Source organism: Saimiri boliviensis, chromosome X (assembly GCF_048565385.1).
Source record: "Saimiri boliviensis isolate mSaiBol1 chromosome X, mSaiBol1.pri, whole genome shotgun sequence".
Lineage (NCBI taxonomy): Eukaryota > Metazoa > Chordata > Mammalia > Primates > Cebidae > Saimiri > Saimiri boliviensis.
In genome coordinates this window covers 9909136-9981224 of record NC_133470.1, presented here as the reverse complement: position 1 = coordinate 9981224, position 72089 = coordinate 9909136, and the positions used below count along the sequence as shown (strand labels likewise).

General features: G+C 40.4%; 1 long non-coding RNA gene across 1 annotated transcript; it reads left to right on the top strand.

The window, feature by feature from the left end:
• Positions 1-25629: 25629 nt before the first annotated feature.
• Positions 25630-48733, top strand: LOC141582770 (uncharacterized). Its single transcript, XR_012515641.1, has 3 exons — positions 25630-25714; positions 31209-31334; positions 48622-48733. It is a non-coding gene; the product is annotated as an uncharacterized LOC141582770 (long non-coding RNA).
• The last annotated feature ends 23356 nt before the right edge of the window (positions 48734-72089 follow it).

Sequence of the window (72089 nt, the reverse complement as noted above, 5' to 3'; positions counted from 1 at the left end):
TTACTAAACCTCAAAGGAACTGTTGTTGAGGTTACTTACAAGGTGTGATAGAAACACTAAGGAAGAATACTCAATAGCAGGGAGTAAGTGGAGGCAGTAGGGTAGAGGACTTTCCCTGTGGAGGGAACTCTAGAAGTGAGGCTTGGAGAAAGGGCAAAAATTGTCTCAGAGGGCAAAGCAAGAGAAATGGTTATTCTTAAGGATTATTGTATAAAAAGTTAAGAGAGAGAAAGAGAAGGAGAGAAGCAAAGGAGAGGAGAGAAGAAAGAAGAGAAGAGAAGCGAAGGGAATGCTCTAGCCATCCCAAGAAGCACTAACTAGCTCAAGTTTAGCAAAGTATGCATGGTAGAGGTTGGAAGGTAATGGAAGAGGAGGTAAGTGGAGAGAAAGGCAGTGTTTTTCATGCCATGCCAAAAGGGTTGGACTTCATGCTGAAGGCAAAGGAAAGCTACCAATCTGCATTTTAGAAGAATTATCACAAAGTAGGGTCAAAAGAGTAAGTTGGAAGTGGGGAGAAGCTGGAGGCTGAGAGATGCCTTGGAAAGTTCTTGAAGTAGTTAAGAATCTGGAGGTCCTGGACCAAGACAGTTTTCTGAGAGAAGGAAAGAGGATGCTTTGAGAAAACAAACACAAAATCAATATTTTAGGGACAGATTATAGTTGAGAGAGGGGTAGGGAGGGACATGGATAAAGAATCAAGAATGATGAAAAGATGGACAGCTTAAAAATGAGGTGGCTTTTGTTACAGTTAACCTGCATGAGGAAGCCAATGAGTGTTTGCGGGTTAAGGGTGAAGATAGTAAATTTAATTGTTAACGAGTCCAGCTTGCAATGCCCCTAGGAATCATCAGAGGGCACGTGCCTCTATCCCAGGGAAAATCTGATATCATGTGTCCTTGATGTGAATTAACCTGCAGGTAAAGGACCGCTGCCCAGAGAGGTGACAAGCTTGAGTCACAAAAGCTATGGAAGGAATGATTTTAAGAAGAAAACAATGATTGACCCTGGCATACCTTACAAAGTAGTTATATCAGAGAAGAGGCCATTGGATTGCAAATAGGACAGCATTTCAATGACCTTACCAAACCCAGTTTCAGTGCAGTGGAAGGAGCAGAACTAGATTCTAGAGATCGAAAGAAAGGGGATTAACTGTCGCCACACCCATGCCTACAATTAATATCTACGTCCCAGCAGAAAATCTAGGTGAGAATGCATGTAGAAGTCATGACAAACACACTGATATATTTATTCCTTCATCCAAAAATATTTATTGCATGCCTGTTTTGTACTTGCAATGACAAAAGAGATGTAAAACACATAGTTGAGAGCACGGTAGTACACAATAAACAAAGAAACTTGTAACCTGATGTTTGGTGATAAGAGCAACAAAGTCGATTTTGCCTAGTATAGATACAGAAGAAGGGCTACTGCAGCACTGACAGAGATGGCAAACGCATGGGAAGTCAACGTTTAGAGAAAAAAGGAGGCCGGAAGCAGTGGCTCATGCCTGTAATCCCAGCACTTTGGGAGGCTGAGGGAGGAGAATCACTTGAGCCCAGGAACTTGACACCAGCCTGGGCAACAGAGTGAGACCCTGTCTCTACAAACAATTTTTTAAAAATTGGCTAGTTGTGGTGGCACATGCTCCTAGCTACTCAGGAGGCTAAGGTGGTAGGATTGCTTGAGCCAGGGAGGTCGAAGCTGCAGTGAGCTGTGATTGTACCACTGCACTCCAGCCTGGGTAACAGAACAAGACCTTGTCTCAAAAATAAAATAAAAAAGGCCGGGCGCGGTGGCTCAAGCCTGTAATCCCAGCACTTTGGGAGGCCGAGGCGGGTGGATCACGAGGTCGAGAGATCGAGACCATCCTGGTCAACATGGTGAAACCCCGTCTCTACTAAAAATACAAAAAATTAGCTGGGCATGGTGGCGCTTGCCTGTAATCCCAGCTACTCAGGAGGCTGAGGCAGGAGAATTGCCTGAACCCAGGAGGCGGAGGTTGCGGTGAGCCGAGATCACGCCATTGCACTCCAGCCTGGGTAACAAGAGCGAAACTCCGTCTCAAAAATAAATAAATAAAATAAAATAAAATAAAATAAAAAAGAAAAGCAACAAGCCAGTAGTGCTCATTTGTTTATTTGTTCACCAAACTACAACTAATAATACAGGGAAACAGTTACAGACTGCTTACATCAGTATATTCAATTAACAGGATGAGAAAAAATTCAGGAAAGAATCAAAGAAGGAGAAATACATTAAAAAGTAAGACAAAGCATAGGGGTAAATTTGGTGTGCAAACTATATCCCTACATGCTGGCTAGAAGAGGGCAGAAAGTTTTTCTCTAAGCTTTAAAACAGCTGTGGCAAAGACAGACACAAAACAAAACAACAGCAATGACGACAGCAATAATAGTAACTATATTGGCTTGTGTGTGCCAAGCACTGTTCTTTTAATCCTTACAACTCTTGGAGATAGAGTATTTTTGGTTTGTGTGTGTTTGTGTGTGTTTTGTTTCATTTTACAAACGAGGAAATCAATCATAGACAAATTTGGTCAGTGTGGAAGATGGATTATTGTTATTAATTCTTCTCTCCCTCCCTCTGCTGTGTGACCTAGCATTGCGATAGTAGAGTGTGTGTTCCCACTCCTTGACTTTGGGCTTAGCCAGTGGAAACTCTGCAAACTTGACTGGAACTTTAATGCTTAAGAGGCACATGTGTGTGATTGGGCATGATATCTTATGCTCCTGTGATTCACCATGGGAAGAATATACACTGAATAGCTGCTGGTCCAGAGAGAATGAGGAAACACAGGACGGGGGCCTAAAACCAATGTGTAACCTGGAGCCAAGCTCTCCTAATCCTGGATGATTCCAGTAAAACCGTAGCTGACCCATAGACCTGTGCGTGGAAACATGACTATAAGCTTCTGAGAATTGGAGATCGTTTGTTAAACAGCAATGACTAATTAACACTTTCCGTTTCAATGCACCCTTAACCTGGAGTCCCTGATCAAGTAAGCAAGGGATTTTACATTCCTTAGGTGGTCTCATGAATATTCATTTTTTAGCACCAAGCTTCTTGTTAGGATTGTGCAGTTATTAGAATTCAGTAAGTAGTCTTCATTGTGCCTTTTATAAGCAACAAAAATCAGGTTCAAAAAATTCATTTCCCATGGCTGAAGGTAGGAATGAAACAAGTTGCTTATATCTATCACAATATACGTACAAGAAAGAGGAAAAGTTTTAATCCAGTTATACAAAAATTTTAAATCAAAAGCAGGTGACCCGGAACGAAAACAAGAAGGGAAAAACTTGCTTTAGTCATTCCTTTCGCCTAGAGTTTACCTAGTTTCCTACTCCTAGGCTTAGGAGATTTTGTGAAGGCTGGTAGAAGCATGGGGCTCAAACCAGTTCCAGCCGATGCCAAAGTAGTACAGAGAAAAAGGCAGCGGGAAACAAGGCAAATAGAAGACAAAGAAGAGAAAAAAAATCAGATTTCTCTCAGGCCTCTCCGATTAATCATTAACACTAGTATTTTATCCTTTGGCCATTATAGAAGTTAATTTTAATCAGATTTAGTTATCCTAATTTCCAAATCATTTTTCATGTTTCCATTATTCTCTATGTCTTTTAAGACGGTATTTTAAGATGGGTCTGATGTGTAACCCTACTGTTTGGGCATCTGTAACTAAAAACACTCTGACTCCATAGAATTGAAGTTATTTTTAGAATACTGAAAATTCCCTTGGTACAAAAGAGATAGTGATGATCATAATATTTTGAAAAGAAAGTATCTGGTTGGGTTGCATGTAAGAGAAAGACACACACATACAGACCCATACACACACACACACACACACACACACACACACACACACACACACACACACATTCGGACAAGAAACAAGTGATGAAAAACCAGGACCAGGTTTTTTTTCCCCAGTATGAGATGGATCTACTAACATCAACAGTCTTTATTAAGATTTCTCAGACCGGTGATGAAAGATATAAAAATGATTAATAAATCAAGATTCAATTATAAAAGCTTTCTAGATGAGATTTAAAAAGAAAAGCTAATCTTATTCAAACTGGCAAGCATTGTTATTCAAGAGAATAAAGCCTTTTTAAACCACCTTCTGGTGGCTTTTAAAAAAATATTTGAACTCTTGTATTCATAATAAGTTGAAACTTTTATCATCTTAATAGTGTAGAAATAATTCTATTCCCTTTAACTTCTCCTATATTCCCGGCAAAGTATTAGCTTTAGGGAAGTAGTCAAATAAGTTCTTTGTCAACCTGAAAAGCAAAACTCTTGCTTTATTTGGTCGGAGGGGGAGGTGGGAAGAGGGGGGGAACTCTGCTAAATAGTTGTTTCTGGGCTGGGTGCAGTGGCTCAAGCCTGTAATCTCAGCACTTGGAGAGGCTGAGGAGGGAGAGTCACTTGAGCCCAGAAGTGTGAGACCAGCCTGGGCAAAAGGACAACATAGAAAGACCCTGTCTCTAAAAAAAATAAAAATGAACTAGTCAGGTATGGTGGCATGTGCCTGTGGTCCCAGCTATGTGGGAGGCTAAAGTGGAAGGATCGATTGAGCCCAGGAGGTCGAGGCTGCAGTAAGCCAAGATCATGCCACTGCACTCCAGCCTCGGTGACAAAATGAGACCCTGTCTTTAAAAAAAAATAGGTGGAGTTAGCAATAGAGAAGGTTCTAGTACTAACTCTTGCCCCTGAGACGGATTGATCAGGAAGCATAAATGCTCTGGGGCATACCTGGGCCCCTTCGAAGGCAATGTGTTCACATATTCATATGTTTTTATAAAATTTGCAAAACTAATCAATCTCACCCACAATCAAGTAAGACTACTGGCTCTTCCCACTATGACTTCCCTTCCTTGTACTGAGTTGCATTGAAGATGGCCATGGCATTTTTGAAATATGCCTAAGATGAAGTTGAGTTAGGAACAGTTTGGGTTTAGTGGGATATATTTGTGTTTCGTATTTAAGTTATTACCAGCTGTCTTGATGTAGGAATGGCTTTCAGGAACCCCACTACCGTCTATTGTGATGTCTCACTTGGAATCACAAAGAAAAGGTATAGGGCCAGAGGCCATAAATTGTAATGTGTGTCATTTTGCCTAGCAGCACTAGCAGTATGGGGTGGTAGAAGAGAAATAACATTGGAAATATAGATGGCCAAAAGCTACTTTGTGAAAAACTTCTCCCAAGCATGAGATATATGGAATTGTAAGCAGAAGATTTAGTTCTCAGGGACCTCAAGTCAAAACAGAAGTTCTTTCCCATCAGGAATAGACTGTGATAGCTCAACATATCCAGTTACAAACTCCTTACACGGTAAAACTGTTATACATGTATACAGAAATATATGTATATTTCTGAATGAAATCATGAGAAATTATTCTGACACAGAGAAATAAATTGGATTTAAAAGATTCATTTAGACCATAACAAAATCAATAATATTTGAAGAGGAAAAAACAAATTTTGAATTGGGACTCTTGGATTGCTTACTAATCCAACTAATAAAAAATAAATCTATAAATATGTTTGAAGAAAATTAAATTTCTTGCCAATTTGACAATGAATAATATTGACAATGATTAACATAAAAATCATAATACACCACTAAATGATATCAGTGACAAACTCTGTAATGAGTGTCATTAGTTCAAAGATTGTGATAAGTCACTATGTAAGGAAACTGAAAATAACTTGAAATCTGACAGCTCACACATGAAAAAAACTTGATAGTTTTTTCAAATTTGACAACAAATTCTACAAATTTACATTACATGGCCAAAAATGAATTTGGAAGCTGAAACCAATTTTCATTGTTTCTTTTCTTTTCTTTTCTTTTGAGACAGAGTTTCGCTTTTGTTGCCCAGGCTGGAGTGCAATGGCTTGATCTCCACTCACTGCAACCTCTGCCTTCTGGGTTTAAGCGATTCTCCTGCCTCAGCCTCCCAAGTAGCTGGGATTACAGGCATGCACCACCATGCCCAGCTAATTTTTGTATTTTTAATAGAGACGGGGTTTCGCCATGTTGGCCAGGCTGGTGTTGAGCTCCTAACCTCAGGTGACCTGTCCACCTCAGCCTCCCAAAGTGCTGGGATTATAGGCGTGAGCCATTGTGCCCAGCCTGAATATCAATTTCTAAACTATCAATAATTTTTAAAAACATTTTATCAATCATTCTAGATAGAGGAAAGAATGAATGTATTCCTGTTACCAAAAACAAACAAACAAACAAAAAAAAACTTACAAAATCACTGTCATTTGAAGAGGTGATCAAAGAATATTTAGCTAATAAATGTAGGAAAAATAGTATAGCGATGCATTGGGGAATTAAGATTATGCTATGTTCTAGATCAGGCATCCCCAAACTTTTTACACAGGGGGCAGTTCACTGTCCCTCAGACCGTTGGAGGGCCACCACATACTGTGCTCCTCTCACTGACCGCCAATGAAAGAGGTGCCCCTTCCTGAAGTGCGGCGGGGGTCCGGATAAATGGCCTCAGGGGTCTGCATGCGGCCCGCGGGCCATAGTTTGGGGACGCTTGTTCTAGATTATGTGATGCTTTGGGTTATTTGCCAGCTTTCATAATAGTTGTAATTTGTTGTTATTTTTTACCTCATTGTAAATACATGTTTGTATTTTTGTATCTCATTTTGAATTTGTAATATAGTTGTTTTTTTTCTTGAAGAGGACCCTAAAAATCATGTAAGCTTCAAGCCTACAAAATCTGGAATCTCTCCTTGCCCTCTCTCCCTTGATGTAGGCAGAGGCATGCACACACACACACATGCACACTTACATCACCACTACTACTCCCCCACATTTTTGGTAGTAAGTTTTGCCACTCACAGAGGCAGACATTAGGCCTCTGGAATATCACCTGACCCCAAGGGAGCTCTGGTTCACTGAACACTCAAGACAGAATTGGAGAAAACCATATAAACTATTGCCACTGTGGAGTGAGACCACTGGGAGGAATGCCAGGATTTGGCCCAGAGGATCTCTAGGGAAGATTCCTTGTTTTCAATCATGGGCACCTCGGGAGCTCTGTTTCGGGATGTCTGGTGGAGTGAAGTTCCTTTGACTCTCAACAACACCATAGAGGATATAGAATCCCCATTGGGTCCTCTAACAAAACACCGCCTCCCAGAATCTTCTGGGCTTTTGAGGGCAGCTCAAGCACCATGGCTCCTTCGAATAACTGCAGGCCTCTAGCTCTAAAACCATCTCACACGGGAGAGAGAATAGCTTCTCAATTCCTGGGGAACATCAGTGGTGAGGAGCTTCTACAGGTTCTCAGGGGAGCAGTTGAGTGGTTGCTTTGCAACAAACTGGCCCAAATCCCAGGGAATCCAAGGGCTGGCTTCTTGTATATGAAATGCAACTCAAGGTAGTGAAATAGCTTTGCAAACACTTGTTAATTTGCAATGGGCCACACATTACATGTGGGTTAGGAGGGTACCCTAGGAAGGGGAGATGTTGAACAGGAGTGAACACCTAGCAAAGTTCAAGACAGATTCTAGGCACACCACGAGATGTGGTTTTAGATCTTACACTCTCTCCATCCACACAGACTAGCCCAATTTTTAACCGAGTTGACCTTGATGCAAATCTCACTGCCTTTCTTAGTTTCCCTGTGAAATCAAATCAAACATGGACAAGTTACAGTTTGGGTGCAGATCGGGAGTAATGGGGAGGCATCCCATCTACCACACACTGAATTCCTTTGAAAATGTGCTATAGGTTTGTGTTTTCCTTCAAAAGCTTTCTTCCAGCCCCAGCTGACACTTCTCTCCCCTCTCCTGACTCCAGCCCTAATGACTCTTCCCTCTCCCTTCCTTAAAGTGAAATCTGAGCACTGGATCAACACTAGGGCCTGGGGACTTCCTTCTCCTAGCGAACTTCACAAAGCTTCTTTTCAACTTTTCAAGTAAGATAGGTCTCTCCCAACATAAGAATTTTAGTACCAGCTGCTAAAATGATAACTATTTCTCCATCTGCCTACCTAAATAAAATGAGGAAGAATGCTGCTATTTTACCACAGATGTCATGACTGATGGTGTCCTCTCTGGCAACATACATCATTGCAGCTCTCTAAATAGGATTTTTACTTTCTCAGATCAAGTTGAAACTTAATTTTAGTGTTTTCTCCATGCAGGCCCATTAAAGGAAATTTGAAAAATTCATAAAAGTTGCAAGAAAAGAAAAATGAATCAGCGTCATTCCACCCTTCACATTACTCATGGTTCACATTTTTCTGGCTTTTCTCCCAGATTTTGTACTCACTCAGCTAAGGTTTCTGTTTCTCTGTTTATCAAACCTAGTTTTAATCACAGCGTATGTACGTGTCTGTATATTGCTTTTTAAATGTAGATCCTAAATATTTGTCATGTTATTCCATAGATCTCACAATATCATTTAAATATTTACATATCCATAGTCCATTTTGGCTTATTGTATTAGTCTCCTATTGCTGCTGTAACAAATTACCACAAACACAACAGCTGAAAAACAACACAAATTTATTATCTGACAATTATAGAGGTCAGCATTCCAGCATGGGTCTCACTGAGCTGAAATCAAGCTGTCAGCAGCGCTGTACTCCTTTCTGCAGGCCCAGGGGAGAATCGTTTCCTTGTTCTTTACAGCCGATAGAGGCCTCCTGCTTTCCTTGACTCTTGGCCCCTTCATATATCTTTGAAGTTGACAACATTGCATCTCTCTGTGCCTTTCTCCCAGAGTCTTTCACTTTTAAGGACCCTTGGGCCTTAAAATACATAGTTTGGATGTGTGTCCCTGCCCAAATCTCACATTGAAATATAATCCCCAATGTTAGAGATGGGGCCTGGTGGGATGTGATTGGGTCATGGGGGTGGATATCTCATGAATGGTTTAGCACCATCCCTCTTGGTATTGTCCTTGTGTTAGTGAGTTCTCCTGAGATCTGGTCTTTTAAAAGTATGTGGTACCTCTCCCATCTTTCTCTCTTTCTCTTGCCATGTGAGGTGCCTGCTCCTACTTTTCCTTTTGCCACCAGTCAAAGCCTCCTGAGGCCTCCTCTGTCAGGCTTCCTATAGCGCCTGCAGAACCATAAGCCAACAAAACCTCTTTTCTTATAAATGACTTGGTCTCGGCAAGGTGCAGTGGCTCAAACCTGTAATCCCAGCACTCTGGGAGGCCAAAGTGGGTGGATAACTTTAGGTGAAGAGTTTGAGACCAGCCTGGCCAACATGGTGAAACCCCATCTCTACTAAAAATACTTAAATTAGCTGGGTGTGGTGGCATGTGCCCGTAGTCCTAGCTACTCGGGAGGCTGAGGCAGGAGAATCACTTGAACGTGGGAGGTGGAGGTTGCAGTAAGCTGAGATTGCACCACTGCACTCCAGCCTGGGTGACAGAGTGAGACTCCATCTCAAAAAAAAAAAATTAAATAAATAAATAAATAAATAAATAAATAAATGACTTGGTCTTGGCTGTTTCTTTATATCAATGTGAGAACGGTCTAATACAGGCCCACTCAGTAATCTCCCTGATTACCAACCGAATTCCAACTGCAACCTTCCTTCCCCCTTTCCCTGCCAGGTAACATATACACAGAATCTGGAAATTAGGTTGTAGACATCTCTGGGTGGCTCTTATTTTATTATTATAGAATGATAATGTTCCACACATCTGTAAGTATTCCACACTTACCTGTCTCTTATTATTGAGCTTTTAGGGTGTGCTATCTTATTATTGAGCTTTTAGGTATCTCACCTTTAGTATGATATATGATATTATAATAAATGTCATTGTTCATTTTATTTTTTCCTTATTAGGTAAACCAATCTCTCTTAGCTACAGGTCTTTTCTCTTAAAGGGGAAAATTATAGAGAGTAGAGATGTCCCGAGCAGGTGTACTGGATGCTGCTGGCACTGAAAGTCATGTAATTTAGCAAAAGTAATACTGGAATTCTGGTCCATACCCCTCCTCCAGCATTTACTAGCTGAGCAATTTTGGACAAGTCACATAATGCATCGGAAAAGTTTCTGTATCTGCAGAAAGGGAAAGTAACTCTTATCTAGGCATTATCACAAAGTCAAATGAGATGATGTAAACTGTGATGTAACTCTATCATTAGTGGTCATAGTGGTGACTATCATGACTATGATAATCTTCTCTTTTTTTTAGACTGAATATGTTCATATATGGTAATGTAATAATTGAAAGTATACCAGAGAGCATGGCCTTGTTATTATTTTTCATAATTTCTAATAATAACACACCTCAAATCATTTATCTTATCTAAAAGAAGAAGGACAAATCAGAAATATTACTATAGTAGGAATCAGGCTGAGAAAGAAAGCTTCTCTGAAATTTTACTTATGACTTCAAACTATGCTTCCCGTCCTCCCTTACTCCCTGCAGCCACCCTGGTGTCCGTGTAGTTTGGCCATCAGCAAGGCAGTCTCACTCCATGGCCTTCACACTTGTTATTTCATCTTCGTGGAATGCTCTCTCCCAAACATCTGCTTGGCTCCCTTCTTCTCCTTCTTTGCTCAAACATCTCCCACAAACATTACCTCCCTGGATCAACCTCTATAAAACTGCTCTACCACTGCCTCCCTGGGCATTCCCAACCCTCTTCTCTTTATTCATTTTTTTTTTTTCTATATCCCCACTAGGATCTAAATTCTATAAAGGCAGGGATTTGTGTCTGTTTTATTTGCTGTGCTCTGTTCCATGCCTAAAATGGTTGGCTATATATTATGCACTTAATGATTGTGTCAAATGATTGAACTGATTTTAATGCAGTCCAAGAAACTCACCCATTGGGCTAATGGATTCTTTTTAGCCACAGTTTTCTCCTTTAAGGCATACTCTTCTTACTGGTTTGGACAGGAACAGTCCTGTGGGGAAAGCAGGCAGACACAAAAGAGTGTGCACATTTATGCAGCTTTTATCAGAAAAACAAATGCCCAAGATGACTGTTTCCCTTACTTGGAGTTTTAAAACTGAGGTATAAACAGAAAGCCATGGACTGTGCATGGTGGCTCACGCCTGTAATCCCAGCACTTTGGGAGGCTGAGGCAGGAGGATTGCTTGAGGCCAGGAGTTGGAGATCAGCTTGGACAACATAGTGAGACCCCCCCCCATCCCTATATAATAAATAAACAACAAAAATTAAAAAAAATAAACAGAGAGCCTTGTTGTGTAGTTTATAGCGGTTGGTTTGGAGAAAGAACAGAGAAGGCATAAATAAATACTTTTGCATAAAGATAAAGCCCAATGGATACGTCACTCAGGCCTGAGAAGCTGTCCTTATGGCCTTTGGTTGAAAGCTGTTGTCGTCATTACGCACACCTTGGTTTAATGTTGAAAGGCAGAAATGAAAATAAATTGGTGGTTAGTCTGTTAGTATAGCAGAAACCCACTGAGGTGGTGAACAAATTGGATCTCAGCACACTCTTCACGCATCTACGGCAGGAAAAGCCTGTGTTAGAGAGAGATAAATACCACGCCGAGTACTTTAACTTCATTCATCTTTATGAACTTTTCATAAACTAATTTTAATTGTCCTTTACCCACAAGCAATAAGGACTCATTACCACCCTGCCCTGCTTAGACATGTTGTTATTTTACACTCATGCATTTGTAACTCTCGTCTAATTTTATTCCCCCTGTTCAGAAAAATAGAACAGCTGTTAGTCCCAGCTTCCTGGCTGTTCTCTCAGCTTCCCCTTCCTTCCTGTCCTTCTTCTCCAGCCTCATGTTATTTCTCTTAAAGCAAGTTTTCAAAACATCAAGGTAGATAAAGATCTGGGAATCATAATTCTTGTACACTCCTTAAACACAATTTTTTTTTTTCTGGTCTTGGATCCCACATCCCTAACAATGAAACTGTGCCAAGAATCCATTTAGAAAGTAAAGCCAAGATATATCCCTATGCAACTAGCAGATAAACAGCTTTCAGTTTAATCCTAATGATAATGAGCAAATGGACACAGATACTTGGCTTAGTATTTCACTAGTGTAATCCCTTTCCCATGCAGTGAAACTCTTATGTGACCTATTTGTGTGAGTGTGTGTGTTAGATAGAGAGTAGTTCCCTTTTATCCATGGGGGATACATTCCAAGACCCCCAGTAGATGGCTGAAACCCTGAATAACACCGAACCCTATATAAACTATGTTTTTTTTCCCATACATACATATCTATAATACAGTGTAATTCATAAACTAGGCATGGTAAGAGACGAACAATAACTAAAAATAAAACAGAACAATTATAACAATATACTGTAATAAAGTTAAATAGATGTGGTATCTCTCTCTTTCAAAATATCTTTTTTTTTTTTTGAGATGGAGTCTGGTTCTGTCACCCAGGCTGGAGTGCAGTGGTGTGATCTTGGCTCACTGCAACCTCTGCCTCCTGAGTTCAAACAGTTCTCCTGCCTCAGCTTCCTGAGTAGCTGGGACTACAGGTGTGCACCACTATACCCGGCTAATGTTTGTATTTTTAGTAGCGATGGGGTTTCACTATGTTGACCAGGCTGGTCTTGAACTCCTGATCGCAAATGATCAGCCCATCTTGGCCTCCCAAAGTTCAGGGGTTACAGGCATGAGCCACTGTGCTCAGCCTCAAAATATCATATTATACTATACTCATATTTATGTTCCAACCTTGGTTGAACATGGTTAACTGAAATCATGGAAAGCAAAATCCCAGATTATTCTGTATTTATTATCCTAGGACATGAAGCATTTAATTCTGATAGTATTTAGAAATTTCTAGAAAATCCATGTGAATGTTCAAGTGAATGGAAGTACATGTCACACTTGTCTTTGGTGAAATCATGAGTGTACTGGAGGATTTCCACTCACAAAGATTGCCTCCTTCAACCTAAATGGTAACACAACTGCCAGGTCAATGTGGAGGGAATTTCATCCAGGTGCTCTCATGCAGCCCTATTTCAGTGGACTCCAGTCCTGCATACCAGTTCAGAATGGCCAAGCTTCAGCTCTAGGGTTCATATGACAGTAGATACAAAGGGGCATCTTGAGTCTGGTGCCAGCTCAGGACATCCAGTTTGGGCCTGAGTCAATTACTGGTGGGGAGAAATTGGTCAGTTCTGAGAGAGTCCTATAATTAAATATCAATTCATGTGCTGGGAAATTTATATAGAGACCAGAATATGTAACTGGGAATCAGGATCAAAACTTCATTTTAAAGATTCTAGATGTGAGACTTCCTCAGCAGATTCAAAGCAAGGTTGGTGAGAGCAGGGACAATCTATGGGACAACTAGCTAATATTTCAGTTTGGGGATAAAATTAGACTCACAAGTCTGGATATTTGGAAAATTGATTTGATTCTTCTCTGAATGATAAAATTAGCTTGAGGGGAAGATTACTGAAAGTGAACAGTTCAAAGAAATACCAAGAATTCACCAACAAACAGAACTTCGGGAAATTTGAGATGTCTGATAAATTATTGGAAATTCTAGAAAGTTTGTTGTATGTTGATAACCAAAAAAAGAATATTTCTTAATTCAGCTACATCTCTCTTTGAGTTCCTGGTTTGTGGGCACTGGTAAAGAAGGGGTGGGGTGGTCTGGAAGTAAAGGATTCACAGCAAGTAAAAATTATCCTTCCTGTTCTTCTACTCCCAGCCCCATGTTACTTCCCTTAAAGCAAGTTTTCAAAACATCAAAAGATCTGGGAATCATAATTCTCATATACTCCTTAAACACAATGTTTTTTTTTTTTTTTTGAGGGGAAGGACCAAGTTGGGTATCTTCCCACTCAGTATGGTTCACAGCGAGGCTCAGGGATCATAAGAGCTATGAAAAATAAGGTACAAAGAATAAGAAACATAAAATATGTGAGGCATTATCTTTCTCTTCTCTAGTTAGCCTGACCCCTGTTGGCCTCTCATTAAGAAGGAAATCTTAGTTATTAGTGTTTTCCTGGAAGATGAACTTTTTTTTCCTATTAAATTCTTTTATCCAAAAGTCCACAGAAAAGAAAAATGATATACATTTGTGGGATTAAAGACTTCAGAAAGTCCAGTAAAACTATTTCCAGAACTCAGATCTTCCAATAACATTACAGTTTTATCTCAGACCTGCAGGGCTATAATTTTAATATGCAGAAAAGGTTCCAGGAGTTGCCCAATGACTGGCAATTAAAGATTCTGCCTGCACTCGGCTTCTTTTATTGCAAGGAAACTTAGGGTGAGTTTATTGTGAGGCTCTGCTTGGGATGGTCCTAGAATGGAAACACTGTCAGGAGGGAAGAACTCTGCGGGTGTCTCCGGATCTGCAAAGAGGCAAGCCCATCAGTGGTAGAAATTGCTGGCAAATCGTATCCTTATTGATCCTATGGTTGGCCTAATCCTTGGACTTCAGACATCTTGTGGGAAGAAATACCATTTGCAGCAGTTAGTGTGGGTGCTGTTGACGGGGTTTCATCCTGCTGCCCTTTGGGTGCCCAAAACACTAAGGCTCAGAGTTGCCAAGGGCTTTTCCTAACTCATCCATTTCATTCCTGGCTTGAAGGACCTTGATACAATAAAAGATTTGGGTTCTTTCCATATTCTCCCCTCATTCCTCCACGGTGGCCCAGCTGTCATTGTGGGGAAGCTGTAGGTGGCGTAGCTGGGGGTCTTGTCTCAAAATGAATTATTTCAAACTGTGGCTCAAAACCCACATGAGACTTCAAAAAATAATTTTTAAAACAAGCTAAAAAAAAATTCTAGTGAATACTTCTTACTCATGTCCAACTGTGTATGATTCAGGTAAGCAAGGGCTCATGTCTCATTTGTCCCTGCCATTGTCTCTCTGTCCTTTGATGTTGAATTAGTTGTTTGCCCTGTGATCTCAGCTTTCTGATGGATTCAAGAAAGGTTTGAACTTGCAGTTTGTCTGTTTTTTTTTTTTTTTTTTTTTTTTTTTTTTAATAATTTTAAGCCCAGACCTTACAATATCTGGCTTTTTGATGTTGAAAGGGTGGGAGCCACACTTTCTTTCTCTCTCTCTTTCTTTCCTTTCTTTCTCTCTCGCTTTTCTTTCTCTCTCTCTTTCCTTTCCTTCTTTTTTTTTCTGGCTTTTTGATGTTGTAAGGGTGGGAGCCACACTATTCTTCCTCTTTATTTTCTTTCTTTCTTTCTTTCTTTCTTTTTTTTTTGGCAGAGTCTTGCCCTGTTGCCCAGGCTGGAGTGCAGTGGTGTGATATCTTGGTTCACTGCAACCTCCACCTCCCAGGTTCAAGCAATTCTCGTGCCTCAGCCTCCCAAGTAACTGGGATTATAGGTGTGCACCATCATGCCTAGCTAATTTTTGTATTTTTAGAAGACACAGCGTTTTACCATGTTGGCAAGGGTGGTCTTGAACTCCTGACCTCAGGTGATCTGTCTGCCTTGGCCTCCCAAAGTGCTGGGATTACAGTGAGCCGCTGTGCTGGGTCTAGAGCCCCGCTATTTCTAACTCCCACATCTCCAAGAGGAAACTGGAAGTCTCCTCCATAGAACCTAACAAAATGGAAATGTTTGTCTATGGGTCTCTCCATCAAGAGACTGCCGAGCTATGGACAGCAGGAACTGTGGCTCCTCCTTCATATCCCTGGGTATGATGTGGTACCAGGCACATAGTAGGTGCTCAGGAAAAATGCCTGGGGCTTTTTGCTGGGTTTTCATTTAAAGTAATCCTGTTCTCCCTTATATTTCTGGGACTAGCAATATCAGCATCACCTGGGAACATGTTACAAAAGCACATTTTCTGGCTCCACCCCATCTGAAACTGGTGGCGGGGGGGAGGGGCACAATCTGTGACTTAACAAGCCCTCCAGGTGATTCTATTTGAGAACCACAGGCCTTAGAGAAAAATGAGATCTGCCATTGCTTTTTCTTGCCCTTTTAGAGCAAATGCTGTGGGGTTTCAGGCTGTAGCCCCGATTTCTCATCCCTGGACACAGCCTAGACTTTCTCAGCTACTTTGTACTTGCCCATTCAGTTTCCCAAACCCTGAGTCAATGACCTCAATTTTGCCTCCTCCCACTTTAAGCGAAAATCAGTGGCAATCAATAAGCCAGAAAAACACCACCACCACCACCACCGCCACCACCACCACCACACCGGGTGTGATGGTTCATGCCTGTAATCCCAACATTTTGGAAGGCCGAGGCGGGTGGAAGGCCGAGGCCGGTGGATCACCTGAGGGCAGGAGTTCAAGAATAGCCTGACCAACATAATGAAACCCTGTCTCTACTAAAAATACAAAAATTAGCCTGATGTGGCAGTAGAACTTGAACTTGCGTCCCAAGTTCAAGTGATTCTTGTGCCTCAGCATCCTGTAGTTCCAGCTACTCGGGAGGCTGAGGCACAAGAATCACTTGAACTCAAGAGGCAGAGGTTGCAGTGAGCCAGGATCGTGCCACTGCATTCCAGCCTGGGCCACAGAATGAGACTCTATTTCAAACAAACAGACAAAGAAAAAGATGGACTTTCAAAATCTAGCCAGTGGTTTTCAACCTTGGCCGCATATTAGAAGCACCTGGGGAGCTCTCCAAAAAAAAAAAAAAAAGCAAACAAAACTTCACACCAATTAAATCATAATCTCTGGGGATGTGGCTTTTTGCTCGTTTGTTTTTACTTCTATAGGTAATCCCATGAGCCCACAATCTCCTAGAGAATCAACATGCTGGTTCTGGCTTAGTAGAGAGACTCTGCCTTCAATTTTTTTTTTTTTTTTTTTTAAAAACAAATAAACCTAACTGCAAAATTGGCTTTTTTGGAGTAAGGCATTTCTCTCTCCTAGCACCCTCCACCCTGCATCATGTGTGCTCTCTCCACGTGTGACCACAAAGGCAGGGATGGGGGTGTGTGTCAGTTCTCTGCACACAGCTGTGGAGCTGACTGACTGCTCTCTAATACCCGTCCTGGGTGCACCAGAAAATGATCTCTAACACACTAAGGCAGAGAGGGTCCTCCCACGGTTTGTCTTTAGGTTTCAAGAGCAAAGAAAGCGCACGCATTCTGTAAATGCTCATTACCCTGGATTCCGTGTCATGGAGAAGCAGAGAGAAGGTTCTGACAAGTAAGGCATTTACTGGAGAATGAGTTTTCACTTTTAATAAACGTTCAGCCTGTTGCCTGGGCAAGCCAGCCAGCTTTGAGGCAGGTGAGCGAGGTCATTGTTTCTGCTAAACTTTTCAGTGCAAAAGCAGCTCTCCGTTAGAGAGTAGATCTGCACATCTTTGCAGAAGCTGAGCGACATATTAGTACGTTCTCCAGCTCCTTCCTTCTGATAGTGTCTAGCAGGTAGGCATGAAAAGAAAAATATGCCCAGTGTGGGGACCAACACAGCTTGACAGCTGAGACCACTAAGCACCCTATCCTTCTCCTATAACAACTTCTGTGCCCTATCCTGCTCCAGCTTCACCGCCAAAACCCTCCTCTTATGCTTCTGAAGTTGGCGGGACAGTAGCCTGTCTCCCTCAGCTCTATGCAGCTCCATCATCTGTGCATCCATATCTATATAACATCACCATCTGGTCCTACACAGCCTGACCCCCAGGGCACCCACCAGAGCCATCATGTGGTCCCCCCACATCTCTGCAGCCTTGCCTCTTATGGCCTCCTGCAGCTCTGTCACCTAACAGGTACATTCCACCTCCACCTCCACCTCCATGAACACCCTCACCCACAGCCTCTGCACTTCCTCTGATAATCACAGGCAGAATTAATCTTGCTTTTCTTGATTCCAATAGTAGTACTTCATACATACTGTATATTCTAGAACTTTTCTCACTTTAATTGTTTGTAGTCCGTTCTTCCTTAATAAACTATATGTTCTTTACAAACTAGTTTTGTTTTGTTTTGTTTTGTTTTGTTTTTGAGACGGAGTTTCGCTCTTGTTACCCAGGCTGGAGTGCAATGGCGCCATCTCGGCTCACCGCAACCTCCGCCTCCTGGGTTCAGGCAATTCTCCTGCCTCAGCCTCCTGAGTAGCTGGGATTACAGGCACGCGCCACCATGCCCAGCTAATTTTTTGTATTTTTAGTAGAGACGGGGTTTCACCATGTTGACCAGGATGGTCTCGATCTCTTGACCTCGTGATCCACCCACCTCGGCCTCCCAAAGTGCTGGGATTACAGGCTTGAGCCACCACGCCCAGCCCTACAAACTAGTTTTTACTCACTAAAAAGTCCAGAGCTGGTAACCACCTAATTAATGCTTATTGGTTTGATTTAAATACATGTTAAAATTATGTTGGTTGATATGGAGTTGGGTGGAGGAAAACAGTAAGCCCAACTTTGAGGACAACTAAGGAGTTTCCAGGGAGTCCCTGTAGTTGGAAAGAGGCCATCACAACAGAATGGTGTGGTCTGCAAAGGTGGACAGCTGTTGGGTGAAGATGGTGGACGATTGTCCGGTGTGGCGGTACCCAATAGCAAGAGAATGCGAGCCACAAATGCAAGCCACATGGAATTTTAAATTTCTGGTGACCACATTTTTTAAAAATAGTAAAAAAAAATTGGTGGAGTTAATTTTAATAATGTATTTTATTTTACCTAATACAGTTGATCCTTGAACAACACAAGTTTGAACTGCGTGGGTTCACGTATATGTAGATTTTTTTCCACCTTTGCCACCCCTGAAACAGCAAAACTCACCGCTCCTCTTCCTCCTCCTTTTCTGCCTGCTCAACATGAAGACGATGAGGATGAAGACCTTTATGATGATACACTCCCACTTAATGAATAGGAAATATATGTTCTTTTATGATTTTCTCAATGTCATTTTCCTTTCTATAGCTTACTTTATTGTAAGAATGCAGTATATATTTACAAAATATGTGTTAAGTGACTGTTTATGTTATTGGGAAGGCTTCTGATCAACAGTAAGCTATTAGTAAGGTTTTTGAGGAGTCACAAGTCATACTTGGATTTTCTACTGTGCAGGGTTTGCTGCCCCTAATCCTGTCCGTGTTCAAGTGATAATATGTAAAATAGTATCATTTCAATATAATCAATATGAAAATTATCAAGGTATCTGATATGTTTTTACCTTTTTGTATGAACTCTTTGGAATTTGCTGTGAATTTTACACTTACTGTTCATCTCAATTCGGACTAACCACATTTCAACTGTTCAAAAGCCACGTGGAACTCATGTTCACCGTGTTGGACAGCATAGTCTAGAGGCTGAGGTAGTAGACTGGGAGAAGGCCAACTTCTCCTTCTATGCCTTGGGGCGGGGCAAAAAAAAAGCCGGGTCCCGCCTAAAAGGTCCCAGGCTTATGAAAAGGGAGGGCCATGCCAGGAGAAAATACTGCCACTAACAGGGACCTTGTGGGCCCCTGTAGGGGCAGAGTAGCATGCACTAGGGGACAAGTGCAGGCCTGGGCAGGGGTACCTCAGAACTGAAGGGGCCGATCAGCAATTCCACAGGTTCAAGGCATGCAACCAAGCCATTCTTTTTTTTGTTTTTGTTTTTGTCTTTTTGAGACACAGTCTCACTCTGTCGCCAGGCGCCAAGCTGGAGTGCAGTTGCACAATCTCGGCTCACTGCAACCTCTGCCTCCCAGGTTCAAGCAATTCTCCTGCCTCAGCCTCCCGAGTAGCTGGGACTACAGGCGCACGCCACCATGCCCAGCTAATTTTTGTATTTTTAGTAGAGACGGGATTTCACCATATTGGCCAGGATGGTCTCGATCTCTTGACCTCATGATCCACCCTCCTCGGCCTCCCAAAGTGCTGAGATTACAGCAAGCCATTCTTTTCATGAGCCTCCCCACTCGATGCTAGTTTTATACCACTCAGTTTCATTATCTGTGTTATTATGGGATAGTAACTCGCAAGTGTTGCAGATAAATGACCAGACCAGCAATTTATGAGGGACCATTCATCTTAGCCTCATGGCAGGACTAAAGGGGAAAATAGACAAGTTCATACTTAAAATCCAATTAGAAGCAGTAAGTGAAGATCTTTCTGTAGTAGGACAAGGAACATTTGAATGTCAGGCGCAGTTCAAAAGAGGGAGGAGGTTAAGCATACCCCAAAGCTTTTATGTGGAGCAAGAAAGTTCGACTCCTTGAACATGGACTTTTCTGGAAAATACAAGGGAAAAGCCTGAGTTAACACCTCCAAAAGGAAGGAGCAATTTTTCAGTGAGATTTTCTTGAACAATCTATTGCAAAATAACCAGCCATTTAAGGAAATACTGCATATTTAAGTTCTTTATATTCCTGCCTGTGTTTCTGGACAAATAGCAGAGGTATGTGGGAGGAGGGGTAGCCCGGAAAAGCAAGGGGACAACAGAGACTGTTCACCTATCACTGGTTCAGAAAACAGTGAGTGTCCAGAGAACACAGCTCTGATCTGGGGACTGACCCGCAGGCCTTGGGAAAGCCCTGATCAGGATCTCTTTTTCAGGGTAAAAGCATAGAAGGAAGAATGGTTTGGTCTTGCAGAACTGTAATAGCAAAACCCTGCACCTGCTTGATCCCTCAGGTCTGCTTTCTGTGTTGTTCAGGGATAAATAAATTTTTAGACTAAAGCTAAACAAAATGTGCACAAACTTAGATTGTTTTTAATATTTTGGAATGCTCATCTGGTAATTAAAATGGCATCATCCTAGGCAGCTGGCTCACCCCTTTGCATTTCTAGCTAATAACTGCCAAACAGTTTTGTTGAAGAGTTGTCAAAATATGGAACGACTCTGGGTATTTTTAGCTAAGGAGACTTTTTAACAGTAAGATTTTCGTTTATGTTCTCGCTCAGTCACCTTAGCATTTCAAACCATAGGAAACTAAATAAACCTCCATAAGGTTTGAGATCTGAATGCTTTGGATCAACATTATCAGACTATACCTACCCACTACCTATTTTGTTGATAGACTCCACGCTTCAGGGCCAGATAAATACAAAATAGCACGTAAAATATCAGACCACAGTGCAAAGAGTACTGTGAATGCCCATACTACAATAAAGAGATGACCATGCCTTATAATATCCTCAAAAAATGAAATATCTTTTAAATCAGAAAAAGCCACTTAAATACACACTAGGTGATTGAAAACACGTAGTTAATGACAAAAAATTTTGTGAGATAAGAAACCAGAAAACAAGCAGGCCAGCTGACCTTGTAGGACTTAAAGCTTCCTTTTAAAATAAAAACATGAAAAGATCTTTTTTCCGTTTTTGAGTAGGAAAAACAGAAAGATTCCTTTGTAAACATGCACACATGCATGTCAATGCCAGAACTAAATCAAGGGCACTATCTTATTGCCAACAAATTTCACAGACAAGTACTTCTCTCCCTCACAGAGGCTAAGGTTTCTCCTGGGTTTGATATTAGAACTTGCTGGGTGTTTGGGCTTTTCCAGGTTGTTACGAAATAGCTACTGCTCCAACATGGGTCTTTGTGATTGCCTTTTAGGCACAAATCATGCTGCCTTATTGATACAGGAGGTAGAAAGAAATTATTTAGGCAGCTAGTGAGGGTAAAAGAGTCCTCGGCAAGGCTTTCCTTCTCACAAAAAGCAGCCCAAGAAATTACTCTCTTCTAACAAAGAGCAGCCTGAAAAATTGAGCTGCATACATAGATAAGGAAGCTGGAAGTTTGCACGGGTGAATGCTGGCAGTTGTGCCAAAAGAAAAGGGCTACCTGGGAGCCAGGTATGTTGAACATGGAGGCTCCATCTTCCCTTTTCTGTGTCACCATGTGTACAGTAAAGGAACGGGCAACGTGGTGCCAGCCAGCTAGAGAACCCATCTGTATAATAAAAGATCAGGGTGGAGGTGGCCAGCTTTTCGTGCCCTATGCAAATGGCACACCTAGTCCTAACCAGTTTTTCATGCCTTATGCAAATGATACACCTGGTTCGACCAATCTTTCGTCCCCTATGTAAATCAGACAGGATCTCCTCAAGCTCATCTATAAAACACACTGCATTTCACCGCAGAAGCAGAAACTCATTCAGGACCCCTCTCTCTGCCAGAGAGAGCTCTTCTCTTTCTTTCGCCTATTAAACTTCTGCTCTTAAGTTGACTCCTTTTGTGTTCGTGTCTTAGTTTTCCCTGGTGGTGAGACAATGAATCTTGGGTATTTACCCCAGACAATACTGCCGCTTCATTATCATTTTGGAAAAGCTGGTTTTCTTTCCTAGTTTGGCTCTGGGAAATGGTGGGCTGATTCAGTCCTCTGTCCCATGTGATTCCCGTGGGGTGAGGATGGGAGGGCTGCTTCCATTGTGTGCCAGTTTCTGTTGTATTCCCCTAGACTCCCACCAGCCCATTACCACACAGGTTAGAGGCTACAGATGTTATGTACCTTTCCAGAATCTTCGTGTAATTAATGTTGTGGCTAAGCTTTTCTGGGGCTATGGATCCTGAAGGGAAGTTAATAGTATGTGTTGTAAACAACAATAACTCTGGAAGCAGGAATCTATGAAAGGATTAGAATAGCTACGTTGGTAAATCTGACCTCTCTTGTTTATTCATCACATCTGCCATGACTAGCTCCTAGGTTGACTGTTCATGACTCTTGAAAGTATCACTTTCAAAAAGTTTAAATCATGGCTCAGGTCAAAGGTTTAATTCAATTCATTAATGATGGAACCAATGAGACAATAAAGGTGTTTCAAAGAGCGCTGGATATTTGTAGACACTAAAAAGAAGCATGTTTGAATAAGATTGCTAGATTAGATACAAAACTGCTTAATGTCCTACAGGGCAATAAAATTATAATCTTTGGGAAAATGATTTGCATCTCTACCAGACAATATACAAGTTCATAAATAACTTCATCTAGTCTGGGATCTTTAACAAATGGTATATAGCAAGTTATACAAAGATATCTTCCTATGGACGGCCCTGGGATAGGCTTATAAACCAACACACTATTATGACATTGAAAGGACATCCTGAACTCTCCTGGCCTTATTTCCAAGTTCTGAATAATTTTTCTTAGCACTTTCCTTATTAATCCGTCCCTGCTTTATTTCCATTTATTATGAAGATGATCAGAAGAATATGCTGGCCAGTAGACTTCATAATGCGAAAGTTTTCAACACACATCAGGAATTCTGAGAATTGAGCAGCATTTTGGAGTTGGGGGTAGATGGAGTAGGGGAGGGGGACTGAGGCAAAACTAAACAACAAATACAAGTGGGTTTTTTTTTTCTTTTTAAGCTGACTATATCTCTAGGTTTAATGTGGCTTGTCATAATCTGATAGTTTGGGAAGCAGATTATCAACTGCATTTTGACTTTGAATAACACATGGAGAATACACGTGTTCATTTTTTGTCATCGATAAGAGCCTCTTGATTTATCTCATGTTAATTATGCAATTCTATAAATGTTAATTTTTAATGGGCTAGGGACCAATTTGCAGGAAATAGAACAATAGAAACCAAAGTGAAAAACTGAGGTTTGGAGCCAAGCTCAGGGTGGGGGAAAGTTCTGGGAAAAGGAAAGGAGAGGAGGTAGAGGTTGTGACCTCCTAGAAACAACATGACCTGGAACAGGTAGAAGGGAAGCTGAAGGAAGGGCTCCGGAAGTGGAGGAAAGCCCCTGGGTATGGAGATAGAGGTCACAAGCAGCAGCGGATTCAGAAAGAGAAGAGCTATGTGGAGTTCCAGGGCAGCCTGGATATCAAGCTGTGTTGTAAAAGCTAGCTGAAAAAGTGCTGCAAAGCAGTGACATTACCAAGGGGGCCAAGGTAATGGGAGTAGTCCACCCTCACCTAGGCAGAGCATTGTATCTCTGTAATTTTTCAGAAATTCTGGTGGATGGTGATAATAAAAAGCAAACTGACTCTTAGTTTTATTGTTGTGTGGAAATAAAGACCATCCAAAAGAGAACAGAGGTTCTTTATTCAGAGCAAGGGAGTCAGCCACCATCACTTGCAGAGACTCCAAGGTGGGCAGAGGAGTAGGAAAGATTTATGGTGGGGGAAAAAAAAGGCTCTGCGTATGCTTTGATTAGAGGTTGCTGGCATTGGGAAGTTGCAGGTGGGGTAATTAGAAATGGGGCATCTGACGTGATTGGTATTTGTGTTTCTCTGGTTGGTTCTGCGTTGGAAATGGAGGCAAAAACTAGGGAGGCTGGCAGTCACTGACCAAGTCCTGACCATTCGTGGCAGAGACTGTGGGTCAGGATTCTGTTGTCATATATGATCTGGCCATTGTCCATTTGTTTATCATATGGCCATTGTCCGTCAGTCTCTCAATTGTTTCTAAATATTCTACTTGCATTCCTTTATTCCCTGCACCCTAGCAGATGGCTCTCATGGTATGCTGCAACTATATGGAGATGTGATTGTAGTTGTATTAAAGTTGTACCTAATATGGATCAATGTTGTTGACAAAGAAAGAGTCAAACTCTGTAAAAAATTTGAAGAGATTTATTCTGAGCCAAATATGAGTGACCAAGGCCCAAGGCACAGTCTCAAGTCCTGAGAACATGTCCCCAAGGTAGTTGGATTACAGCTTGATTTTATACATTTTAGGGGGACAGAAGTTAGAGACATCAATCGATATATGTAAGGTGTACATTAGTTCAGTCTAGAAAGGCAGGACAACTGGAAGCCAGGGGCTTCCAGGTCATAGGTGGATTCATAGATTTTCTGATTGCCAATTGATTCAAAGAGTTAAGTTGTTATCTAAAGACCTAGTATCAGTAGAAAGTAACATCTGGATTAAGAAAAAGGGTTGTGGAGATCAAGGTTCTTATTATGCAGATGAAGCCTCAGGTAGCAGGCTTCAGACAGATTAGATGGTAAATGTCTCTTACCAAACCTAAAAAAGTGCTATAATCTTAGTTAATCTATTCTGGATCAAGAAAAGACCTGGAAAGAGAAGGGGATTCTCTGTAGAATTTAGATTTTCCCCGCAAGAGACAGCTTTGTAGGGCCATTTCAAAATATGTCAAATAAATTTATTTTGGGGTAAAATAGTTTCTTGCAGAGCCTGCTATTTGTCAATGTGATGCTATACTAGAGTCAGGTTGGGATTTAGTATCTTATTTGCTATGAAGAGTCTGCTTTGTCAGTGTTAAGAGCTCCGTTTTAATATTAATGATGTTCAGTTGTGCCTGAACTCCAAAGGGAAGAGGGTGTCAGGAGGCACATCCGACCCTCCCACTTCCCATCATGGCCTGAACTAGTTTTTCAGGTTTACTTTGGAATTCCTGCAGCTGAAAGGGAGGTGCATTCAGTTGGTTGGGGGCTTAGAATTTTATTTTTCGTTTATAGTGTAAAAAAGAGAAATCTGATTTATCTGGTAGCCATATTCAGGACATCCTGGCCATGAAGACACTCAAACTCTGACACAGAACCTGGGTTCTGGTGATGCATAGACTGAGCTATGATATTCAGGGCTTGATCATAGTCTCTGGCACTTTTAACTTGTAATTCTCAGTAAGTCTCCAGCCTGCCTGCACATTACTATGACAACCACAATCTATTCAATCAGAATCTCTGGGCACGGGCCCCAGGAATCAGTAATTTTTAAAAACCCCCAGGTGATTGTAATGTACAGGAAGTTTGTGCATGAGTGCTCTAACCCTTGCTACTTAAAGTCTGGTTTCCCAGTCACTAGCAACATCTGCAGCACACAGGAGCTTGTTAGAATTGCAGAACACTGGGCTGCACCCTCCACCTTTGGAATCAGAATCTGCATTTCAACTAAGCTCCAGGTAATTAGTATGCGCCTTGAAATTTGGGAAGCACTACTAAACAATTGGTTCAGTGTGGTCTCTTTGTGAAGAGGAGAAATACTAGAATTATTTACCATTTTGCCACCCAAAGAAGAGATCTCTTCTCCCTGCCCTCACCTCATCCTCTGACTGTTAACATTGCTAGAGGTTAAAAGCTCGGGCCTTCTTCTCTTGGAGAAACTGAGCAATTAATCGCCAGAACTAGACTTTTAAAAATTAAAATGCGTAGTGTAGTCAGTAACAGTGCAGTTGCTTATCACAATTCCCAAATACTTAAGGAAAAAGAAAACCGAAAGCAAAAGTCCCCCCAGCACAAATTTGTCTTTTCCCAGAAAAATATTTTAGGTCAAAGAGTCAAAGGCTATTCTATTATATTACCAAAACCCTTGAAGTTTGTTAAACAAATCAGTGTCAATAAAAAGACCTCTGATTTCTTAATGTTTTAAAAGTATTTCTAAGGAAGAGAAGATTCAGGGTGGGACTAAGTAATAGTGAAATATTTGTATTTGTCCTTCTGTATGTGGAAGAGCTAACATCGAAAATAAGAATAAGATATTATTTTGGATGTGAGGTTAAAACTTATTAACAAGGATCTTGAATTAGGTAAAGCATGGATATTTCTCTAGAACTCCACATATACACACAAGAAACAGTCTAAGACTTCTTATCACATCTCATAAAAATTGTAAGGTCTACTTCTAATAAAGATGTTAAATTGTGAGGATATGGTATAAGGAAATGACACTAGATGCTAACTCCAATCCACAAGAAGTGACGAGAACTAGAAGTAATAAATAAGATTAATATATAATAAACTCTGTAAATATATACTTGTTCTTCTTTCTTCTCTCAGCTGCTTTAAAAGACATAAAACTATGTAAAGCAATAATTATAACAATGTATTTTTAGGTTTCTAACATATACAGACATAGTATATATAGCAGTAATAGCACAAAATAGGGGTAGGTAATGGAGCTATATAGAAATAAACTTTTAATATCTTACTGGAATGAGGTTAGAATATTAGGAGTGAATTATAACAAATTAAGGTGTTTATTGTAAGCTGTAGACAAACCACTACAAAAAAGAAAACAAAGTTAAAATATAATTAAAGGAATTAAAAGGATACACTAGAAAATATCTACTTACTACAAAAGATAATAGTAAAGAAGGAAGATAGGAACAAAAAAAACCTGAGACATGTAGAAAGCAAACAAAACAAATGGCAGGCATAAATACAACTGTATCAATAATAACTGTAACTGTAAATAAATTAGACAATCCAATCAAAAGGCAGTGATTATCAGGCTGGATAAAAAAAACAAGACCTAACTATATGCTGTCCACGGCAGACACACTTAGGATTCAAAATTGTAAGGGTATGTTCATGTCTAAGAATTAGAGCCTGTGCTGCGTGTGGATGAATCTATTTAATCTACCGTGTGTTGGGCACTGAGGTATGATGATTTTTTTGTGGGTGTCTTAACTACAGCTCTTTCGTTATGAAAGGTCTTAACCCTCCAATATCAAGACAATTTCAGCTCTTTCAGTGAGCATCCTGGAAGATTCAAATATTATTCTCTCCTAATTAGTTTAAAGAGGAGTGGGAAAAGATTACGCTAGAAACTTTCAAATTATAATTTTCAAGAAGTTAAAAAGATAGTTATACCTACAATAAATGAATATGTTTTGAAGATTTATTTAACTAATAAATGAAGGAGCCAGCAGGATGGTATAACTGCTCCAAAGGAGAATGCTTAATCCTTAAGCATTTATAGTCTCTGAAAGGAAGAATGCTGAAACAAGATCTCCAAGGTAGAGACAAAGATGGTTAATATCAGATGGGGCAAAAAACCCATAATGCTTTTCTAATGGAAAGAAATAATCTATGTCTGTATCTGACAAAATCTCCTTCCCATTTCTTTCAGTTTATCAATTTTTTACAAGTTGTCATGTAATTGTATAAAGTCTTGGGTCTAATCAAGTAAATAAGAAACAAAGTTGCCTACATTAGCTGTACCTTAGATGGGCATGAAGATAAGGTTCTAGTATGACATTGAAAGGGCACGTTATAATCTTTCTATGTTCTAAGTTTTGGAAAGTTTTCTTAACAAAAACAGAGTCAATTGTGAAATGCTTTTTTTTTTTTTTTTTTTTTTTTTTTCTGAGACGGAGTTTCGCTCTTGTTACCCAGGCTGGAGTGCAATGGCACGATCTCGGCTCACTGCAACCTCTGCCTCCTGGGTTCAGGCAATTCTCCTGCCTCAGCCTCCTGAGTAGCTGGGATTACAGGCACGCGCCACCATGCCCAGCTAATTTTTTTGTATTTTTAGTAGAGACGGGGTTTCACCATGTTGACCAGGATGGTCTCGATCTCTTGACCTCGTGATCCACCCGCCTCAGCCTCCCAAAGTGCTGGGATTACAGGCTTGAGCCACCGCGCCCGGCCCGTGAAATGCTTTTTAATATGACAACAATCACGTGGCTAGCATTTACTACTGGCTCCTTTCCAGGCACTCTGTTGAGCACTTTACATACTTTACTTCATTTCCTCCTCCTCACTACAACATTAAGGGACGGGTGTATAATGATTCCCTCCAATTTGGGATGAGAAAATTGAGGCTCAGATAAATTAAGTAAGCTCCCCAAGGTAACACATCCAGTAAAAGGTATAGCCAGGATTTGAACTTGTGGTTTCTTACTCCAACAGCATTTTTATATTTCAAAAAGAGGGTTTCTGAAATGTCTTTGTATCCACAATAGTGCCTTGAATGTAACATGTGATCAATATGTGTTTCTGGTGATTTCATAGAAATTTCAACCTATACAAGCAAAAATATAAACTAACAAATAATTTTAAACGTCTTTCCTTTTGAGTTTCTGTACAATTTCTCCTTCCCCATAGAAAACTCTTCTCTTTGGCCAGATTCTTCCTCATTCCCTTTAGGTAAAGATGCATAAAATTATACAATGATTGTATCACTCCAAAATACTATGCAAGTTGGGAGCATGTATGGACATAAATCACTCTTTATCATAAAGTACTGGCAGTGGAAATATACTGGCTCTTCTTGTTACGGGGGTTAATTTTGAAATTCCATCATCTCTTTCAGTAAGGTATCTAAAGAATTTCATAGACAACAATCATTCACTAGATCACTTGAGGAAGTGAGTGAATATAAACTTAATTTTTTTTCTTTTACTGATGGAAGACCAGATAAGCTAAACAAGCCCAGGGTCACAGAGCAAGACCTTGAAAGAATGCAGAAAAGAAAGCCAAATTTTTCACTTGAAACTTAGAGTTTAACTATTGAACACTCCCTGCCAAAGTTGTTTTCTTCCATTTTAGTATGTCCTTTCTTAAGGAAAAATAATGCCTTAAAGACAGCTGGTTATAAATGAGCAGGGAGAAAACACTTCAGTAAAAAGGAATATCTGAAAGATGTTTGGCAGTGACAATTTTCTTGATTCAAACAGTGAGTGATTTTTGTATTTCCACATGAGTGACCGTGTTCAGCAAGATGTAATTGCCAAACACCTGGCATGTGTCACATACTCTTAGCTAAAAACAGAGCCATGGGAATCGAGAGCCCATCTGTGATCAAGTACTGAAGAAGGGCTGAAGTTAATAATCAAAACGATTCTGTCTAGATGTTCTTTTCCAAAAACTATGCACTTACACTTACAGATCTTTCCACTTAAACAGCTTGAGTGTGTGCAGGTGTTCTGCAAGATCTGCGTTGCCATTGTTGTCAAATTTAATCTTATCTTCAGAAGCAGCTAAGTAATGAGCCAAATTAACAATCTGATCATTCCATTTCATGGTACACATCACGGGAACACCTGGGTTGTGTCCCAATGAGCAGCTTAGACATATGACAAAGGCAGGGCAATGGCGAGCAGGGCACTGGGCCAATTTAGCCTTTATTCAGAAACATCACAGGACTTGTTTGTATTTGGAACAGGCCTTGATATACAGGACTGAGCTAGGGCAAGAGGGAACAAGGAGTGAAGAGGACAAAGAAGTAATGCAATAGCATCAGAAGCTTCTCAATCAGAGCAGATGGTCTTGGGGGCTGCGCCAACTATGTCACAACTATTCAACTCTGCTGGTGTCAGAAGAAAGCAATCATAGATAATTTATAAATGGGTGGAGGTGTGCCCCAATAAAACTTTATTTACAGAAAGAGATGGCTGGCTGAATTTTGCCTGCAGACTGTAATTTGGCTACCACCGAGTTAGAGGAATAGACGTCCAAACATTACTTCATCTTGAGCTTGAACTTTAAAACTGCAGATGTCGTGATCTGACCTGGGATATTTTTGCCCTCTCAACACATCGCAGAAAGTAGGTGTTTTCAAAATCTTTTTTTTTTTTACACATAAGCAGATTTGCACAAACTGAACACACCCTTGTAACAAGCAATCAGATTTCAAAATACAGAAAGAGCATCACCAGCCCCTCAGAAGTCCAATGTATGTCTGTGAGACACATCCTGTTGCTGTGTGTAGCTGGAACTCATTCAGTGCTATTGCTGTATAGTGTTCCACTGTATACATATTGTATTTATTCATTATATTGCAATGGACATTAGGCAGTTTCCAGTTTTTGCTATTACAAATAGTGCTGCTATAAAAACTCTTTGTCTTTCAGAAAATATACAGTCATGCATCACTTAATGATAGGGATATGTACTGAGAAATGCATTGCTAGGCAATTTCATCGCTGTGAGAATATCACAGAGTGGATGGACACAAGTGTAGATGGTACACCCTACTATACACTACACCATATGCTAGATCCTGTTGCTCCTAGGCTACAAACCTGTACGGCATGTTCCTGTACTGCATGCTTCAGGCAATTGTAACACAATGGTAAGTATTTGTGTATCTAAACATATCTAAACATAGAAAAGGTACAATAAAAATATGGTATTATAATCTTATGAGACCACTGTGTGTATGTGGCCTGTCACTGACCAAAACATCATAATGCAGTACATGGCTATATGTACAAGTATTGTTAGGTCCATATCTAAGAGTGGAGGGCCTGGGGTAGGGTTAGTAGACCATTCTCTACACACTGTTTTCGAAAGGAGTTTGCTAAAGCGATATATCCCCCTGTGGTATGTGAGAGTTCCGTTTTCTCCACATCTTTGCTAAGTGGGATTTTTTATCTTTCTCATTACAGACATTCAGGGGGGTGTGTGGTGGCATCTCATTGATATGTTTATTCATTTCCCTAATAGCTAATGAAGTCGAGCAACTTTCATTGAGCTTATTGGCCATTTGGATATTGTTATTCTGTAAAGTGTCTCTTCAGGTCTTTTGCACATTTCCCTATTGTGTTATTTGTCTTTTTCTTGCTGATTTTAAGATTTCTTTTTCTGAATTCTAGCAGTATTGCTGTGTAACAGGTTGCTTAGAACAATAGCAAAACAATAAACATTTATTCTCTCTCACGTTTTTTGTAGGTCAGGAATTCGAGGACAGTTTGATTGGACTGGTTCTGGCTTGTGATCTCCCCGGAGATCGTCAGATGTCAGCGGGGACTACAGTCATCTAAAGATTTGACTGGAGCTGGTGAATCTACTTCCAAGGTAGTACATTCACATGGCTTAAAAGTTGGTGCTGGCTGGTAGGAGGCCTCAATTTCTTTCCTACATGGTTCTCTTCACAGGACTGCTTAAGTGTCTTCATGACATAGTGGTTGGCTTCTGTAAGAGTAAGAAATCTAAGAGAGCAAGGCAGTGAGCACAATATCCTTTTTGTGTTAGACTAGGAAGTCATATCCTCACCTCTGCCATATTCCGTTGGTCAACAGACCAGCCCTGATTCAATGTGGTACTACATATGAGCACAAATATGATGAGGGGAGAATCCTTGGAAGTTGTATTAGTCACAGTTCTCCAGGGGGACAGAACCAGTAGAGTGTATATATGAAAAGGGGTTGATTAGGGAGAATTGACTCATATGAACAGAAAGGTGAAGTCCCATGATAGACCATCTGCAAGCTGGAGAATGAGAGAAGCCTAGTATTGTGGCTCAGTCCAAGTCTGAATACCTCAGAGCCAGGAAAGCCAACAGTATAGCCTCCACTCTGAGGCTGAAGTTCTGAGAGGCCCCAGGAGAGTCCTGGGGCAAATCCCAGAGTCCAAAAGGCAAAGAACCTGGAGTCTGATGTCCACGGGCAAGAAGAAAAAAAAGGCATCCTGCTCCATAAAGGAGAGACAGAGGAAGCAAGAGCCAGTCGAGTACCCCCTTCTTCCACCAGTTTTGTCCTAGCAGGGCACCCCCCCTGCACTGAAGGTGGGTCTTCCTCTCTCAGTCCACTGACTCATCTCCTCTGGAAACACCTTCACAAACACACCCAGAAACAACACTTCACCAGCCATCTAGGTATCCCTCAATCCAGTCCAGTTGACACCTAATATTAACCATCAAGGGGGCAATGTTAGAGGCTGGCTACCACATGACTCAGTTATATCAAGTCATTTTTGGAGAAGAAAAAAAAAAAAGGAAACAGCGAGGAAGAAATCCTCTGGGATGTGCTTTCAATCCTGCTAAAATGTCTTCCTTCTCATCTGACTACTTAGCCATTCTTCAAGATTCAATTCAAGCCCCAGCGCATCAGTTTCCCTGTGGCTCCCATGTTTATGTGCTTAGACATGCAGAGTGACATGAGATGTTGCCTGTCAACGGGTACGGTTTTCAGGATCCCCAGAGGTTGCTGTCCCCCATGATATTCTGTTCTACTAAGTCATGCCTGCAATCCTGCTTTAGTGCTTTTTTAATTAAGATTTTAATCCTCTTTTAAAGCAAGCATCTTTAGGAGGGTGTAGTGCTATGAGTCATTTATCCTGGAGTTATTAAAGGGTCATCCAAGAGATGGTTTTCAGTTAGAGAGAGACACCAGGCACCTGAGCTGCTAAGGAGAGGAGGAATTTCTCAGCTGGATAAGGGCAACTTTGCAACAGGTCTGGGACTGAGAAGAGCCAAGAGAGGTGCCTTGGGAACAAAATTTAAGGAAATATTTGCTCTCAGAGTCATGCAAGTATGGAGTCAGCACCTAAGAATGAGTGCCTCCTTGAATTTTGCACCCTAGGTGCCTGGGCTTAGCCTATGTACACACAATCATGGTAACAACGCCAGGATTAACAACTCTAGGTAAAATGACTAATTATTGCCATTTATCAGCAATTTTGTATGATTCAACTTAATATTTATTTATTAATTTACTGTCCAGCGTTTTGCTCAAACCATTATTAATCCTCTCAATTTCTGCAAAATAGGCGTCATCCTCATTTTATAGCTAAGGAAAGTGAGGCTCATCAAAGCTATAAAACTCACCCAAGTTCACATGGCTGGTAAGAAGCAGTGCCAGAAATCCAAAGTAGGTTGGCTTAAGTCCCACACCTAGGCTTTTTCCCACTCACCAAGTTGTATACGTCTAGAGGAAGATAGAAATAGACAGCTATGGGTGTGGTATAACTTGAGGCCAGCTGAGCAGAGGTTTACTCTATTATATTAGCAATGACCTGCAATGACCCACATTATACAAACATATTCATGCCACCTCTTAAGTGAAGCATAAACATTTGTATCTGCAGAAGATTGCATGGGCAGAGGGAACTAATAAAAAGTTCTCATGAATGAATAACTGCAGTTGAGAGAGATGTTATAGATGGAGCAGGGTGGATCTATGTCCATAGAGAGCTGCAAAATCTTGCAATAGAAACTTCTGTTTCAGGACCAGTGAGGCAGACTAGTCTTTGTCCATATCCTGTGAAAAGGAAAGAAGATATTTTTATTTTTATTTTTTTATAAGAGAAAGTGATTTTATGGATAAGCATAGCTATTGTGAAATTCTGTTTTGAGCTATAAGAGCCACTGCAAATTTTAACCTGCAAGAAAAGAAATGCCATTTTTTCAGTGGAATCACTATTCTTTGCTTTTTAGAATAAATTTATGAAAGTGTAGGTCAAAATTGCCAGGTGGTGGCAATTTCATATGGTACAACCTAATACATGATCAAGAGCAGGGTCAGCAAAACTTTCCTGCAAAGGGCCAGACAGTAATTACTTTAGGCTTTGCTAGTCAGAAGGTCTCCGTCACACTATTCAATTCTATGAAAGTAACCGTGGAAAATATGTACATACATGGGCATGGCTGTGTTCCAATAAAACTTCATTTATAAAAATGGGCAGTGGGCTGAACACGGCCTGCAGGACATAGCTGGGCAACCCCTGATCTGGAGGAGCACTCAAATGTAATTTAGTATTTTCCTTTGCTCTTTAACATTCGGATTGTTTTTTATTTTGTGGTCTTGTTGTTTTTCTTTTTTCTTTTTTTTTTAAACAAGTTTTTAAATGCTAAAGTAATGAGGATAAAAAATATCCTAGACAATGCAAAGCTTTTTTGAAGGGTAGAGAAATGGTTTGGCCACAGTGCACACAATTTAAAGGGCCAGCTGTTTTCACTCTGCATCACTAGCTGAAAGAGCCATCAGTCTCATAACATGTTCCAGGCTTCAGTTTGCTATTTCAAAAATAGAACTTGTTGCTGGAACATCTCTATCTTTAAACATTTGGAGAGGATGCTAAATAAATCATGGCCCAAATATGTCACATGTCAAAGGTAATACATGAGAACCTCTGATTTATGTGTCTAACTATGTGATCTTGTATATGCAAATAAGAACACTGTATGAGGAATGAATGCTGAAAGAATACATAAATGAATGAATAATAGCTATACCTGAATGTACTGGAGGGTACCTGTGTGTATATTGATTCAAACTGATGTGATCACTGTCACAGGCTTAGATTCCACATCTGGTTTCACTATTGAACCTTAAGCAAATCTTTTAGCCCTTTTCAGAGCTCTTTCCTAGTCTATAAATGAGATCAGAGGGTTGCAAACTCAGATACCTCCAGGGGCCATGCTGATAATACAGCAACTAAGCATTGTATAAGACAAGAGACAGATGTTAAGCTGATTGTGCTATAATCTGCTTTTTTGTTTGGCCTACGAGAACAAGGTAGAGGACAAACAATACTGCTTGCAAAGTTGTCTTTGGCCCATGGGTTACCATCTCATGACCTTAGAAACTATTCCTTTATCTCTTTATTTTGAGCCTATGTGTGTCTTTGCACGTGAGATGGGTCTCCTGAATACAGCACACCTATGGGTCTTGACTCTTTATCCTATTTGCCAGGCTGTGTCTTTTAATTGGGGCATTTAGCCCAGTTACAATTAAGATTAATATTGTTATGTGTGAACTTGATCCTGTTCTCATGATGCTAGCTGTTTATTTTGCACAATAGTTGATGCAGTTTCTTCATAGTATCATTGGTCCTTATATTTTGGTATGTTTTTGCAGTGGCTTGTACCAGTTTTTCCCTTTCCATATTTAGTGCTTCCTTTAGGAGCTCTTGTAAGGCAGGCCTAAAGGCGACAAATTCCCTCAGCGTTTGCTTGTCTGGAAAGGATTTTATTTCTCCTTTGCTTATGAAGCTTAGTTGGCTGGATATGAAATTCTGTGTTGAAAATTCTTTTAAGAATGTTGACTATTGGCCTCCCACTCTCTTCTGGTTTGTATGGTTTCTGCAGAGATATCCACTGTTCGTCTGACGAGCTTCCCTTTGTAGGTAACCTGACCTTTCTCTCTAGCTGCACTTAATATGTTTTCCTGTTTCAACCTTGGGGAATCTGACAATTATGTGTCTTGGGGTTGCTCTTCTCAAAGTATATCTTACTGGTGTTATCTGTATTTTCTGAATTTGAATGTTGGCTTGTCTTGCTAGGTTGGTGAAGTTCTCCTGGATACTCTCCCAAAGTGTGTTTTCCAACTTGATTCCACTCTCCCCATCACTTTCAGGGACACCAATCAATTCCAATCAATTGTAGGTTTGGTCTTTTCACATAGTCCCATGTTTCTTCAAGGTTTTGTTTGTTCCTTTTCATTCATCATGCCCAGCCAAAACTTACTTTTCATTCTTTTTTTCTCTAATCTTGTCTTCACACCTTACTTCATTAAGTTGATCTTCAGTCTCTGATATTGTTTCTTCCAGTCTGTCAATTCAGCTATTGATACTTGTGTATGTTTCACGAAGTACTCATGCTGTGTTTCTCAGCTCCATCAACTCATTTATGTTTTTCTCAAAACTGGTTATTCTAGTTAGCAGTTCCTGTAACCTTTTATCAAGGTTCTTAGCTTCCTTCCATTGGGTTAGAACATGCTCCTTTAGCTTAGAGGAGTTTGTTATTACCCACCTTCTGAAGCTTACTTTTGTCAATTTGTCAAACTCATTCTCTGTCCAGTTTTGTGCTCTTGCTGGAGAGGAATTGTGATCATTTAGAGGATAAGTCTCAGTAACGGCAGATACCTCTCCCCCTACCAAGCTTGATTATCCCAGGTCGACTTCAGACTGCTCTGCTGGGAGCAAGAATTTCAAGACAGTGGTTCTTAGCTTGCTGGGCTTTATGAGAGTGGGACTGGCTGAATGAGACCACTTGGCTACCTGGCTTCAGCCCCCTTTCCAGGGGAGTGAACGATTCTGTCTCACTAGGATTCCAAGTACCACTTGAGTATGAAAAAAAAAACTCCTGCAGCTAGCTCAGTGTCTGCCCAAACAGCTCCCCAGTTTTGTGCTTGAAACCCAAGGACCTGTTGGTATAGGCACATGAGGGGATCTCCTGGTCTGCGGGTTGCAGAAACCATGGGAAAAGTATAGTATCTGGGCCAGACAGCACAGTACCTCATGGCTTCCCCTGGCTAAGGGAGGGAGGTCCCCAGCCCCTTGCGCTTCTTGGGTGAGGTGATGCCCCACCCTGCTTCTGTTTTCCCTCCATGGGCTGCACCCACTGTCTAACCAGTCCCAGTGAGATGAACTGGGTACTTCAGTTGGAAATGCAGAAATCACCCACCTTCTGCATTGGTCTTGCTGGGAGCTGCAGACCAGAGCTGTTTTCAGTCAGCCATCTTGTCAGATCTCTCAAGCAATGCTTCTGCCTCAGCCTCCTGAGTAGCTGGGATTGTAATACAGGCGTGCGCTATCATGCCCAGCCAAAACTTACTTTCTCTTTGCCCCTGACCCACTTTTTCCAGTAGAATATACTTCCATCTCCCCTCCCTCAACCAGGAATGAGCACATGACTCAAGCCAGACCTATCAGAATCCTTGTGCCGTTTTTCAAACTACATCTAGTGCGCTGGCTTGAGAAAATTACTCCCATGCCATAGAAAGAAGTAGGGGAAGAAACAGGAAATGCTGATGGTGTTTGAGCTGGTTCCAGTTGCTCCTATATCATTCCTATGGATTCAGTATGTGTGCCAATAAATACCTCCTCTTTTTGGCATAGGTTGAGTCAGCTTTCTGTCAACTGCAACCACAGCATCCTGACTAATACACAGCTCAGCAATAGTCATCTAGAAAATATGACTGCTGTTACCTACTAAGGATTATGACCTGGGTTTAGGGTTGTAAAATACGTTATAGAATAATCATAATCCATTATTTTTCTTTAGATTTATAGACCATGCATATTTATAAAAGAAGCAAAATGCTAAAAGAGGTTTTGAATAAAACTGTCTTAATTTAATTATGATTCGAGTATGAAAAACACTTTCCCTCTATTCTCACCTCCACATTGACTTAGAAAAAAATAATTTCCATATTGTTTAAGTCTTTTTTTTGTTTAAAGAACTAGACCCCACCAAATATCCTGGGACTGGGGGGAGTTGTTGGGATGTGTATGTCTGTGTGTCTGTAATAAATATTCACTGAAGGACATCTAGCAAATCCAGAAAGAAAAAAGATGAAAACTAAACTGCTCTCTAATCCTACTATTCAAAGATAACCATGATTAACATTTTTTGTGTCTTCAGTTTTTTTCCCCTTCCATATAGAAGTTTAAAAGCCCTATTTACTTAACCTCTGGAAATCACCAAACACACCAAGATTTACTTATTAGGTGCATAGAGCTGTGCTGAGTTCTTTACAAAATAATCAAACTTAATTCGTTCAATGATCTCTAGATGCTTACAGTCTATAGAGGCGTTATAATTTTTTTCCTGTAAAAATCCAGGTAGTAAATATTTTAGTCTTTGAGGGTCATACAATCCTGTCACAACTATTCCCCTCTTGCTACTGTAGTAAGAAAGCAGCTATAGAGCATATGTTAAAAAAAAAAAAAAAAACATGTAGCTGTGTTTCAGTAAAACTGTTTGTAAAAAAAAAAGCATGCAGACTGAGCTAGCAACCCCTACACAAAACCAGCAGGTCAGCGTATTAATGCCAACCAATAAAATATTTTCTCTTATTATAATTTAAAATGTAATAATTATTGTATTTTATTGTAGATTAAAAGATTTTCTTTTTAATATAGATTTCTACATTAAGCAACTATCATTTCATTTGGTAAAGAATAAAGAGGACTATAGTAGTCGATAGTACCCCATAGAGCCACCGACAAGAGGAATGAATGTAATTTAGAATAAAATCTGCATCCATAAATGTTCCCACATCCTCAGGAACACATATATGTGCCAGGAAATGATTCCAGGACAATAAGCCAAGTAGGATTGTCTTAAGGCTTAGATTCATATCATAACTAGACTAACTAGAACTTGACTTATATACATCTGCTAGCAAAGCCAGCAGAAGCTGTATTGGTACTTATATATGAGACAAAAGCCTACTTTACTAACATATATTTCTTTCTGTGAAAGCTAAGGAGAGAGAACATCACTGAGGCCTGGTATGGATGAAACGTCCGGAAGTGACCTTGATCACACTGAGTGGTCCCTAGCTTTCCCTGGTTCTAGGATGGTGAAAGTGAATGGGAACTACTCTGCACTGGATCAATTTCAGAACTCCCTAGAGGTCTGAACTGTACCCTGAAATTAGGAGAAGAGTGCTTATGGGCCACTTCTGCACTCATTGCTGGAGTCCTTCTGGCTTTCCAGCAAGCAGTGGAGTTGGGGTGGTTTGTCACTGTACCTTCTTTCAGTAAAGAGATGATCCCCACAGGACTTGACTTGTTGATGAGCCTTCTTTTCCCCTGACTGGGCTGACTCGGGATGCATTGTAGCCGAGACACCCTAAGAGCTAGCCCAAAAAGAGAAGGCTGTGATAATTACTCCCTGGGGGCAGGAGAAACTTGCCTGAGAATTTGGTATGAGGGCACACTTTAGGAGGAAAACCTGAAAGAAGACTAAAAGCTGAGGCTTCAGGGTAGGGCACCCAGGAGGTCTAGAAAGAGAGCCAGATAGAGAGAAACTAGAGTAGGATTGAAACTTACAAATGGGAGACTGTGGAAATCAAGCTAGAACTGGAGCTGAGAAGAGCAGGATTTGGGATTTGGGGTTTGGGAATGAGCAGAAAAAAAATCCATATTGTCTATGAGTTTTCCCTAAAGCCTAACCCAGCAGAGGTCAACCAAATACCCCTATAATAGGAACAGCAGTCTGGTTCTCAAAACTTCAGTATGCATAAGAATCATTTGAGGGGCTTGCTTACGATGAAAATTACTAGATACCCACCTTACTCTTCAGAGATTCAGATTCAGTTAAATCTAAAATGGAATTTGAAGATTTACATTTTTAAAAACATTCCAGGTGATTCTGATGCACTTGTCCTTGAACTATGCTTTTGGGACGACTGGACATACAATAAAATTAGGTCTTCTCTGCTATCATATCTATAACTGCTACCAGGTTAGCCTGGCCACCAACTTGGGCTTTTTCATTGGTTTCATATTTTTAGTATTAAAATAACTTTTGTATTATTAATTTTAATTTTCTTTCCAACCATGTTCTGAGGTAGGAATTTTTATAATCACTTTTAACTGAGGTTCACAACACTTCATGCAGAGTAATAAATGTCTGAGCTCACAGCACTGAGACCTTCTGAGCACCTCAGTGCTCTTGCCCTATTACATCAAATATTTGTGCAAAAAAAAAGAAAGAAAGACAAAAGAAAGAAGGACAGACAGACAGAAAGAAAGAAACTGTGTAGAATCTAGTAATCCTACCCAAATCTCCTGGGTCTTTGAGTACCAGAATGACTCAGGACTAAATCGGAAGCTGCTCTATCTTATATATAGGAGGCATGCAATATGACAATTCAGTAGCACAGCCCCAAACAGAGATGAAATCTTTCAAGGTAGAGTCAGTGTGGTTTGAGAGTGTAGAAGGAGAAAGGGGCATTATTGAAAAGGTCAGTGTTTGCACAGCTGCTGGTCCAGCTCACAGAGTCTAGGATCAGAAAAAACAAACTTGGCAAGACTCACACTGGCAGAAAAGATACGAGAAGGATCTGCCACCATCAAAGAGAGTTTCGAGCAAACTGATGAAATGTGGTTTTCTTGCTGCTCCACATCACCTAGGCCTGAGTCCTTCAGATCCACGGAGGAAGCTTTAGGTTCAGCAGAGGAAATTACAGCCTCACCTTCTGGGTGGACTTAAGGTAAAATCAGCCATCTCCAATGGGACTCTGGTTTGCCCTCAGAACAGAAGGAAGGAATTAACCTCAATCTTGTGATTATCATCCAGGAAGACGGGAGAGGTCCCAGCAGCTAAGATTCCCAGGGCACACATCTTAGAGCTACTTCTATCTGAATCCTTGTTACTCAAAGTGTGGTCCGTGGACCAGCAGCATTAGCATGCGCTGGGAGCTTATTAGAAACAAAGAATCTCAAGGGTACCTCAGACTGGATTAAAATTTGCATTTTAATAAGACCCCCCCCACCAGGTGACCTGTAGGCACATTTAATTTGAGACTTTAAAGCAGACACTGTGACCCTAACACGTATTCAAAACAATACATGGGGCTAGAACCTGTTGGGATTAGATCAGCTGCCAATATCAGAAGCAAGAGATAAATATTCATAAATGTTAACAATTTTCTAGAGAGCCCACATTATTTGCTTTACTAGAAAGTAAAGACATACAACAGGTTATTGAATGTAAAAAAGAAACAAAGTTATTTATTTCATTTATTGGCAATGGAGTCCTGCTCTGTTGCCCAGGCTGGCGTGCAGTGGTGCAATCTTGGCTCACTGCAACCTCTACCTGCTGGGTTCAAGCAATTCTTGTACCTCAGCCTCCCAAGTAGCTGGGACTACAGGCATGTGCCACCACGCCCAGCTAATTGTGTGTGTGTGTGTGTGTGTGTGTGTGTGTGTGTGTATTTTAGTAGAGATGGGGTTTCACCATGTTGGTCAGGCAGGTCTCGAACTCCTCAGCTCAGGCAATCCGCCCACCTTGGCCTCCCAAAGTGCTAAGATTACAGGCATGAGTCACCATGCCCGGCCCAAAGCTATTTCCTTCTAATAAATATCCTTATTAATTTATTAATTATTAATTCATACCCCACTCTCTCCACAAAATATTTAAAACTATTTTTAAAAGTGTAAGTAGGCAGGGCGCAGTGGCTCAAGCCTGTAATCCCAACACTTGGGAGGCTGAGGTGGGTGGATCATGAAGTCAAAAAAAAAAAAATATATATATATAAGTTGTTATAGCAGGTTTTATTTTCCAAAACAGCCACAGCAGTATTTCCCATCCCTTCCGGAATCTTGCCATTTCTTGATTGAAAGATGGGCTCTATTTTCCTTTCCTGGGAAGGACTGTGTTTCCACCCTGAGGAAAAAATTTGGCAGCAGTAATGCTACCTAACTTCCAAGACTAGGTCATAAAAGGCAATATAGCTCCTGCCCAGCTCATTCTAGCTTGGGATGCTCACCCTTGGTACCCAGCCACTGTGTCGGGTCATATGGACAGGTGACATATAGGTATTCTGGCCATAGCCCCAGTTGTTTTTGTCTTCTCAACTAACAGCATGTAAGTGAGTATATTAGTCTGTTTTCACACTGCTGATAAAGACATAGCCGAGACTGGGAAGGAAAAGAGGTTTAATTGGACTTATAGTTCCACGTGGCTGGGTAGGCCTCAGAATCATGGCGGGAGGTGAAAGGCACTTTTTACCTGATGGTGGCAAGAGAAAAATGAGGAAGAAACAAAAGTGGAAATCCCTGATAAACCCATCAGATCTTATGAGACTTATTCACTATCACAAGAATAGTATGGGAAAGACTAGCCCCCATGATTCAATTACCTCTCCCTGGGTCCCTCCCATAACAAGTGGGGATTGTGGGAGATACAATTCAAGTTGAGATTTGGGTGAGGACACAGCCAAACCATTTCAGTGAGCAAACCATCAGATAATTCCAGCTTCCAGCCTTTGAGCAGCCCCAGCTGATGCCACGTGGAGCTGTCCTGCCAAGCCCTGCCCAAAGTGTGTATTTGTGAACAAAATAAGTGTGGATGTTGTTTTAAGTCACTATGTTTTGAGATAGTTTGGTATGCAAGACTGGATAACTGAAACACTGCTATAAACTCATACCATAGTTATGAGAATGAGGTAAAAGGAAAATAAGACTAGAAAAGGAATAAACCTAGCAACAAGAAGAGTTTGGCGGGAACCAAAGCTTTACTTATTTCTGAAATATGAGGGGGTTTTTGTTTGGTTGTTGGTTTTTGTTATTATTTTTGTCTATGCTTTCTGGCAAAGAAGAATATAGTTTAAGGCAATGTTTGTCAGACTTTAATGTCCACACAGGTCACCTGGCGGTCTTGTTAAAAAGCAGATTCTGACTTGACGGGTCTGGAGTAGAGCCCGAGATTCTCTATTTCCAACAAATTTCCAGGTGATGTCAAAACTGTTGTTCCCAGGACCATATTTTGAAAAGCAAATATGTAAGGCAGCTTTGGCAACTTTTCTGCAACACATAAAAATGAGTTTCATAAGTCCGTTCTTATAAGACACCTTCATCACAGAGTAAATATATAAGGCAGATGAAATTCACTAACTGATCTGTGTGGGGCTGAAACAATGATGGTCAAATATAAAGACTTGCTAATGGAGGAACTTGGTCAAGGAAAAAATTTTGAATATCTGAGGATGAACTTCATTTATTTCTTTTCTTTTCCTTTTCCTTTTTTTTTAAGTTAGAGACAAGTTCTCACTATGTCATCTAGACTGGTCTCAATCTCCTGGCTTCAAGCAATCCTCCTGCCTTGGCCTCCCAAAGTGCTGGGATTGGACTTCATTTCTCTTAAGCAATGCTCCAAAAATATTATTTCTTGTAAAATGTGCTTTCGACAATATTTGCAGAGCAGATTGTGAGCACAGTGCCAGACAATTTCTGTTGCCAATTAGGGAAAGATCCATATGTTTCAACCATCAAAAGGATAGGGTAGTGCTATGGTTTGAATATTTGTCCCCTCCAAAACCTTTGTTGAAATTTAATCTTCAATGTGGCAGTATTGAGAGGTGGGGCGTTTAAGTGGTGATTGGGTCAGAGGGCACAGAGCTGATTCATGGATTAATATATTAATGGGTTAATACATTAATGGGTTATCCTGGCAGTGGGGACTGGTGGCTTTATACGAAGAAGAGAGACCTGAGCTAGCATGCCCAGCCCCCTTGCCATGTGATGTCTTGAACCACTTCAGAACTCTGCAGTGTCTCCACCAGCAAGAAGGCCCTCACCAGGTGTGACCCCTCAACCTGGGACTTCTCAGCTTCCTTAACTGTAAGAAATAAATTCCTTTTCTTTATCAACTACCCAGTTTCAGGTATTCTGTTATAAGCAACAGGAAACTAATCAAGATAGGTAGTGTTAAGTTCATCTTAGGAAATTTAAAATGCCAATACAAGACAGGTGTTTGGAGGAAGGTCCACACAGCCATCACATGCAGAAGGCAAACCAGGTAGGATGTATATAGACATATAAGAGGAAATGTATTATGGGAATCCACTCATGTGACAGTGGAGGTTGAAAAGTCCTGTGATCTGCTGTCTGTAAGCTGGAGAACTAAGAAAGCCAGTGATGTGATTCAGTTGAGTCTAAAGGCCTGAGAACGGTGCAGGAGTGGGGACTGGGGTGGGAGTTGGGGGAGTGGTGCACTGGTGTAAGTGCTGGAATCTGAGAGCCCGAGAACCAGGGGCACAAGAAGATGGATGCCTCAGCTCAATAAATGAGAGCAAACTAGACCTTCCTCTGCCTTTCAGTTCTATCCAAACCCTTAATGAATTGGGTGGTGCCCACTCACATTGGTGAGGGTGGATCTTCTTTGCTTAGCCTACTGATTCAAATGCTAAGCTTTTCAAGAATCTTCTTCACAGACATACTCAGAAATAATGTTTTTTCAGCATTTCTGGTCATCCTTAACCCAGTCAAGTTGACACATAAAATTAACTATTACATCCATAGAAAGGGATCAGCAACTCCCTAAAGAAACAGTTCTGGACTATTCCAAACTACAGATAAATGAATAGACAACCCTACAAGATAAGTGTTATCTGCTTTTTTAGGGAACTTTTTGCTGAGCTTGACCTTCAAGATTATACAAATGTAGGTTTTGCATGAGTAGTCAGTAATTTAGCACTTAACTGATTTCCATCCATAGAAGCAAAGGCTGAGAAATGACCAAATAAAGTTACAGACAAGTGAATGTTTTTCTTCACACATTTCTCTAAAGTGCTAGGGCTATAACAATTGTCAGTTACAGACAGAAATTCCTAAAGTCTGCCTGTTCCTTATGGAAAATTATGAACTGAGAAATGCAGGCTTCTAATCCAAAGGAAGAAATAGGCAAAGAATGAAAAAGGGTTATCTAATGAATGAGGCTGGATTCATAATTATGGGAGTGAGAGAATTTCACTTTCTAAAAACAGAATGGACTATGGTCTGGGCCCAACCAGATAGAAATGTACTAGAATCTAAAATAGACTGGATAAAATACTTCCTTATTGAATTTATTCAATAGTAACTCTAAGTTTGCACCTAGCTTACAGATAATTCAAAAACTGATAAGAATAGAGAGAAACTAGTTAGTATTCAACCTATCACATTTAATCAGAAGGCCAGTATATCTATCAACTGTTTATTTTAATGGCTATATTTTTATTTACTAATTTTTACTGTGTTTGTGTGAGTGTGTGTGTGTTAATTGCAGTTGTCTTCATATCTGTTCATAGCTGTTGTCCCTGGGATAGGTTATGGCATGGTTATTTACATTCCACTTCATATACTTTCTCCTGTTTTAATATTTTGCTTTGTATTATTCAATAAACAGATTGTAAATTAGTTTTACAATCTGAAAAAAGTTTTCATCTTTGAAAAAAACTAATGCATCAATGACATTTATTTCTTGTGGATATTCAGGGAAGACAAAAACAGTTAAGGAAGAAAAAAGAAAATAAGAGAAATGAAATGAACTTTTCACAAATATCAGTACTGGAATTTAGAGTGTCATGAAATAAAAAGACAATAGTTTCTTTTGCTGGTATTTTTCTTGTTTTACTACACTAGATTCTGAAGAAAATAGTGTACATCAATTCATTAACAATTCATTGACACTTAACTAAGTGCCAGGTACCAACGTAGGTCCTAAGATTACAAAGCCACAAGAAACCCAGTCTAGTGGAGGACAGAGACACATAGATCAATGATTGCATTACAGATTTATGAATGCCATGGTGCAAACACAAACAAAGCTTTGCTTGACACAGAGACACAAAATATTAGTTCTCCTGGGGCAGGAGTGGGCAGGGGTGGGTTAAGATCTTCAGAAATGTGACATTTGAAGTGAATCTTTTACCAACTTCCCTTTCTGTTTGAATGCTTTCTGCTAATGTACTGGAAAGAACAAAGCAGGTTTTTATTTTTCCTTTTACTGACTTTCTTTTTCTCATTTTTTTTTCATTTTGAAAAACAGAAATATGTTAATATTTCAAGCACACTTCCGGACAGAGTAATGAGAGTTAGTTTTGGAAAGATTTCCTTCTCTTTACTTAAATTTCCCAACAATATTTTAAAAATTAAGTTAATTCTTCTAAGGTTTACCATAGCTAAAATTTACTGGTGAATGTAACTTTTGGTAATATGTTTGCATAGTACACAAAAAAGAATGTGTAACTGTTATGCAGTACAAATCTTCCTGGCATTCCTGTATGCCATATCCTGGTTCCTACCACCCACCTCCATGCCCAGGTGAGTACTCTCCTTAGTTTCACACGTATTTTTTTCCTGAATTTCAAGCAAATAAATCTGAGTGTTGATTCTTACATCTTCCTTTTTTATACAAGAGTTATTTCTGGCAAATGCTAAGTTTGGCCCAACAATATCACCTAGAATTTAAGTTAAGAGTACACTTACCCACACTGATTTCTGATTCTCCTCCTGTAAACCCATAAAAATTATATTAAAAAATGAAAACAGTATAACTTCACAAGGTAGAACAGGAGAAGTGAAACCAGTCAACATGAGATACATGAGAGATTTTATTATTTGTTCCTAATTGTTTCTTCCCTGCCTATACTTGTTCTGCTTTCCTATAGATGGAATTACTTCTCCACCCAATATACTTTGGCCATTTACTTGCTTTGGCCAATGGAGTGTGAGCAAATACGACATAAGACATGTCTGAGCAGAAGCATTAATGTACTCCTATGGTTCAGCTCTTTTCATTGTGCTTCTGCCCTTCACCAGGAGATTACATTCCCCAGATGATGTCTGCTCTCAAGCTAGAGAGCCAGAATGCAAAGTGACATGGAGCCAGGCCCAATGGAGCCTACTGGAACAACAACTCTCATGTATTTTAAACAAAAGATTGGTGTTGTCATAAGCCATGGAGATTTGGGGGCAGTGGGGATTTGTGGCTATAGCAATAGTTCACCGATATAAATTGTAGAGTGATAACTGGAGAAACTAAATGTCTCACAGAAAGACTCTATAAACACTAATATCTAGAGATCCACCAACAATAAATCTAACTCAACAAAAAATCACCCCACACCCCATGATGAAAGTCAACTATCATCAAGTTCTACCTCTGCTCACAAAGGTTTGAATTTTATTTTCTGTGCTTTAATCTTCAATATGAACATACAACCAAGGAGAGCCTACAACATGAGAGACGACAAAGAAAACACACACAAGTAAAGGAAGCTGAAGGAGATAGAGATAAATTAGGAGGAATAAAAAGTTTAAAGAAATTAAAACAAATATTCACAGAACCCTAAGTTATGGACAGTATTTAATACATGAAACAAGACTAGGATAACATGTTAAAAGAAACAGAAAAATTCTCTTTAGCCCAACAGCAAAAATTCAGTGAGAATTCTAGACGATAAAGTCAAGGTGATCTCCCAGCCGTACTGCTCTGTTGAACAACCTTATTACTATTGGAAAACCACTGCCATTATCTGGGTCCCATGAAATTGTAAAACTAAATAATCCACAGGAGAATAAAATCCAAAATCCAAGTGGATGGAAAATGTGACAGAATGGATAAGAAAAACCTGTCTAAGCTGGGCACAGTGGCTCACACCTGTAATCCTAGCACTTCAGGAGGCCACGGTAGGAGGATCACTTGAGCCCAGGAGTTTGAGACCAGCCTGGGCAACATGGTGAAACCACAACTCTACAAAAAGAAAAAAGAAATAAAGAATGGGCATGGTGGTGCATACCTGTAGTCCCAGCTATTTGGGAGGCTGTGGCTGTGATGAGAGGATTGTTTGAGCCTGGAGAGTTGAAGCTGCAGGGAGTCATGATCACATTTCTAGAAATAGGAAATGGGGAAGTCAGACGAAGAAACTCATAAAATAATATATGAATATATTCTAAAACAGAACGGTCTTCAGATTAAAACTCACTGAGAGCCTAGCATAAATAAATAGTAGATAGATAGATAAGATCGGAGTGACATCAAGGCATTGTGGAATTTCATACCACCAGAATTTTTTTTTTTTTAATGCACAAAAGCTTCCTGTAGGAGAGGTGAATGTGGGAAGATAACATATAAAGGATTGGAAATCAGATTACCTTGTGCTTCTTAATAGAGACATAGGATGCTAGAAGTCAAAGGAACAATGTCTTAAAATATTCAAATAATTTTATATCCAAAGTGTCAACCAAATGAGTGGTTAAAATAATAACATTAGCAGACAGAAAAGTATATAAAAATTTACCTCTCATATATGCTTTCTCAGAAAAACACTGATGGAAATGTCTTACCAAAATGAGAGAATAAATAAGCAAATAAAAAGGATAAAAGAATGAAGAAAAATGTGCAATGTTGGTTATATATCCCAATAAGTAGGGGCATGAAGAAAATACCATATGGTCAGGAGTCCAAAAACAGCAGAACAAGGATGGCTCTTTTTTCCTCCATGATATCTTGGGTCTCAGCTGGAATAATTCAAATGACTAGGAGTAACACAAATGGCTGGAGGCTAGAATAGCTGGAGCCATAGAATCTATTTCTGTGATGGGTTCTTTATCCACATGTATGACACCTGGATCCCCATAGCTGAAAGCACATGCTCAGGTAGGACTATCTACTGGAACATTTGCATATGTCATACATGTGTTTTTCCAACATGGTGATCTCAGGGTGATTGGACTTCTTTCATGGTGGTTTAGGTCTCTCAGAGGAAATGTTCCCAATTAACAAGACAGAGCTTCAGAGCTTTTTATAAACTAGCCTCAGAATGCACATAGCATCACTTCTGTCTCCTCTATTGTTTAAAGCTGTCACAAGCCCACCTGATTCAAGAGGACAGGACATAGACACCATTATTGATGGAAAAATTGTCACAGAATTTGCAGCCTAATATGGATTGGCTCCATGTCCCCACCCAAATCTCATGTCAAATTGTAATCCTCAATGTTGGAGGGAGGGCCTGGTGGGAGGTGATTGGATCATGGGGCAGAATCCCCCTTGTTGCTCTCATGATAGTAACTGAGTTCTCACAAGATCTGGTTGTTTAAAAGTGTGTAGCACTTTCCCTTTACTCTCTTCCTCCTTCTTCAGACACGTGAAGCCTTCACCTTCCACCATGATTGTAAGTTTCCTAAGGCCTCCCCAGCCACGCTTCCTGTACAGCCTGTGGAATGGTGAGTCAATTAAACCTCTTTTCTTCATAAATTACCCAGTCTCAGGTAGTTCCTTATAGCAATGTGAGAACAGACTAATATAGAACTATGTTTTAAAACTACTGCATATGGGATCAGGGATTCAGAGGATCTGACACAAAAGTTTAAAGAAAGAAATCCTCGGGGATAGTCATGTCTATGCTAAACTTTAGAAGAATTGACTTAGATTTTCAATATTGTTATGACTAAACTATAAAATCAAATTGCTCTCTTCCCAAAAACCTGAACCTGAGTCCAGTTGCCTAATACGTAATACCAAAGTGTTTATTTAATCTCAAACATCTCCTCCTCTTTCCTATTGATATAATTTTAAATCCTTGTGGGTGAATAATAGATTTTCAAGTCAGAATGGAGAAGCAAATATTTCCTAAACTAACTCTCATTATTCTGTTTGGAAGTATGCTTTAACAATTCATATGAAAACCACAGAAACTAGTGGGTTTTCCCCCCAACTCTCATTCTAGGTAGCTGAGAGGGCAGGATAGGTGGAGACCAGACTGTAAACTCTGGAACGTCTCCACAGTCAACTGAAAGTTTGGGTAAAGAAAGGAGAAATATAAGAGCATTTCAGAGGGCAGACTTCCTCCGAGAGCAGGAAGTGGAAGGGTTCACAAGTTCAATGCAGAAGGACGTTCAGAACAGGCTCCACTGGAAACATTATCACCTTCATCAGGGATGTATTCTTCATAATGAAAAGCAGCTGTCTGCTCTAACAAAGTTCAGGGAAGTTTCTGCCCCATTGGAAGCCAGAATGTACCATGATACACACAGAGGGTCAAAAACTACTTTTTGCCTTTAAACTAGAAGGAAACCTTTTCTTTCCTGTGAGTTTCCAGGGGGATAAGGAAGTCTGCCCACCCAAGGCTAGCTGTTGATTTCTTCACACTAAGGCCTCACTGTGCCAGTGCCCATTGTTCTGTTTTGTCACTTGTCTTAAGTAAAAGTGAAGCTGTCTGTAATTAGAAAGGGGATGATGTCATGGAGGAAAGGGCCAAGCAGCAGACTTTGCACAAAGCCCCAGGCTGCAGCTGCAACCTACACTGTAATTTTAAATTTAAGTCCAAATTACAAGCTAGCATAACCCAGCAACAAAGGGGCTTTCTCCTGCTAGGGGCACACAGTAGCCAGCAGGCAAACCTCAGGATGTTAAAACTCTACCTTCCCTCAGGGAGACACATTTTATTTAAATCTGGGAGAATGGATGTTTTCAAGAGTTGCATAAACTTGCCAGGCAAAGCCAGAGAAGGCTTTTGCATGGCTTGGTGAGTGGATGGAAAGCAGCTCATATTGAACAAAAATTGGTAAAAGTACACTGACTTCTAGCATCTAGTTTGGCTTCCTACCTAGAGTCATTGAGAGTTAAAACTCAAAGGGGCTGGGAGTAGTGACTGTCGCCTGTAATCCCAGCACTTTGTGAGGTGAGGCAGGCAGATCACGTGAGGTCAGGGGTTTGAGACCAGCCTGGCCAACATGGCAAAACCCTGTCTCTACTAAAAATACAAAACATTAGCCAGGCATGTTGGCACGCACCTGTAATCCCACGTACTCGAGAGGCTGACACAGGAGAATCACTTGAACCCAGGAGGTGGAGGTTGCAGTGAGCTGAGATTGCACCACTGCACTCCAGCCTAGGTGACAAACTGAGACTCTGTCTCAAAAAAACAAACAAACGAAAAAACCTCAAAGGAAATCCTAAGATTTAATAGACATGCCCTTTTACTTTCTGACATATGTGCTGTTTGGCAATGGAGAATGTTAAATCTATAGCCTATGTGGCACTTAATCCCCAGCCCTTTGGGCATTCTACCTCTTCAATGGATAACCACTCCTAGAGACACACCTCCCAAGCTCCTCACCTGCCACCCTGTACCCAGCATTCCCAAACTCCCTCCTCCCACCCTATTACTAATCTTCTCAGGAAAATGGCCTACCATTAACACAGGTGTCCACCTAGAGACCTTGAAGTAAAGTTAGATAATTTCTTCTTCCCCTTTTCAATGGATTCACCAAATTCTTCCAGAATTTTCACTTGAACGAGCCCACTTCTCTCCATGTTCTTCCTTAGATCATATCTTCTGTTCCTTGCATTACTGTAATGGCCACCTTTCTGGCCAACCAGTCCCCAGGCTGCTTGAGACTCTGGGTTCTTTTCCACATGACACTGATTTCATGACTTATCATCTAAATCGTATAGTCGAAAAGTCTAAATCAGGCGTCCCCAAACTTTTTACACAGGGGGCCAATTCACTGTCCCTCAGACCGTTGGAGGGCTGCCACATACTGTGCTCCTCTCACTGAACACCAGTGAAAGAGGTGCCCCTTCCTGAAGTGTGTCAGGGGGCCGGATAAATGGCCTCAGCGGGCCGCATGCGGCCTGCGGGCCGTAGTTTGGGGACGCCTGGTCTAAATTAAGGCTAATGTGTAAAGCAGGCCACATGATAATTGGCACAGAGCCCATCCTCAATAAATGTTACTGTATGGATTATGGATTTTTTTCTCCCTGATGCTCACAACCCAATGAGACAGACAGTACAATAGCACATGTTATTGTTATTCTGATTTAATGGATTTTTAAACTAATTCAGTTCTGTAAATATACATTGAGAATCTTCAGTGTGTCAGTTCCAGTCGTAGGGGTGGGTGGCATGTAGGGAAGACACGACAGACACAAGGCCTGCTCTGCCTTGTCTAATGGATAAAGCAGACATTTATATGTAGTTAAACAATTGAGAGCAATGTCTGATAGGAAAAAAAAACAGGGTACTGCAGACATGTGGGATCCACTGGACATTTGCCTTTCAACTCAAGCTCCCTAACGTTGTTATAAGAAAAACACAATACAGACAAAGTAGCTTAGAGGCCTGACTGTGAAATCTGAATGCTGGTCTTGGTCCTTGCCCTCAATACTTGCTAGGTCTGGGTGCTGGGTAGTCACTTAACCTACCTTTCCACAGTTTCCTCATCTGTAACAACAACAAAAATACTGACGGTGAGGATGAAGTGAAATAATAAGTGGGAAACATCTTGCAAGAAGTAAGTATTTGATAAATGTCAGATAATATTATGGTTTCTATTGTCATTATGATATTAAGAGCTCTTCTCACAGACACGTATTCACTAACCCACAGCTGAGCAAGGGCTGTGGTTAGAATACCCTCTACAAGGAATATATGTGGCTCATCAGGCCTCCGGGAACCTGGTACATAAATCTTAAAATCTTACTCCTAAATACGGTTAGGGAACACTTTCTGTTTTACATGAATAATATCAGAATTCTGTGGTTCATTAATTGAATATTTATTTTCTCTCTACAGTGTGCCAGTCACTATGCCAAGTGTTACTCAGTGTTAATTTCCCTGTAATAACAGCACAGTTCCTAGCACATGTCAGAGAGAAAAACGACCTGTTTAAAAATTTAAAATAGCTTGTGTTTTAGGGTCTGAAACCAAACAAAATGAAACACAAATGTCACAAACTCTAGAGAAGTTTTAAAAAATACAGTTCATACTTCTTAGAGGTTCGTACAATCCCACCTAAATGTTTCCAAGAGCTGGGTAACACATTTTTCCCGGTATAAGTAGCCTTCTTTGATCTGGATTTAAAAATAAACTAGATCCCAATATCACTAAAACCTTTCTTTTCCTGTTTTCGCATTCTTTGGAGTCAAGGCTTATTTTTATTATTTCATGACGTTTGTAGTAGCTGAGATATATATCATATACAGTATTTTAGCCTTAAGAGTACTAAAAGGAATTTTGTTAACTAATTTGTAGATAAAAGGATGAACTAAGTTATCTTACTAGCTAAATGGTTAACACATCAAAACAGCTAGTTTCTCAGAGCGAAAAGAAAACGTCTGGATTTGTGTTGGTAGCTGTTTGCAATTCAAAGTAGTTTATCAAGTGGTTTCAGATTCTTCAATCAGGGTCCTGAAGTTAACCTGGGGACACTGAGTGACTGCTGTAATTGCAAAGATGTTTTCACATGGGTGAACTGGAAGCACTGTCAATGAAAAGCAAACAACAGAACGGGGCCCTGGATTGCTGTGGCTGAATGAAAGGGAAAAATGAAAACAGTGCGTCGGTTGTCATTTTCTCTCAAGCGAGGTAAAGTCACTGAAGGGATCAGGGAAAGATTTAAATGTGGAGAGATCAATCTTAGATGTGATCTGAACTTCAATTGAGTGAAATTTCTTGAATCCCTGATGTGGATGAGGAATGTGGAGGAGTTCGAGTGAAAGCAGATTTACTGGAAAGGAGAATTGGAAATTTCAAGAGGTTTATGTTTGTCATTGTCAACCCTTTTAGCAAATAACATCGATGATAGGGTGGCTGTTATTCTTGTTGTTTAAGGAAATACGAGAATTTGTAAAATGTAGAGAAGCAAAAGTTAGAAAACTCAAATTGCCTGCCACCAGAGATCAACTACGGCATTTAGGCCTATTTCCTCCTTCCCTTCTTCCCATCCATTTATCCATCATCTACCTAGCTCTTTTTATATAGCTGTTTCTTTATTATTATATAGTTATATATCTTTGTCAGTTGTTATATAAAGTTTGCATTGTTGCTGCTTTTAAAATGTTTTGACCTGTAATCTTTAACTTGCAACCTTTAACCCAGGGAGTCTTCTGGCTTTGTTAGGCAGGGTGGCTCATGGAAATTCATGGCTTCTTATTCTGTTAAAAAATTCTTTACAATCAATAATGTAGTGTTTTTCCTTAGTTTAAAACAAACAAAATCACACAAAACTGGAAGAGTTTGCACTAAATATATATATATTTTTCAATTTCTGCCTGCAAAATTATGTTCCACTGCCTCCTCTTTGCTCAGTTTCCCCCTTATATCCCTCCAGATGTAGCCTCCAGAGCTTCCTTGAGTCACTGAGAGATTGCTTCATAGGGCAGGATCAGAAATGATATGTCAAGATCCCTGCAGAAGCATCTAGAAGGATGAGTAATTTATAATTAGAACAATAAGTAATGGTGGTTAACATCTTGCAAGGTGTAATATATATTTATTTTTTTTAAAACAAAGTCTCTTTTTACATTCATGACTCAGCCAGGACTGGTAGAAAGATAATTTGGGTTGTGAGTCAAGGTGCCTTGAGTTCTAGTCTTAGATTTTTCTCAACGATTACCTTCTATAAGTACTTAAATTCTCTGGGCCTCCATTTTCCTATATATGGAAGGAAGGGGGAGGGCTTGATGCTTAGTGGACCTGACGCTTGCTGAGATCATTTTCCAGGTCAGCAACCAGATTGTATTATGAAGGTTTTGGTGGCCCCATATTGGATGGGCATTGAGGTATTATTTCAATTAACTACCAGTAAACATTGGATTTGCCATGGGTGTACACTTGGATGAAACCTGATAATATACTAATTTGGTGAGGTTGGGGGTGGGGGGCAGGGGAATCCAAGGTCTGATTTCCCCCAAGCAAAGTCTGCTAATGTTGTTCCTCTATACTTCTTCTAGTTTCTTGGATAAGCTAAGCTAAGTGAGTAGGGGTGTGTGCATACAAATACATAGGATAATTTATCACACACACTTCATGGAAGAACTGGCACCAGTTGGTACTTCCTGAGTAGCTTCCAGTCAGTGCTTTCAGAGAAGAAAAAAAACTTGTGCAGATGCCTTTACATGTATTATTCCACTTAATTCTCACAGCATCCCTTCAGGGTAGATCCCTGTTTTGTAGATGTACAAACTAGGATTCAGAGTGATTGAGTAACTTGTTCAAAATGTGAACACTGATCTGTAGGACTCTCAGGCTAAAGTACATTTCAAACCACCCCACTTTGACTCACTCTACTGAGGCAGAAGGAAAAGAAGAAAACACAGGGAGGAAGAGGAGGAGCAGGTGAAGAAGTGGATAAAAGGAGTTTCCTCTGCGTGGCATCGTTAGAGAACTACTCTCATAGATAGTGCAGTGCACGTTTGGGTCTACGAGCTCGTTTCCTATGCTCCTTTGCCACATTCTGTTTTCTTTTGGGATTATCAGGTTTTCTAGGGCTCCCAGGCTTTCCTGTCACTCCCACTGGCACCCCATCCTGATGAGCCATTACCAGTATTTCATGTTCTGGAATCATCTCATCTTCTGTCTCCTGCAATAGGAGCTTCCTTTTCTCTCTACGGTTGTTTCAGCTAAGTAGAAAGCAATCTGAATGAGTGGATCTATATTAGGATGTGAATACCTAAAATGTTATCATTATTAAGAAGGATATTGATATATGAAAATCTGACCAATGGCATTACGAACAAATTGAGTGAAGAAAAAAAATCACGCTGTTGGGAGGTGAGATATTTGGGGACTGAGAAATGTCAGGAGCCAGTCAGTAGGAAGTAAAGCAGATGTTCCAGCTACAGTTCCACGGCAATAGGGGGATCTGAAAAGGAAATGCAAAGGTCCCTAATAAGTAAACGGTTCCTGTGCAGGAGAGCATCTGTGTATTAAAAATAAGGCTGATCCCAAGCTAAAACAAAAAACAAATTGTGGCATTGTGATATATATTTGGTCTTTGACCCTGTTTCCTGGCATACAAATCCTAAAATCCTTAGAAACTCCAAAGTGTTGCCTTTTTGCACCCAAATGAATTGATTGATAGCACGCAGCCCCTAGGCAGCTTCAGGATGGGGGTTTGTCATCCAGAAAGACTAACTTTTGGTCCCACTTCCAACATCCAAGGAGGGGAAAGGAGATGTTGAGTGTATCACCAATGGCCAATGGTTTGATAAATCATGCCTATGTAATAAAGCCTCTACAAAAACCCAAAAAAGACAGGATTCAGAGAGCTTCCAGATAGTTGACCATATGGAGGTTCCTGGAGGGTGGTGCCCAGGGAGGGCATCAAAGCTCTGCACCCCTTCTCTCATACCTCACCACCCTACACATCTCTTCATCTGTATCCTTTGTAATTCTTTTATAATACATGAGTAAACATAAGTAAAGTATTTTTCTGAGTTCTGTGAGCCACTCCAGCAAATTAACTGAACCCAAGAAAGGGGGATTGTGGGCAACCCAATTATAGCCAGTCAGTCAGAAGCACAGGAAAAACAACCTGCAGCTTTTGATTGGTATCAAAAGTGGGAGTGGAGGCAGTCTTGGGGAGTGAGCTCTCAACCTGTGGGATCTGACACTCTCTGGGTAGAGAATGTCAGAACGGAATTAGAGGACACCCAGCTGGTATCTGCTCCTTGGTGTGTAGGGAATCCCCCCTCCCCCCGCCGCCACATTTGGTCACTGAAGTTTTCTGTGTTGTTGTTGAGTGAGAAATGGTAAAAGCACTTGGAGGGTGTGGGTTTTTTTCTACGTTCAGACAAATGAAAGGTGGTTCAGTGGTTAGAGAGAGCAGGCACTCCACTGAATTTGGGCACACAAAGACCCCCTGCAAGAGCCGCTGGTGTTTGCTCCCAAAGAGCAGAGTGCATGAAGACAATGTGTTTCCTGCTTTCCAGGGCATAGGTTAGTACTCATGGCTCTGGGCCTGGGCATTCAGCCACATCTGTTGGCTCTGCCACATACTCAGGGGTGGGAGAGGAAGGCAACTTCTGGGAATGGCTTCCTGTTCCCTACTCCTGGCACTAAGTCCAAGAAAAGAAAAAGAAACCAATTTCACCTTTTCCTCTAAACATCATTGTTACTGACACAGCCAGTCTGCAATGATTAATTAAGCAAATCTGAGGACTCAAATGCTTTTGTGCTTCTTATTTAAAAGTTACTTAGAATTTATTGCCTAATTCCAGATGAGTTACCAAAAGACAACGTTTAAGTGACTTATCCAAGATCACTGGACAAGGGGATGGGTCCAGTCCCTACATACCTGGCACATAAAACTGGCCTAATTGGTGGGACAGTCCAAGAATCTTCCTCCACCATATTCTAACACAACTCTCCGTTCTTTTGATAGTGCCTACATTTTCCAGAATTGAGAGTCATTCCTCAGTGTCTTGAGAGTACCCTTATTCAAGTCCAAATCCTTGAACAGGAATTGTACTTGACCTTTTATCAACAATTTACCTAGTGGAACGTTCTGTCTCATACCTCTTTCTGAGACAAATGTCTGGAAGCCAGGCCTTTCGAGAATAAGGCAGGAATGGGATGCTTCACACTATTGTGGGAAAAGAGAAGACTGGAGGTAGGAATTTGCCAAAAACAAACCTTGTTAGGGGCCAGTCCTGCTTCCAGCTGGATAGCTATCCCATGTTCCAGCTTTGTTAATTAATCTTCCTCTTGGGAATGCATTTTAAGTACCAAGCAGTAAAATAGTCTGGGAGTTGACATGTTTAATTAAATTGAGGTTTATTTCAACTTATTTACTATCTTCACTGATTCTTTTACCTCTCTCTGGTCCCCAAACATAAGCAGCCCCAAGGACTTGCCCTAGCTCCTTTTTTCTATACGCTGTTAATTTGGATCCCTCTCACTCTTTCAGCTTTAAGAATCACAGTTGGGAGCCCATACCTCCTAAGTTTGTCTCGAATCCAGGGGCTAACAAACTCTCTCTGTAAAGGGCCAGATAGTAGATATGTCAGGCTTCACAGGCCATGCAGCCTGCTGCAACCACCTAACTCTATTGCAGCATGAAATCAGCCAAAGACCGTATGTCAATGAATGGGCATGGCTGTGTTCCAATAAACTTTATGAACCCTGAAATGTCAATTTCATGTAATTTTCACTTGTCACAATATATTCTTTAGATTTTTTTTTCCCAAACCACTTGACAATGTAAAAACTATTCTCAAGCTCATGGACCTTAGTAAAGCAGGCAGTCAACCTCTGTTCCGACCAATACCTTTCTCCAAGTTCCAAGCCTCCTGTTGTCAAAAGCAGCCTCAGACTTGAAGTTTCTAGTATGAAAATTGCTCTGTCTTTTATCCACCCCACAAAACAGCTGTTCTTCTTTATTTGTCTTAGGATACCAGAATTCTCCGAGTCCCAGCTAGAACTCCAAAGGCTTCCTTGGTTTCCATTTGTCATCCCTTATGCAAAACCAGTATCCCAATCCCATTGCTGATCCACATGTGATGCATCCAGCATCTGTCCCTCTCTACGTGTCCTCAAAGTTCTCTACATCCAAATTAATTTTTCTAAAGCAAGATTTTTATTAAAGGACACCCTTCAAGGTCTCTACTGCTTCCTGCACATAGTAACCCAGCCTGTAGCACCCTCCACTTGTATATATGCAGTTTTCCCTTTGAGGGACTTTTCTAGTTTCATTCTCCACTATTTCCCTACACAGATTTTCTGTGCAAACCAAAGTGACTTGCCTTCAACAGACGATTAATATGCTGGGGGCAGGCAGGGAATTCCTACATCTATACCTTTGTTCTTAATCTTTTTCTCCATAAAATCCTTTTCCTGCACCCCTGGATCTATCAAAAGGATCATGACCAACCATACTGAGATACCACTTCACTTATACTAGGGTGGCTCTCATAAAAAGACTGACACTAGCAAGTGTTGCCAAGGATGTGGAGAAATGGAAACCCTCCTATGCTGCTAGTTGGAATGTAAAATAATACAGATGCTTTGGAAAAACAATCTGGCAGTTCCTCAAAAGGTTGAAGATAGAATTACCATATGACCCAGCAATCCCCTCCTAGATATACACTAAAGCAAAATGAAAATATATGTCTGCACAAAAATCTGTATACAAATATTAGTAGGATTATTCACAGTAGTCAAAAAGTAAAAACAGCCCAAATGTCTGACAACTGATGAACGGATAAACAAAATGTGGTCTATTTATACAATGAGATATTATCAGTATAAAAATGGAATCAATTTTGATACATCGTATAATATGGATGGACCTTGAAAACATTATGCTAAGGAAAAGATGTCAGACACAAATCTCTACATGTCATATTATCCTATTACTATGAAATGTCCAGAATAGGAAAATCTATAGAACTTGAAAGTAGATTTGTAATGGACTAGGGTGATAATGAGGGGTCAAGATAAAATGGGAGTGACTGCCAATGAGTACAAGGTTTCTTTTAAGGTTGATGTACTATTTGAACACTGATTATTGTGATGGTTGCACAACCCTGTAAATACACTAAAAATCATTAAATTGCAACTCTTAATAAGTGAATTGTATGGCATATGAATTAAAGCTAAATATATATTTTTGAAAGGCTTGTGGCCAAACCCGATCATTATAATTTGACCTTTAAAAAATATTATCTTTATTTTGTAGCTACATTATCTGTTTTACTCACATGACATCATATTTTACTTTGTAATATTTTCTGCCTATGTTTTAATTTTCCAACTACATTGTAAACTCATTTGTTGTGTGTGTGTGTGTGTGTATGCTTGTGTTTGTTGACTTAATTCAGAAGACAATTCTGAATACTCAAAATAAAGCATAATAATTTAAGTTACTAGAGCTAAAGACTACAGAATATCAACTGTGGGTGTGTCAAACAAATGACAAGCTACCATATTGATGTGACATGATGAAGTGGGAAGGAGAGCCATCTGGAGTTTCACTGGTGAATTGATACATCTTACACTTATCCCCTGGACTGATCAAATAGACATGGATTTTCTGATCTACTGCAGAGTGCCTGGAAATTCAGATATTTATGCTTATTTTGTAGTTTTCCCATCCATAAACCCAAAATATAATGGAGCCATATATATTTTTAAAATTTATTTGTGACTTGAACAACTACTGATGAAGAACCTACTGTGTGCATGGCATTGGACTCAAAGATGATCTGAGTACATTCAATAAGCAATAAATGACTATGCTAGTGTGGCTGTCAGCTTGCTGCATACTAAGAATGTGGTACTCTACATTCCATGTGCTAACACTTTTTCTAAATGTTTGTATTTGGCACATGGATCTTGAAAGATATCAAAAAATATACTTGAAAGCACATATCATAGGTCTATATTCAACCCATATTGACTAGGTGAGCAAGAATTAAGTATATGGAAACCAATACAATCCTGTTTGTTTTTAGCATTTTCTCTGGAGAGCATTCATGATCCATCCATAAATTATATCCAAGTAAATGCTGCCAACAAAAGGGTTAACATGTATCAGTAGTAATATAGGGTCCGAAAAGACTTTCTACCTGAGAATACTATTCAGAGTAAAGCTACAGCTACTCTAAGGCTTGACTTTGGGGACGTGCAGTTGAACACCATTTGTCTCTCAAGTGTCTCCAAGAATGACCTAATTCTCAGCAAATAAAAGTGAAAAGTCAAAGCTATAGGCAAAGCAGGGCCCTTGAAAGGACAGCTTTCCATAGACTGCTTTATACTCTTGTTTTCAAGGTTATTCAGCCCCCAAAGGGCCATCCAGGGCTCACTAAAGCTCACCAAAAGCCACAGTGTCCACCTGCAAACATGGGACCATGGTTGTAGTTAGTAAAAAGCATTGTTGACTTGCTTAGAATGTCCTCTCTTTGTATCTCCTCTGGGAACGCATAATAGCAGTGACAAAGGATGCAGAAGTTGGAATCCTAGGCAATTGCAATGGCTTTGCCTTAGAGACTCAGTTTCCTCTTGTTGCCACAATAAATTACCACAATAAGCCACCACATACTTTGGGGCTTACAACAGAATACATTTGTTATCTTACATTTCTGAAGGTCAAACCTGAAATGGCTTTCACTAGGCTAAAATAAAGGTGTCAGCAGGCCTGCTTCCTTCTGGAGGCTCTAGGGGAGAATCCCATTTCCTTGCCCATTTTAGTTTCTAAAGGCCACTGGCATTCCTTGGTTTGTGGCCCCTTCCTCCATCTGCAAAGCATAACATCCTTGAATCCCCACTTCTTTCTTATAAGGACCCTTGTGATATATCAGGCCCACACCAAGGTAATCCAGGATAATGTTCCCATCTCAGGGAACAAAAACCTTAACCAAATCTGCAAAGTTCCATTTCTCATATAAAGTAACATATTCACAAGTTTCAGGGATAAAGACGTGGTCATTTTGGGGGGTCTTTATTCTACCACAGAGACACAACAAAGAGGAAGACTCCTTGATTCGTGATCATCATCATCATCATGGAGTCCAAGGACATCATTTTGGAGCTCTAAGATTTGACTGCCCCACTGGGTTTTAGACTTGCATGGGGCCTGTAGCCCCTTTGTTTTGGCCAATTTCCCGCATTTGGAATGGGAGCATTTATCCAATGCCTGTACCCCCCATTGTATCTAGGAAGTAACTAACTTGCTTTTGATTTTACATGCTCCTAGGAGGAAGAGACTTGCATGATCTCAGATGAGACTTTGGACCTGGATTTTTGGATTAATGGTGGCGTGAGATAAGACTTTGGGGGACTGTTGGGAAGGCCTGATTGTGTTTTGAAATGTGAGGGCATGAGATTTGAGAGGGTCCAGGGATGGAATGATATGGTTTGGCTGTGTCCACACCCAAATCTCATCTCGAATTGTAATCCCAATAATTCCCACATGTCGAGGGAGGGACCTGGTAAATGACAGGATCATGGGGGCATTTTGTTCTTATGATAGTGAGTGAGTTCTTATGATGTTCTTATGATAGTGAGTGAGTTCTCAGGAGATTTGATGGTTTTATAAATGGCAGTTTCCCCTGGGCTTTTATGTCTCTTCTGCTGCCTTGTGAAGAGGTACTTGCTTCTCTTTCACCTTCCACTGTGACTGTAAGTTTCCTGAGGCTTCCCCAGCTGTGTGGAACTGTGAGTCCATTAAACTTCTTTCCTGTATAATTTGCTTAGTCTCTGCTACTATTTTATAGCAGTATGAGAATGCACTAATAAACCATCCATGATGATACTCTTTGATTTTTACCTGGTTCACTAATTTTAATTTAGTTATAATTTTAAATAATTATAAGTAAAGATTCTTCCTGATTTCCAGGGGATAAACTGGGACACAGAATAGTTATTTGGTCCAGAAAGAGGAAGAAAAATAACCCAGGGGATTCCAGTCTGAGGCAGCCACTTCCAGAGACTATGGGTCAGCCTTGAGAAATGTCCAGATTGGATAAACTGTATATGAAAAGATTATCTTGTCCCATGACTGCAATAGACCACTTGAATTTACCTGCTTGGTTTATTCAGATTTTATGCCTAGAAATCCCCAGAATACACCAGAAAATCCCAAACTGTCCTGAGACTGAGTACCTGAAGTTGCTGGGTCAAGAGAGTATTTTTTTTTAATGAAAGAGACTTGAGCATATCTCTATATAAAGTGGTAGAGGCAGAAGAGAGAAAGCAATTAAAGATAGAGGAGAAACAATAGCCACAAACTGGAAACAACTCAACCATCATGAAAATGCCTGAACAAAAACTGATGTATCCATACAATGAAATACAACTCAGTAATAAAAAGGCACAATCCACCGCTGCTACCCACAAAATGGATGACTCTTAAAAATTATTATGCTGAGTAAAAAAGCCAGACACAAAAGAGTATGTACTACATAAGTACACTTATATGAAATTCTAGAAAATTCAAACTAATTTATAGTGACAGAAAGGAGAACAGTGGTTGCCTAAGGTTAGAAGCAGAGAGAAAGGAATGAACAGCCAAAAGGCACAAGGAATCTTTTGGAGGTGATGGAAATATTGTGTCTTGATCATGGCAGTGGTTTCATGGGTGTCAAAACTCAATGAACTGTATACTTTAAATAGATACCATTTACTGTACATAAATTGTACTACAATAAAGCTGATTTACAAAGAGGGAAGCTTCTTGGGGGCCCCTGGACTGGATGAGGAACCCCTCTTCTACTGGGAAGGAAGAGAAGTACAATCACTTGATGGGTTCTTCTGGACTGCTGCACAGATAAAACCAATTCACTGAGAGAGTGATATTGCAGTAGAGAAAGAGTTTGATAATCACAGGGCCAGCCAAGTGGAAGGACAAGAGTTTAGTACTCAAATAAGCTTCCCCAAAAGCTTAGACGGTCAGGTTTTTCAAGGATAGTTTGGCAGCTAGGGGGCTAGGGATTGGGGATGCTGATTGGTTAGGAATGAAATTGTAGGGGTAAGGAAAACAATCCTCGAGTACTGAGTAAGCCTCTGGGTGGGGGCCACAAGACCAGTTGAGTCATGAGTCATGGGTTGGGGTGGAGTCGGTTGGTTGCCAGAATACAAAAATCTGAAAACCATCTCAAAAGATCAATCTTAGATTCTACAATAATGACGTTATTTACAGGAGCAACTGGGGAAGTCACAAATCTTTTAATATCTGTCACATGACTCCTGAATAGTAAGAGATTGTAGAAAAGCAAGCTAGGAGGCTGGGCATGGTGGCTCACATCTGTAATCCCAGCACTTTGGGAGACTGAGGTGGAAGGATCTCTTGAGCTCAGGAGTTCGAGGCCAGTCTGAGCAATATAGTGAGACCCTGTCTCTTTAAAAAATAATAAAATAGAAAGCAAGTTAGGGAACAATGCCTGGTTATCATTTAACTACACTAACATCTCAGCAGAATTCAGGCCCCTCCTATAATCCTGATCTTTTGACCCTTCATTAGTTTTACAAAGGTAGTTTTAGTCCCTGAGCAAGGAGGGGCCTGGCCGGGACTGTTATCGTGCTTGCTTCAGAGTTAAACTGTAAACTGAATTCCTCCCATGGTGAGCTTGGCCTATGCCCAGGAATAAGCAAGAATAGCCAGATTGTGAGGCTAGAAGCAAGATGGAGTCAGCCATGCTAGACTTCTCTCACTGTCATGGTGTTTGCAAAGGCAGTTTCAGAAGGAGGCCAAAGCAGAAATGGTCACAGGTCTATTCATAGATGAGGAGGGGCTGCAGAGAGAAGATGCTGGTTAGCCATGATCCTCTTAATGTTTTCTTAGAATGTAATGGTCCAAGGGGTTCTTCCTGCCCCCTACGCAAAGAAAGACCATGGTATTGTAGTAAAGAAAGAGTTTCATAGACAGGCTGGCCACGCCACCTGAGAGATGGAGTTAGTACTCAAATCATTCTCCAAAACTCACAGGTTGGGGGTTTCTCAAAGGCATCTTTGGGGGAAGAGATTGGGGTGGCTAGGCTTGCAGCTGGTTGGTTGGGGTGGAGACAAAATCATAACCAGTTGCAGCTGTTCTGTGTGCTGAATTGCTTCTGGGTGGGGCCGCAGGAGCAATGTTGGAGGGTCCAGATGGAGCCATGGGTATCAGATACACAAAAAACCTGAAAAGATATGTCAAAAGGCCAATCTTAGGTTCTACAATAGTGATTTTATTTGCAGGAGTAATTGGGGAAGTTGTATATCTTATAACCTCTGGAATAATGGCTGGCAGTGGTTCCTGTTTGCATCTTAGCAGGACTCAGGCCCCTGTCCTCCCTGCAACCTGAGGGCCTCCCATAAATGTTACAAAAGCTATCGAGTTTTATGGGATGCTTTTTATAGTTTGAATTATAAATGTCTCTCAAAGTCAGCTTGGCCCAAAAGCCCAGGAATAATTAAGGGAAAGGCAAAATCTGTGGTGGGTTAGCTTAGCTTACTGTTAATACTGTTCTCACTGACATAATTTTTGCAAAGGCAATTTCAAGAAGCTCCCTGCATTACTGCCCACAGCAACTAGTCTCCTTTTAACATGCAGATTCACATCAATCATAATAAGCTCAAGTTGCGTTTGAAGACTGGAGACTCTTGCTGACACATCTTCACCCACAGTATATGCTATCCAGACAGAATATTTGCAAGATGCAACCTTCTCCTTATAAATCAAAATTCAGCCCACCTTCAGCTTGGTATTCCTGACACACACAGCCCCTGAGAGCTTCAGCAGAGAACTGGCTGATGTGTTCTGAGTGGTGTTTTCTTTGATTTCTTCCTGTGTCCCTTTAATTACTGGCAGCTCCAGAAGCACTAAGAAGCTGGAAGGAAAGACTTCCTCAGAAAGCTTCAGGCTGGGAGGAGAGCCTGAAAGATAGGGATCTGCCAACACCTCTGTGGTTATCGACTCTTTCATGTAACCACTTACCAGAGTGTATCAGACAGTATTTTGCAGTAACGAAGACAGAGCCATAGCAACCAGACTACAAAGAAAAGCTCAGGCTTCTGGAAATGGCTCCAAGTCTCTGAAGAGATGTTAGCATTTCACAGCTTCCATTTCTTTTTGTGTTTGTTTCTTTTTGGTAGCCACTGGAGATAAGCTGTGTTTTCTTTACACACCCCAAAACTAGGGAAATTTTTATTTACCACAGCTGGGTACATGGGCCTAAGACTGGAATTCTTCAGATAACAGTCATGTTAAATGACAGTTGATTTTCTCAGTCATGAAAACTATCCTCAGAATGTATTTTCTGCGCTGCTACCTAGTATCTGGTGCTTTTTAACAGTAATAATAATCTTTTTCTCCTTCTTAAAAAACTGTAAGTTATAATTAAGTAAAGGAACCAAAAAACCTTGACACCGTGCTAGTTATATGGAAGTCCTTCATCAGGAATGAGTCACTCTTATAAATTGAAAGCTGCTCAGGGTCCCCATCTTTGAGTTAGACTCCCTGCAACTTTTCCACTATAGTCATTTGGGCTTTTATAAAAGAATAATGATGTGAGACCCCAAAAGAGGACAAAACATATGACTATGTTTGTGAAGATAAGCATGACACTGCAGTGTCCATTTCAGGGCCACCCCTCTGGTGAAATAGGTGCCTACTGTCCATTATCACCTACCAAAACATTTATCCACCCTATGCTTGAAATTGAGTAGGCAGCCAAAAGAATTGAGTAGAAAAAGAGACAAATACTTGTACATGCATGTGCATAGTAGCACCGTTCACCATAGCCAAGAGGTAGAAACAACCCAAATGTTCAGCAGTGGATGAATGGATAATACAATGGAAAATTATTCAGCCATAAAAAGTAAAGCAGTACTGATACATGCTCTAGCATGAATGAACCTGAAAGAATTATGCTAAGTGAAAGAAGCTGGACACAAAAGGCCACACATTGTATGATTCCATTTATAGGAAATGTCCAGAAAAAGCAAATCCATAGAAAGGAAGCAGATTATTGATCACCAGAGGCTGGGGGTAGAGGGCAGTGAGGAATGACTTTGTTATATATAAAATCTGGATGCTGCAAAAGAAATAGCACTCGAAGATAAATCCTCTCAGCAAGGTAGTTTACTTCTATAGAAGGGTGTGCCTCACAGATGGAGCAATGGTGAGCACACAACTGGACAAGGGAGGGAAAGGGGTACTTATTCCTGATGGAGGTTGCCCCTACTGCTGTGTCATTCCCCTATTGGCTAGGGTTAAACCACACAGTCTAGACTAATCTCAATTGGCTATTTTAAAGAGAGCAGGAATACAAGCTGGAGTGGCAGGGTGGGTAGTTTGGCGGGAAGGATAGTTACAGGCAGGTCAGAGCAGGTAGCCAGGGGTGACCTAGGTCAAAGCAGGTGACCAGAATAGGTGACTGGAGCAGGTGTCTGGAGCAGGTGACTGGGATGACTCAGAACAGAGCAGGGGACCAGGGGAACAGATGTGAACTACTGATTAGAACTGGTGGAGAAGGCTGTTTACTGAAACTACAAGGAAATTACACTTTAAAATGGAGGACAAAGAACTGATCATACTGACGTACTGATTCTTTGAAGAGAAATTTAGAACTCATTATATCCAACAACTGCTAAGGCAGTTTCTTTAGGGGTAATGAAAAACTTCTGGAACTTTTAATTATGTGCTAAAAGTGCTAAAAAAATGTGCTAAAAGTCACTGAATTGTATACTTTAAAGTGGTTAATTTTATGTTATGTAAATTTTATTTCAATTTTTTAAATTCCCACACTCTTCTTTTTAAAATTTTATATATTATTATAGAGACAAGGTCTTGTTTTGTTGCTCAGACTGGTCCCAAACTCCTGAGTTCAAGTGATCCTCCCATCTTGGCCTCCGAAAGTGCTGGGTTACAGGCATGAGCCACTGAGCCTTGCCATATTCTTGAAAAGGGCTAAGAGAGTAGATTTTAAATGTTTTCACTACAAAAAGATAATAAGAATGTGAGGTAATACATATTAATTGGCTTAATTTGGCCATTCTATGATACATAAGTTTTTAAAAATATGTTGTAGATGATAAATATATATGGTTTTATTTGTCCATTTAAGTAAATAAATGAATTTTAAAGTTAAAAAAAAGAATTTTAAGAAAAAAGAACTGTCCCTCCAAAAAAATATTTCCAAGTCATGGTAGTCGTGTTGTTACATGAAATCATTTTTAATACAAATATTATACTAAAAATATTAAAAATTACTAGAATAAAAGCAGACTGACAGGTATATTCAGTTCATTCTGTTAACATTAAATCAGGCTTCTGTTCTCAACTAGAGAGGGAAAGATAGGCAAACAACCTGCTCACTGCTGTGATAAGGATGGGAGCAGGGGTGGGGAAGTGGGAGTTGGGATAGCTGCTTTGCCCAAAGGGCTCATAGAAAACAAATATTGATAGCATGCCTTGTACCAGGAGGCCACACCCTGCCCCAGCTTGAATCTCCAGAAAAGTTAATGAGAAAGGCAAGGCAGAATTTGGTTAGGAGCTCCAAGGAGTGATAAAGAGCCTAGTAAATATTAATGAGAGTTTAGAGATGGAAAAGCTCTCAGAAGCTGGACTCTTCACAGGCTGAAAGAACAGAATAAGTCTAAGTTCTGAGAATCAGGAGTCAGAGTGTCTAGTCCTTGGTTAGGTCACTACATGACTATGAACTTGGCCGTGCCATGTAACTTCCTGGGTCTTGGCTTTCTTTGCTAAGTGCTTCCTCAGACTGAGCTGGCATCGCAAATGTCTGTGGAACATTTAAAACATAGACTCCCCTAGGGCTGGAGAGAAGGTGCCTTGGAAATGAACCAGTAGTTCACAGATTTGAGACCCCTGGGACTTGTGAATATTCAGCTTGCTGATCCCCATTCCTAGAGTTTCTGATTCAGTAGGTCTAGGGTGGAGATCTAAAATTTTCCATCTCTAACAAGTTCCCAGTGAAGGTAATGGCTCATCACACACTGAGAACCACTGAGGAAAACTAAACTAGTCATTACCAACTTTGGCTGGTCATCAGAATCACCTAGAAAATATTTAATAAAGAAATACCAGGGCCCCACTCCATATGTGGTGAACCAGGGATCCTCTACAGTATAGACCCTTATGTTTAGCTCTAGGTCTCATGATGCTTCTGGAAGGTGAGCCTGGAACTGGGCTGTTATAGTGAACAGAATTGGAGTAAGCTAGAGGAGGACACTGGGATTCTGCTTGCTTGGGTCAGAATGAGCAGTAACAAGCTCCGGGGCAGGAATCAGCAAGCTATGGTGATGGTTATGGGAACCATGAGCCAACTCATCTTGGGTAATATTTATTAACCACTCACTGCATTTATGTAGCACCTAAAGATGTGAGGGAGGGAGATGCAATAGGAAAAGAAAAGTGACTTTTTCACAGAGATGCTTGGGAGAGGCCTGAGGAAACCTCACAAAAAGTTCCAGACATTGTCAGTGCTAGTCTGCCAATATCTATTCCTGTATTCTTTTTATTTTCCCCCAGAACTAAGTCTAAATAATAACAGAAGCTTTTGAAATAAAAATCTTGGGGCATAAATTCCTAAGGAATGAAATCCAATGTACTGATGTCTTGGCAAAAAATATGTCCTTAGATGCCATTTCATGAAGGACCTGGTAGAATAATTGCTCATTGAATATTCAGTTGGTGGAATGGAGTGAAGGAGTTGATCTGTTCCTTCTGGTTACTTTAAAACTCAGACATCTTACAATGCAGATACAGACCTCCATAGCTGATGCTACTTAGAGCTACTCCTGCCAATTATTCAGACATTTCACTTTGGGTTGCCTGCTTGATCTCAGATCATTTGCTTGAACAAATGCAACAGGCAAGAAGCTCCTATTTCTTTAGGAAAAAAGCTCAACATGTATTCACTGACAGGCACACACAACATGGGCGTAATATGCCTGGTAAGCTTCTATAACATAAAATTTCAAAATTCTTCCAAGAATTTACTTAACTTGGGCCAACTGACAAGTTCCTTCCTTGTCCCCAGCCTTGCAATAGGACTAAACTTCCTGAAGTGTCTTCTATACTACTGTGAATGATGTGATCATACAGCTGATGGCATGGCTATTTGGGGAATTCTTCCTAGTAACTACAGTTGTTTTTATAAAACTTCGTTCCAAGAAAAGTGTAAATTCTTTGAGGTCACACTCTTACATACTTTAACTACTCACAGCACATAGCACAGTGTTGAACACATAGTGCATTTCTTTTTTTTTTTTTTTCCTCAAAGAAATATGCAATAGAATCCCTGGATGGTAGAATTGGTTTGCTCACTGATCACAAAATGTTGCCTCGAATATAGATGTTTAATAGCTTCACAGCAATCGTATTCTAGACTTCCACCATGTCATCCCTGGATTCTTCTTGTGACTTTGTCTCTCTTTTTTATCTAGTTTATTCTATAGCCATAGAATACAGCCAGTATATGCCTCACTCCTGCCAGAATCAACTGGAGTCAGTAGAAAGAGGGCTGGCTCAGAATAGAAGACTAGATTCTTGTTACTTTTATATCCATTGAACTACAATTCATTTCCTCTCCTCTCTCCCTTCACCAACCACTGTTTTATTCTCTAACTCTGTATATTTTACCTTTTTGGTTTGTTATAGATTCCACACATAAGTGAGATCATGCAGTATTTGCTTTTCTGTGCCTGGCTTATTTAATTTAGCAAAATGCCCTCCAGGTCCATCCATTTTGTGGCAGATGGCAAGATCTCCTTTTTAATGGCTGAATAATAACAGGTAGGATGAGCAAGACTAGAGATCTAATATACACCTTAAGGACTATAGTTAATAAATTAAGGATTTTTATTAAGTAAGTAGATTATAACTGCTTTTGTCATTTAAAAAGTATGTGAGATGATGGATATGTTACTTTGCATTACTATAGTAACCATTTTGCTGTATATATGTACCTATCACATAACATCATGTTATAAAACTTAAATATACACAATAAAATTGATTTTTCCAAAAGGAATGTCTGGGTTTGAGTGTCAGCTCTATCTTAGGGAGCTGGGTGATCCCATAACAATCAGTCAAGTTCTTCCAGCCTCCACTTCCGTATCTGAGATTTGTGCATAGTGATGTCTATCTTAATCATGTCTTATTGCTGCAACTTAACTATTACTAACTTAAAAGCAAAGACTGGGTTTTCTTTGCTTTTAAAAATCATCTCTTTGTTTTACCCATTTGGTCTATTTCAAATTTCCTATAAGAAGAATGAAGGGGACAAAGAAATGATTCTAGGGTTCAGGAGAAATGTAAAAATCAGAAATGTTTTTTGCCATTTTCTTCTATTTTGTATTTTCTTAGTTTAAGAGTAGAGGATAGCACCAATGTTTGTGAACGTCAGCAGGGAGAATGATGTTTGTGCAGCTAGGGAAACTCCAGGGAAGCTCGGAGACTTTGGGAATTCACTTGCTTGACAGCCAGCTAGTGAGGCTTCTAAGCTCAGAGCCTTATGTTGTCCATTTATGAATGCACAGAGAAACACTTGCTAGTGAATTATATTTTCTAGGTATTAAAAATGCCTTAGAAGTAGGATGTGATGTGCAAACATGTCAGATATGATTATTGTGTATATCATAGGCTGCTGAAAGGTGATTATGGGAAGACTTCTATTAAATGCCACAGACTAGACCATTTTCCTGCCTTCTCCTGTTGACAGATCCCATGTGAAGGTTACTATGGGAAACACTCCCTACTGAAACAGTAGTCATGTCTGCAGCCTGGGAGGTTCCAGTAGCAACATGCTCAGGGACATGGCCCTCTGGGATTTCAACCAAGCTATAGAAACACTGCCTGGTAGTGGGGAGAGAGCCTTTTATAAATAAAAGTAAAAGAACAGGGTGTTCATTTACAGTCCTGGGGAAAGAATCAGTAAGGGCTATGACTTGGTTGGCTTGACAAAACTGCCTAACTTTTGAGTTAATTTGCTAAGGATTATGGATGGTCTATGACTTAGGATGGTTCAACCTATGACTTTTGAGTTTACAATGGTGCAAAGCCATTGTGTTTTCACTTTCAGTACTGTATTCAATAAATTATATGAGATATTCATGTGATAATATTTATTATAAATATATTATTATAAATATTATAGGCTTTGTGTCAGATGATGTTGCTGAACTGTAGGCTAATGTAAGTATTCTGAACATGTTTAAGGTAGCCTGGGCTAAGGTATGGTGTTCAGTATGTTCAGTGCATTAAATGCATTATCAACTTACAATATTTTAAATTGACAATGTGTTTATTGAGAGGTAATCCCATTGTAAATTGAGGAGCATTTGTCATTGCGTTTCACCTATAGAGAGAGAGTCATTTTCCAGTCATTTCTTGGGGCCATTTTGTATGAAAAGTAGAATGTAATCAGGATGCAAGTAGTATGAGAAGCACCAAGGTCATTTTAAAGAGCAACATTTGGTATAAAAATGAGTGTTTAACCAGGAGACTGATGATGCATGTCTTGGTATAGGAATCAGCACAATGGTGACCAGAACTTTCAAACTCTTTGCTTTGAGGAATTGCTCTAAAGCAAAACCATAGAAATAAGTAGAAGGAAGTTAAGAAAGTGTAATGTCTTATGTTGGGTATTCCAGAAGCAGACCCTGATATCAGGATTTAGGTGCATGAGAATTATTGAGGTGACACTCTGGATATTCTCAGGAGAAAAGAAGCAAGGAAGCCAGGAGAGCAGGGGAAAGAGCGAGGCAAGGGTGGGGGCTCAGCTTACTTTCAGCCTTGCTTTTAGACTTCCCAGCCTCTGGAACTGTGAGTGTGTGATCAGCATGGGGAGCTCTGGTGTATAAAAAGCACTATAGAGTCATGCCTTGAGGCAGGAGGGCCTGCTTTCAGCATCCTCCCCAGCTGTGGGCTGTAGGGAGATGGACAGGAAACAAGGCAACTCCCTTTGGCCAGGAGCCATTCTCTGGAGAAAGGGACAGCTGTGAGCACCTGGCGTTTGGAGGAGGAGCCTAGTGAAGAGAGGGTGAGTGGGGGGCACCACCAGGATTTACTTTAGTTGCTTACCCTAAGCCACAAGTTAGTTAGTGGCACAATTGAGACTAAAACCCATCTCTCAGCCTCAGACCTGCCTTGTCAAGTCCACTTTTTACAATGGCAATACCTACCACCATGCCATTCTTTATGAAGCATTTTTATAGCTATTATTTCATGCCCACCATAATCCTGGGAGATAAACAAGGGCAGATATCTGTGTTCTCAATTTTATGAATGAGGACATGGGGGCTAAGAGAGTGATCTGGCCCAAGGTCATGCATCTTGAAGCAACATAGTTGTGAATAGAACTTTGCTCTGTGGGACTGCAACACT